The 69,241-nt window shown below is 47.9% G+C and overlaps 4 protein-coding genes across 14 annotated transcripts in view; 2 read left to right on the top strand and 2 right to left on the bottom strand.

The window, feature by feature from the left end:
* The window catches only part of DRD3 (dopamine receptor D3), a 16,153-nt gene extending 2,811 nt beyond the window's left edge, over positions 1 to 13,342 (top strand). The window contains exons 3-7 of the mRNA XM_037390691.1: positions 6,496 to 6,608; positions 7,826 to 7,968; positions 9,019 to 9,215; positions 10,103 to 10,448; positions 11,367 to 13,342. Coding sequence (XP_037246588.1) covers positions 6,496 to 6,608; positions 7,826 to 7,968; positions 9,019 to 9,215; positions 10,103 to 10,448; positions 11,367 to 11,563 — 996 coding nt within the window. The 3' untranslated portion in view covers positions 11,564 to 13,342. The remainder of the gene's footprint in view (positions 1 to 6,495; positions 6,609 to 7,825; positions 7,969 to 9,018; positions 9,216 to 10,102; positions 10,449 to 11,366) is intronic.
* An 8,941-nt stretch (positions 13,343 to 22,283) lies between these two features.
* Positions 22,284 to 36,271, bottom strand: QTRT2 (queuine tRNA-ribosyltransferase accessory subunit 2). Its single transcript, XM_037389807.1, has 8 exons — positions 36,070 to 36,271; positions 35,311 to 35,366; positions 32,950 to 33,026; positions 29,983 to 30,192; positions 29,031 to 29,230; positions 26,246 to 26,397; positions 24,620 to 24,737; positions 22,284 to 23,634 (listed from the first exon to the last, which is right to left on the bottom strand). Exons 1-8 carry the CDS (start codon positions 36,264 to 36,266, stop codon positions 23,373 to 23,375), a joined length of 1,272 nt encoding a protein of 423 aa, XP_037245704.1. The 5' UTR covers positions 36,267 to 36,271; the 3' UTR covers positions 22,284 to 23,372.
* Positions 36,272 to 36,418: 147 nt separating this feature from the next.
* CCDC191 (coiled-coil domain containing 191) lies at positions 36,419 to 57,455 on the top strand. Of its 4 annotated transcripts, none has more exons than XM_037387606.1 (16): positions 36,419 to 36,575; positions 38,351 to 38,492; positions 40,803 to 40,934; positions 41,473 to 41,651; positions 42,138 to 42,361; positions 43,121 to 43,277; positions 45,166 to 45,356; positions 46,119 to 46,368; positions 47,713 to 48,158; positions 48,696 to 48,790; positions 50,335 to 50,417; positions 51,779 to 51,880; positions 52,998 to 53,141; positions 54,344 to 54,496; positions 54,843 to 54,997; positions 56,501 to 57,455. In XM_037387606.1, exons 1-16 carry the CDS (start codon positions 36,444 to 36,446, stop codon positions 56,631 to 56,633), a joined length of 2,718 nt encoding a protein of 905 aa, XP_037243503.1. In that variant the 5' UTR covers positions 36,419 to 36,443; the 3' UTR covers positions 56,634 to 57,455. The 4 variants fall into 4 exon arrangements, with proteins under 4 accessions (XP_037243503.1, XP_037243502.1, XP_037243505.1 ...); XM_037387605.1 differs by having other exon boundaries at positions 47,713 to 48,182; XM_037387607.1 differs by lacking the exon at positions 36,419 to 36,575 and adding an exon at positions 36,789 to 36,880 and having other exon boundaries at positions 47,713 to 48,182.
* ZDHHC23 (zinc finger DHHC-type palmitoyltransferase 23) lies at positions 55,004 to 68,618 on the bottom strand. 8 transcript variants are annotated; one of them, XR_005104284.1, is made up of 6 exons: positions 68,465 to 68,618; positions 67,552 to 68,253; positions 66,674 to 66,841; positions 64,951 to 65,848; positions 64,761 to 64,845; positions 61,059 to 63,702 (listed from the first exon to the last, which is right to left on the bottom strand). XR_005104284.1 is itself a non-coding variant. In XM_037387616.1 (5 exons), exons 1-5 carry the CDS (start codon positions 68,569 to 68,571, stop codon positions 65,562 to 65,564), a joined length of 1,179 nt encoding a protein of 392 aa, XP_037243513.1. In that variant the 5' UTR covers positions 68,572 to 68,618; the 3' UTR covers positions 61,059 to 65,561. The 8 variants fall into 8 exon arrangements, 3 of the variants coding, with proteins under 3 accessions (XP_037243514.1, XP_037243513.1, XP_037243512.1); XR_005104283.1 differs by having other exon boundaries at positions 61,059 to 61,775; positions 63,203 to 65,848; XR_005104281.1 differs by having other exon boundaries at positions 64,761 to 65,848.
* Positions 68,619 to 69,241: the final 623 nt, after the last annotated feature.

The raw sequence follows: 69,241 nt of genomic DNA, 5'->3' as shown, positions 1-69,241 counted from the left end.
GTGAGTACATCTTAGGAAGGATCAGCAGAATTTAACCACAGCACGAGTGCACCAGCGTTAGCACACGCTCTCAGGGTGGGCCAGCTCTGCTACAGGTGAAGTCCATTCATGTTTTAACCCCCCAGCCAGCTCTGGGGCAGTTGTGGGGTGGGTAGCAGCCCCATGTCACACAGGTGGCCCTTGCAGGCTGGACAAATGCACCACAGTCCCACCCGTCAGTAGATGCGCTGAGCCTTGCTCTTGCTGGCAGAGCGCAGCCCCTCTGAGCTTGAAAGCGGGTGGGCTACAGCCAGTAATGTAGATCGTGGGTTCTGATGTGCTAATGCCGCTTTCATCTGAGCATCCCTGAAGCTGACTCCATCAGCCAGAAGGGTTGCCATGATGATTCAGGAGCGGTGGGGAGGCAATAGGGTGGAAATACCTTGTTAGAGCCCAGATCAAGCCGTATTCCCGCTGGCCAGAAAACAAGTCAAATCCTCATCTCCTGCGGAGTTTAAGAGCCTTGATGTCCATGATGTTAAGTCACCTCCAAGCAATTCTCCAAGCAGGCTGACAAAGGGATGAAGCCGAAGAACACGCTCCAAAGTCTCTTTAAGTCATGTGAGCATTTTCACAGTAACTTCAAATGACTCATCAAGCCCTGGGGTGTCTTATACTCTATTTCCCTGATCTTTGCACGTTGGCCGGCGTAAAAATGTAGCGGCACAACCATGTGTAGTATGGACAACACCATCAGATAAAGCAAAGGTTTCCGCCACTGCAGGGCAGCAAAGATGGAAACTAAATCCGCCCCTGCCGCCCCATGGCAAACCCCTGAATTACTGAAGCCACTTCTGATATAAATATTGTTACTGAAGCAAATACATGAAGGTATGCTACAGCTGACATTTTTATCTGTTCTGTTCAGCATTTTTACACTAATTCACAAAAATTTGTAGGTTTAGAATTAGGGTGAGCATCTATCAGCGGTAAGCTTTCAGCTGAGCCCTAGTACCGTGTTCTCATGTGAACAGAGACAGAATAAGCCTCTGAGCCATAATCTTGCAGAAGCCTCATGCTCTTTCTGCAAGGGCCGAGCGGGGATCAGGCTGAAGGGTAGGGTAAATATTCTGGTGGCAGCTGCCCACCTTTGGCTGACCTCTTTCCTGCAAAACAGAGGAGAAGCAGAGCAGGCTTTTAACTCGTGCAGATGGACTGCGCAGCATGTGGACAGAAAGTAGGACAAGGCAGGACACCACCGGCAAATGCCAGACCGACTCTGGGGGTATGAGGAGGTTCGATCGAGTAGCAGGGGACTGGCAGTGGTCTGCAGCCCTCCTCTGCCACTGGAGTATGTTGAGTAGGCAACACAGCTCTAGGCTTTGGCACCCAGCCTGGGCATTTCCCTTGTGTTAATCCAGGCCATTCTCCCAAACTGTGTCCACTGCTGTCTCAGCAAGGCTACAATTAAGAGAAATTGAGGGTTTGCTCAGTGTATAAGCACTATTAATAAGGGCACTGATGGTTAATTATTTTTATATAGCATCGCTGTGGAGTGAAGGAACAAAGAGAGCACCACGATAACCGCATGTGTGATTACGTTCCTAATTAAGTCAGTAGCAACAGTGAAACCACTCCTTGCAGAGCGGTCCTGGAGCTGGCCTGCTGGATGCCTGCAGCGCAGTTGGGTTACACTGAATGATTAAAAAGCAAGGAATAAGTCGGGGCGGGGTGTGGTGGAGCCATCCCAGCCAGCCAGGATTAGACTCTGCAGTTTGATTGCAACTGAAAATTATTATTAAAACCCAAATTTTGAGATTGGAATAGTTCACCTCAAGTGTATTCCAGTCTTTAATGAAATCACAATATGCTTTGCATCAGAAAAGACCTAAAGCTCACTCTTACCATGGGCAGGGTGGGACTGAGGCACATCTGGGAAGCAGCTTCTGTCCCCATGGCAGTATTGTGGTCAGATCTGTTGTCTAGCTGTGTTTGCAGACCCATTCAAGGTTGGTTTCCAGCTGTGGAGCTTGAGTAATGAAATCTTGGGTAAATCAAAGTAGCTGATCCAAGAGGCACATGAACAACAGGGAGAAGAACCCACATACATCCCAAACCCGAACTACCACTTCCAGCAGTACCTCCTAGAGATCTAGGCTGCAGGACTCCAGCAAGACTAAGATTTAAAAAAAAACCTCCAAAAAGCCCTGAAGTCGTTTAGATATTTGCTGCTGTTTATGGATCAGCACTGCTACCAATGAAGCAGAAATGGCATCATGCTTCAGTACACTATAGCCCTGGAAATTGTGAAGAAGTCATTCAGTCCCCAAACCTGTGTACAATAGCTATTCATCTACTGAACGTTTGCCAAACCAGACATCTGAGACCTATTTATTGAGAAGCTAAAGGTGGATGAATACCTCAGATTTAAATATCACTTGTGAACTTTGTGCTTTACACTCAATTTTTAGAGCCATCTGTGGCCTGGACCTTCTCCATGAAATTTTTCATTTTATCAGTCCTGCAGACCAGAACTGTCTCTTTCTGAGAAGCCTTTGGGGAAGGCTGTGACAGAGCAACAACAGGAACATTTTATAACCTCAGAATCCTCCTCTCCACCTAACGAAGCTTCTGGCATAAAAATGCTATTCAGCACTGTGTCTAGCAATCTTCAGGGGTCAACAGATATGTCTAATATATCCGTACTGCTACCCCAGTTCTTTACTGACCTCTGATGCTGTGCCTGGTGTGACTACGGAGGCTCACCAAGGTTTCTAAGATAGTGGCATTAGGGTGCCCTGCCCACTAAAGCTTGATGGCATTGAATCCCATCGTGCCTTATAGTAATTGCATAAACGGAGGACGACGTGGAGCAGCATGGCCTCCTCCTTAGTCTTCTCACAACATCCAGTTCTACCTCCAATGGGAAAAAAGCATCAGAAGATGATTGTCACTGAGGTCCAACCTGCAGCTCTCTTCAGAGCGAGTGAGAGTAAGGCTGTCTCCTCCTCCGTGGCTCCCACACTGGAGTAGCGAGACCTATAACAGCTCTTTGAGCTCGAGGAGCTCGCCAGGCCACCATCAAAAGCAGGGCAGACAACCGAGTTACTGCAGCTCGGCAGTTTACCACTTGTCAGCGGGCCTGACTGCACGCGTGCTCTTGGTTATTCCTGCCATGCAAAAATATAAGCAGCCATTTCACAGCTGCAGGGAGTTAACAGCACCCCCAAGAAGAACCCTTTCTTAAACAGAGCACTTGAGTGAGCACGCTTAGATACACCGCTGCCTGACATCACCTCGTGTAACTGCGTTCGTACTTTCAAATCCATCTACTGCTCAATATGTCATCATCATACATATCTGACTTTCAGAGAGTCTTTTTATTTTTAAGGATTCAAGAGAGTGGTGGATTTGCATAAGCTTATGAATGCACAATGATTTTCATTTTTTTTTAAACTGGAAGGCTTCCTATAGGGTTGGAACGTTCAAATAATAATACATTTTGTGGCTAAAGCAGACTGGACTGGTCATCAAGAAAGATGAGGTGAGAGCCCGACCTGAACAGTCTATAAGGAGCTTTAGCACTGTCTTTGCCAGAGCTGGGATTTTATCCTGGACTCTATTCCCACTTCTGCTGCACACAAACTGAGTGGTAATGAGAGATTCTGTCAGCTTACCTCTATGTGGTTTGCTCTCATCAGCTGTAAGAAAATAATATTTGACCATCCACCTCACTCAGGCAGTTGTGAGGGTTCATTCAATTAATACCTGTGATGTGCTTTGAGATTCCTGGACAAAAGGCACCAGCGGGATGAAGAACAGGTACCCTGCCAGCACACTCGCACGTTCTAGCTGCTGTAGCAAAGATGAGCGGAACAGAGTAATGAAAGGAAGAGCAGAAATAGAATTAAAAAAAAATTATGAACGAGGCCTGTAATAAAAAGGCTCTTCATTGTTAAATTTGGGAATAGATTCTGGGTTTGCATACCCCACAGGTAAATATTAACTACTTCACCGACTTCAGCAAAGCTACACCCCATTTTGGAATTTGTGGCTGGTGGAAGCGAGGATGGGTTTTAAGCCCAAACGTTTTGATATGTCAAGTATCATCTTCATACAAGCTACAGCTTAGTATGCAGGTGGTGTGATCTGAACGCATCATCCTGAAAGGGTTCACTTCAGAGCCATTCCCACCAGCACCTTCTTCAGATTTAATGGTACACATTCTTGGGTTTAGCATTTGAATGTGCTCAGGACCTTGGAAACTCCCTCAGTTAAAAGCCTGCACATCTGCTGGGCTAGCAGCAGCTGGCTTGCACCGAACACCTGGCACTGGCTCCTGGTGAAATATTCTTCAGACTCCGCAGATCACAGAGACACTGCATTGCATTTTGCCTCCAACTACAGAAAGACCCCTTACTGGCTCCCACTGCAAAGGCTTCCAGCATTTATGATTTTTTTATATATTTTGAGGTGGTCAAGCAGATCTCAAAATCTGCAACTAAAGCAAAAACGGCGTGGGGTTTCTTTGAAAACTGAACCTACCTATTAAGGTCCCCAGTTTCAGAGGGACAGCCTTCAGTTTGCACATCTTGTAGCCCACCTAATCGTGCAGAAAAGCTCTAAGGGTTTGGTTTGTTTCTTTTTTTTTTTTCTTTTTTTTTTACTTTGCTTGCTTTTTTTAAAAAAGAAAACAAAGGAGCCCCACAAGTATTAGAGAACTGAAGATGAAAGCACAGTTCCCCACCGCATTTTGCAAGCCAGCTCCCATTTCTCTCCCCTGCATTCATTCAGAGGAGGTCTCATGGAAGGCTACCTCATCCAGTACCTGACTTCTGGCACGCAGCAGCTGGGTCCAGCAGAGGACACCCCAAAGACCCCGTGAGTTTCTGTGCCCATGTGCGGGAATGCTGGCACAATCAAAACCATTTCAGTTTCTCGGGATTATTTCTTATACAACTCTGAAAACAACTCGTACGAAATGAATTCTGTGTTTATACAAGCGCTTCTGTCTGCAGGGAGCTGCGTCCTGGAGCTGCGTCCTTCCTAGGCACTGACACTTGCTGCAGGGTTGACCCACTGCCTTAGGAGCCAAGCTCAGTTGTGGCACCCTCTCCAGCCTGGTCTGGGATGGGTATTGTTGAGTAGGTCATGAAAACCTCCAAGGATGGAGCCTGGCCAGACTCACCAAGCAGCCAGCTCCACTGCCTTACCGTCCTCATGGTCAGAAAGTTTACCTCCATAACCGGTTTGCGCTTTTCTTCTTTCAACTTACGACTGGTGCCTCTTGTCCTTCCACCCTGCACTGCTGTGAAAAACTTGGCTCCGTCTGCTTAGCAACCTGGCTCCAACTTTCTTAATAACCTCCCAGTAGGCACTAGGGGACTGCAGTTAGTGCCCCCACACCCCCCAAAGCCACCTCTTCTCTTCTCCAGGCTGAGCAAGCCCAGTTCCCTTAGCTGCTCCTCACTGGACAAGTGCTCCAGCCCCAGGGACTGTCTCGGTGGCCCTCCGCTGGACTCACTCCCGTTTATCGATGTTTTTTCTGTACTGGGGCCCCAAAACCAGATGCGGTACTCCAGATGAGGTCTAAATGTAAGCAGAAAGATCTGGATCTAGCACCAGTTCCTCTTTCTCTCTTACCCCCGCTTCTGCACCCAGTGCAGCTTTAGATTCCTTTGCTGTACTCATCCAGCAGGCTGATCTGTGGGAGGATGGGCTGCCTCTGTGTTGGAGCACTCGGAGTCAGGCTATCATCCCAGCCCCGACGACAGCAGTGCCACACGGTGCTTGGAGCATATGTTGTCATCCAAAAAGGTCATTGTCAAGAACTTGACAGCTGGGCCAAAAAATGCATTTCCCCATCACCAAGATCAGCCACAGCTAAGCTTTCATGCTTACATGCTTCAGATTAAAATTTCAAACCAACCAGAACAAAAGCTGGACATGGTAGCAAACCAAACCCCTTTATCCAAGTAGCCTGTGAGTTCTCGCTCAGATCTAATAATCAAAATATGTAACTGAGATCAGAATCCAACTAAGGTTTTAGAGAAGCCTGGGCTCTCAGGTCTGTTTCATACATAAATGCATAAAATTTGCAGCACTTTCCCAGCTCAATGCCTGCAAGAGAACTCCAGCAGCTAAGCTGAGAAACACTTTTCAGCCCTTAGATTTAATCAGATGATCCTTAATCAAAGGATAGATACAGTGATATCAAATTTAAATCAATCTATCGTGCTAGGGCTCAAGGGAAAGGATAGCTGCTACCTATTTCTTCACCCTGCCTCCCTCTGTGAGAGTAACCAAAGGACTGAAATCAAGGTGTGGCTCCTTCTCCATGACCTTCCGCTGTGTTATCTTGCCACACAACATAGGCGCCTCAGTTTTCCTCTGCACATCACAGCAGACATGAAAGCACGTAGCTGTTGAGACCCTTGGAGGAGAGCACCTCTGTATACGTAAGGCGTCAGGACTCGATGCAGAACCAGGCTGACAGTTTTGTGGTTGCTGGTGCAGGTGACGGGAGGAGTCTGGACTTTCAGCCGCATCTGTTGCGACATCTTCGTCACCATGGATGTAATGATGTGCACAGCCAGCATTTTAAACCTCTGCGCTATCAGCATTGACAGGTGAGAGCCAACAGCATCCAAGGGGATAGATAGTCTGGAGATGGGGGTCGGCTCTGTGCCCCAGTGTGGCTAGGGCAGGAAAGTGGGGTTTGCACAGGCAGCATTGCTGTCTTCAGGGACACAAACCTCCCTGCCAGTCTGTCGCTGCCACAGCTGCTGTGAATAGGCTCTGCCCACCATGTGCTAGGAGGTGCCTGCACTTGAGGGCAGAGAGGCACAAGCAGCGAAACATCACCAGTAGGCACTCGGCCACATCCTCATGCTTTTTGAAGGCAGGGACCAGCATTGGCCATCTAATTCCCATTGAGTGTCAAAGAGGGTTTTTTCTGGAGACCTCACTCATGAAGTTTTAACAAACACAATCCTGCCATAAGCATAGGGAGGGGTGAAGGTCATCGCTATCTAATCTTCAGCCTTGCCCTGTTTTTCCGCATCTTAAACCAGCCTATTTTAAGCAACGCTGAGGGCTGGGAGCCAAGACCTCAGCACACGTGGTGCTGTTAGGACCAAGGGGTGGGGGAAGGAAAAAAGCACTGCATGCTGTACCTTTGTTAGATGTGGTAATCATATGAAGCAGCTCTCAATGCTGGCTTGGCCTGGTGTTCCTCCATGGGACTCTTTATCCCCATTTCATTTTGGCTCTGCCCTGCAAGGAGCAGCCCCCAGGTTATCCTGAAGACAAGACTGCTGTGGCTTTCAAATCTGAGCCTTGCCGAGCTGCATCCCCTGGGGCATCCCGGCAGCCGAAGGCCCTGGGCACCCACCATGGGCAATCCTCTGGCTGTCGGCAAGGCCGACACCAGAGCGGGTGGATGAGGCACAGGGTGTAGCCGGCTGTGGTTGCTCCAGGGACTGCTCTTTCCCAGCAGGGCACATATAACCTTCGGGGATCAAGGGATAGGGGGGGGTCCTGGGGCTTCTAGATCCAGCAGGTATCCCAAACCTAGTAGCTTCACAATGCTGGCAGGTCTGCCAAGCATTTCCCTGCAGTGCTGCCAACTAACTCTGATTTCCTCTGTTCCTCCTTGCAACACCCCACTTACCATTTCTACAAATTGCTGATGCCATCATCTGATCTTCTCTCCTTTCCTCTTCCATTTCTTCACCACGTTCACCATCGTGTCCCCTACATTGCTTTCATTTCTCCTTTTAAAACCTGGTCCTTTTCCTCCCTCCATTCTTACCTCTCCTCTTTCTGGAGCTGGTTTGGTCTGCAGATACACTGCAGTGGTGAAACCAGTTCAGTACCAGTACAGCACTGGGCAGAGCTCCTGCAGGAGGGTTTCTCTCATGATCGTGATAGTCTGGATGCTGGCGTTCGCAGTGTCGTGCCCTCTCCTCTTCGGCTTCAATACTACAGGTAGGTGACGTCCCGAACAATAGCACGCAGGGAGGGATGGGACATGGAGCTGCCCTGTGTATGGCCAGGTCATTTAATGTGGGTCCTGCAGACTTTCCTAGTTACAGGAAATTTTAGGGAACTGTAAGGTGCACTGTGAAGGGTGAGAAAGATCTCCAGCACTGGAGAGCAGATGTGCTTTTGTCTATAAACTTGCAATTTGCTCAGGCAGACACTGACATGGTGTCCAGGTCTACAGATCCCCCCCCAGACAATCACTCTGGGCACACAAAGCAAATCTCCAGAGGTGCAGCATGTCCAACACCCCCACCCCACCCCCACCTTACTGCATCTTGCTGGTATCAACAGGTCCAGCTTTAAATCTGATTCAGGACACATTCTAAACAGCAAGGACTGCATATTGGCACTGCTTGTGAGAAACCTCCTTCCCATCCAACTGGCTGGCTGCTTCCTCACCTAATCCCTTGAGGAGAGCCAACAATCTGGCCTTCTCCTTGGAAGCAGGTTGGTCTTTCTCCTTGCCCTCACCTAGGGCAGCCCATTCTCCCTGGAGGCAGAGGGGCAGGGGAGCCTTCCTCCCCCCTGAGCCACAGGCAGAAGTCCCCTGCTCCCCGTCCATCCTCTGTGTGGTGCTTGAAGTGGGAAGGAGACGGGGTGGGAAGTGCTGCTGTCCCCCGCTGCCTGGTCCAGACTGACGGGGTGAAGGCATGCCTCTGCATCCAGGCAGCGCAGAGGCTGTCAGAGGAATAGGAGAGAGGGTGAAAGGAGAAAGGATGGGACTAGACTTGAGAGAAGAGGGCGGAGCTGTTGGCCAGAAGAGCAGGCAGATGCCTACGGGGTCATGCTAGATGGCCCTAGGTAGAGTCCATTTTAAGCATCCCTTAGGTGAGTGGGTAGGTCACAGAACAATTTGCAACCACAGAGACAGGAGATCCCTGCACCCCTCAGACTGCCTTTGTCCCCCCTCCGCCTTGCGACATGCTTTGCCAACGCACCAGCGCCTCCTTGTACTAAGCTCAGCCGCTCCTCTCTCTCTCTTCTCCTCCCCAGGGGATCCCAGTGTCTGTTCCATATCCAACCCTAGTTTCATCATCTACTCCTCTTTGGTGTCCTTCTACCTCCCCTTCCTGGTAACCCTGCTGCTCTATGTCCGGATTTACCTCGTGCTAAGACAAAGACAAAAGAAGCGAACGCTCACCTGGCAGGGCAGCCACAGCGCCAGCACCAAACCGTGTTATGCACACAAAGTAAGATCCACATCAATGCAGTAGGAGCTGTCAAAAAGGACAGGGCATGCATCATCTCTCCTCTGCAAAGGGCCAAAGCACAGAACGGAAAGCACAGAGAAGGGACATGGCATGTTTTCATCCCATCCCTCACTCATACACCATGATACTTGAGATGCAGAAGCTCCAGTTAAATCCTTTCCATCCCTCTAGAAAGAGGATGCTCCCTGTGTATCTCTGCCCTCTAGAACCGAGCAACTAGAAAAGAGCACAGCCTACTTCAATATTTCTTCAGATCTGGGCCTTCTCAGCCATGCAGAAGTCTGGCTAATTTCCTCATTTATTGATTTTTGCTTTATGAAGCCTCGTTCTCAGGGCTTCGCAGGCTTTAATGTAGATTATTAAAAAAAAAAACCAAAACAACAAAACCAAAACAACACAACTCTTCATCTGACAGACTTAGGAAGCCAAAATGCTCACGGTGCATGGAGCATTTGTTCCACTGACCTTTCTAGATGAAATATCTGCAACCACGGGAACCAGCAGGATGGTTTGAAAGGGATCACCTGGTCATGCATACCTGCTTGTGTTACCCATTTTCTCACAGTGAAGCTACATTAAAAAAGGGTGGGGATGTTGAGGGGAGCAGGGCCAACTGAAAAATACAAGTGAAAGTTTAGCAGAGCGAGTGTGTCAGCTCTTCTTGTTCTCATGCTTCTCCTTGGTGGGATGGAGAGTTGTCTGGTGCTGGTTCACCCCTCTGCTAAGCCAAGGTCAGTCCAGAGGATGAGGTGCAAGCCTAAGCAGCCGGTGGGGCTAAGGATGACTCCTACAACTCTCCTCATCATCCTTTGACCCAGGGAATGGTTTGGATGGTTCCCAGTTCTCTGTGGCATCCTCTTTTGCAGGAACACCCGGAGAGAAAAGCTTTGCCAAACAGATGCCAAGGCACCTTTTCCCCCTGTCTCCCACTCAAATGCTCAGGCCAGGAGATGTCTCCTAAAAGGAAGTTGCTGACTGTCTTCAGCCTGCAGCGGTACCGCAGCTTCTGCCATGAGGCATCCCTCACCAAGCCACCGGGGACTACACAACACAGCAGGCTGGAAGAGAGGAGAAAGAGTCTGAAGCCAGGACTGGAGGTACGGAGGCTCAGCAATGGCAAAACCATCAGCTCTTTGAAGCTAGCGCACCAGCAGCCCCGGCTGATCCAGCTTCGGGAGAGGAAGGCTACACAGATGCTAGCTATTGTCCTGGGTGAGTGAGAGCCACGCTGTGCAGCGGGGTGCAAGGGGTGATGGTTTGGGGCTTGCAAGAGAAAGGAATCTCCTAATACAGTATTGAGATTAAAAAAATGCAAGCCAAGCCTAGACTTCAGCTGCTCCACAAAGTCACAAAGAAAGAGAAACAACAGTGGGACACTTGGGGATCTAGGGTAATGCTCTCAAATTTTGAGAGCCAAGTATATTAGCATTTTATTTATGTTTTGTTCCTCTTTTGTTTTATATCAGTGGCCAACAAGCCCTGCTAGAGGGAGGAACAGCCAGCACCTTTGCTTTCCCTTTACCTTTCTATTATTATTACTATTACTACTACTACTATCATCATCATCATCATCATTATTATATTATAATTATTTTCATTATTATTAAGCTGGAACTTTAGATGGAATCCTAAGTTTCTATACACGTAGCAGCTCTTAGGTCCAATTACAGAAGGGGAAATTGAGGCAAGGAACAGCAGAGGAACCCCCTCACAGAGCTGGATGGAGAAGCCAGGACAGTGGTGCCCCAGCCACCTGCCACTGTCACCAGACATGCTGCTTCCCCTCATTAACCCAGCAGTAGTAAGAAAATAATGCAGCCCTTGTCTTAATGGATTAAAGCAGCAAAGGCAGCAGCCTTTCCCTCTAAGTTGTGGCCACTTGCTTTTGCCAGTCACCAGGCCACCTCTGAAGCCCCATCCACCCATTCACATAACTGGTCCCGAGGAGCCTGAGCTCTTGCCAAGCCCGGCTGTACCGGGAATACATGATATTTATTCCACGTTTACCAAATGCAGACACGCACATGGAAATAGTGAGAGGATGGAGGGAGAGGGCACAGGTGCAGGCCTTTTCCCAAGCAGTTGCTTCTCTAAAGTCACAGACTGTGTTCTCCCTCTCTCTATACCCAGGAGCATTCATAGTCTGCTGGCTGCCCTTCTTCTTGATTCACATCCTCAACACCCACTGCCCATCCTGCCACGTGCCCCCAGGGCTCTACAGTGCCAGCACCTGGCTTGGCTACGTCAACAGTGCCCTCAACCCCATCATCTACACAACCTTCAACACCGACTTCCGCAAAGCCTTCCTCAAGATCCTCTGCTGCTGAGCGCGGGGCCAGCACCGGGCTGCGCGTCTGTGGTTTGCAGCAGACTCCTGGGCTGGGGACAAGGTGTGGGGCCCTTTCCTGCCTCTGCTTCACGCGCCGTGGTCAGTGACGTGCTCCCCTCGGCCGTGAGCAGTGCTGCTCGGCGTGATGTGGTCATTGCTGATGGCCAGGCACCCTCTGCGCCAGCGTGAAGAGCAGGACGGCAGCCCGCCTGCACGGCTAGCTTCCCACACCAAACCTCAACGCTCCTGCTTGAAAAAGAACAAGTGCTTCCCGCTTCTGGGGAGGGAGGGGAAGAAGACAGAGGCAAACCAGTGAGTCCCTCAGTGTTGGGCACAGCAGTGCTGAGAGGCAGACCTGGGTGTGCAGTGGAAGGTTGGCCACCATGCCACTGGGAGCTGCCAGGCTCACAGAGCACACAGGACCCGGGCGGACAGCATCCTTCATCTCCACCGCCTACGTGCTGGGAATGCATTTCCCCTCCCGTTGCTGGACCCTCAGCCTGCAGAAGGCTCATGTGCAGCATTCCTAATAAGAGGGCAGGCCATGACCTTTTTGAGAAGAATCCTGATCCCTTCAATCAGCAGCCAAGAGCAAAAATTCAGCAAGGAAACTTGGAAACGAAGCACTGAAGGAGAAACAACAGCATCCCTGTTGTCTCCATCAAAAGGTTTGCCCATAAAACTGGGGCAGTCTCAGTGCTCGAGAAAATTGCCCCAGCTGCAAACGAAACCTTCCCTTGTGCCACCAGCTTGTGTTTTATTGCTCCTTGCAAGGCAGAGAGGTGGCTGCCAGCCCTCTGGTAGGTCTGATCACACGAGAAGCGCAACGCTACCGCAGTGTCCCCTCTCTTCCTAACCCAAGGACCAGCGATAGGTTGGCCACTTATTTAACCACCACACACCCTGTCATCTGCTGGGGACGCTAAATAATGAACAAGGCCTAGGACAGCTCCAGTCGTGCCTGTGATAGGTTTGAACCTGTTCGCTCAGCTGGGACAGGTTGCATGCACCCTGTCTCAAAATGTGTTGGTGATCTCTTTGGAACCAGTCTCCATTTGTGCCCCTCTCCTTGTCAGGAGCACTGCTAGATTAAGGGTTTGTCCTGCCTGCTGTGATAACTCCCGTTACAGCCCGTGCCTAGGTGAGAGCTGTTTCAGTACCATCCCAGTAAGAAAGGTGGTGTGCCCCAGGATCAGACCCAGGACTCTCCCTGGCTCCCCTGGCCGACACACCTGCCAGCACACAGGGCATCCGCACATCCCAGCTTCCAGCAGCCAAAGACAGCCCTGCCACGCTCTCCTTCCCCAGCAGTATTTTACAAAGCCACCTCCAGTAGGTCCTGGATGAAAAGGCCAGACAAGCCCTGCCGTACCATGTAAGCTGGCCTCATGTCAGGGCACTCTACTGCTCTTCTCCTTGTACAGACAAACCTGACCTGGAACAGCCTCAACACGTTTCGCTTTCCCTGCTCACCATCCTGGACCAGAGGCTCCAGCTCTCGCTGCAAGACTAGGCTTCGCTGCGCTGTTAGCCCCCCTCATTCGACGGCCTTGGGCATAACTGTGTGTGCTGCCCCTGCCTGTGTCCATGCCACAGCTCCTTCGTCTGGGAAGGGCTTCTTCTCTTTCCTAATATAAAGCCAAACCTCTGGAGCACACAGCAGAGCTCTAGCTTCTTCTGTTTGTCTGGGTTTGGGGAGGAGATGCTTGTGGACAGCATGTGTTGTTTGCCTGGGGAGGTGCCCTCCATCCTGCATTGTAACCGCATTAATCCAATAAAACACAGGTGTAACTGGAAGCTTTGGTACCTTTTGTGGTGAACACAGCCTTTCCATAAGCCTTTTCTCACCTGCAGCCCACTTTAACGCTTTCGCTGTGCAAAATGATCATCCGCCTGGACACACCAGACACACAAAAGGTCTTTATTATTACTTGCATTTTACTTGCAGCTGGGAAAGAAATCAACAGCTGCTGTAAGCACTTCCAGCAGATGAATTCTGAAAATATGGTCAATTAGTTTCCCAGCTACACCAGGCAGGCGTGTGGTAGCATTACTCCATCTGCTCAGCGGTGCTGGGTAGCACGGCAGGTACTCAGCCCACGGGTTATTGGGGTATCAATCGAGTGAATCGACCTGTGGACAGATTGCTGCTCAAATTAATTCCCATTAAGATGCTCCATAACGCAGATCACCGGAGATTCAGTTGCTTTTATATACACAGTTGCCAGAAAGGTGGAAACGGGGAAAAAGACCTTTTAAAGAGTGACTAGGTCCATTTCAAGCCCTAGCCTAGCATGTCTCAGGTGTCACGTTCAGTCTGATCTTACTTGAATTCAAACCTGTTCTTCAAGCAGTGATCCCCAAGGGAATTCAGGATAGAGGTGAGAAACAGGAGGTGCAGAAGACCCCAAGCAGTATTTTGGTATCCACACGACTATGAGGGATGAGGAAAGCTCTGTATCTAAGAATGCAGTCCTTTATTAAAGAATTAAGATTTGAACTATCAGATCACAGAACTGACAACAACCTCTTGAACTATAACCTGCTATGGCCAAAAAAAAAAAAAAAAAAAGAGGCACCACAAAATCGATGCGCAATTAGAAAAACTCAACTCCAAAAGAAAACAATCTCTCTCTCCCCCTCCCTCAAGTACCGCTTGAGCTTCATGCCCAGTTTTACTGTGGCAATATGAACACGGGTGGCCTCACGGCAAAGGCCAAGGAACAGAAGCGACCAAAGGTGCAAGCAGTTGATGCCTCCACACCCTTCCCAGCAAGCCAGAGAGACAGCTGAGCAGCCCCCCAGGACCTGGGCTTCACACACACCCCCTTCATTATTTGCAGTAGAATAATCCGTGCTGCCTATTTTTTTAACTTAAAATGCCTCTTTCTAACCTTCATTTTCTACAATGTTTTCATCTTTGCTGGGTTTTTTGCCCCTGGCTCCACGGCCGGCTGGAAGAGGCAAGCCGCGACCCTGCTGGAGAGCTGCAGGCGTTGTGCAGGGTTTCATTTACGTGCTGACAGTCACATTAGAAGAACCTTTGGAGAATACAGAAAGAGGGAGCTCAGAGACCGCCGCAGACTGTAAATAATTCCCCGTGCCAGGAGAGCTGCGGTGGCAGCGCGGGCGGCAGCCGTGCAGGTGCGGTGGGGGTCCTGCCGCCCGCGCTCCCCTTCCCTCTGCCCCACCAGGCAGCAGGAATGGCATGGCTATGGTCCCCTATGCTGGATGCGATTTGTAAGCGAGCCAGCAGGCAGAATAGCCAGGAAACATCTCTACTGTAGCCGAGGAGAGTTAAAACCGTTTGGAAACAAAGGAGAGCTGGCAAAACCCACTGGGAGCAGCAGCTCCCCTCCCCGCAAGGTACAAGGCAGCCATCCAGGGGACTGCCTGTCTAGACACAATTACAGCACGCCTGAGAAACGGACTGAAAAACACCGTTTAGCCCCAGCCGCCCCCATTTCTCCAGGCAGACGTGTCTCCCAGCTCACAGAGCTACAGGAGCCCAGATGAAGCAGCCGCTGTGCCCGTGTACCCCCCAGCTCGCCCAGCGGGCTCGCAGCTCAGCAGGCACGCGCAGCTCTCCTGTGGCACCCCACACCGACTCAGAAAAAAGCCCCTGATCTCCTTCCTCCACATGTACCTGGGGCTCCCCAGGGTCCGTGCTATGTGCACCCCACGTTGCACGCATCAAGTTTGCTGCTCCCACCTGTGATGCTGCTCTCTGGGGGCTCCTAAACAGCACAGGCCACCCAGGTGTGTGTGTGCACCTCCCGGTGCCCTTCCCGGAGGGACATGGGGGACCCTGACAACAGCTGCAGCTCTGAGGTGCTTTTTTTTAGAGCATAAACCACAGAAATCAACTGGATCATGAACCTGCTGGTCAGAATTAGAGGTTTTTCAGAAGAAGTGGTAAGAGCCTGACTCAGGGCTGGAAAGGACAGCCAGCCAGGCACCAACCTACCCTCCACAGCGCCTCTCAATCTGCAGCCTTTCCTCCAGCTGCTGTGCAGTAGCCGCGATGGTAGAAGGTATTTAAGGTGGGTACCAACCATCTGAAGACAGCCCACCCCCAGCAGCTCTCAGGCACTCACTCCTGCGAGCATGGCAGGCAGAAACAAGCAGAGAGCATCCCCATAGCTCACTGCCACCCCTTCACAGATCATAAAAATTTCTATTTAGGCTGCTGTGTGGTGGTTATGGTAACTACTTGTGTGGCTTACTTGGGTGCAGGTGCAGCAGGAGATGTCCATTGCAGAGCAGAGCCCCACACGTGTCCCATGGCTCTCAGCTGTGTTCTCAAGGGCCACAATGCAAACTTCAGGTCTGGCAGCAAAACCATGGGTTACCCAAGTTACTAAAACCTTAAAAGGTACCAGGCACCAAACTGAAGCCATCCAGAGCGAAAATCAGCATTTCTTATATTGAGTTTTGCATTGTAAAACAAAGAGAAGAAACCATGAAACACTCCCCGCCGTCAGAGATAGCAGCGGGCACAACAGGCACCAGGTCACGCAGGAGCTTTTAAGCAGGAGAGCATTAAGGCCCTTTGGGCAGAAGGCAGAACAATCTTCCACGAGGGAAAGCTGCCTGCTGGGAAAGCAAGGAAATGATGGAGGAAGCAGGTTTCACCTGCTGGCACTGCCCCGCTGCTCTGCAGGTGACACTGCTCAGCTGACATGCTCCAGCACACCTTGCAGCAGCTGTTGGACATGTCGTCTTAACAATCCCAGCTGCAGCCAAACATCCAAAAAGCACCATTTGTCAGACTACAAGGATGAGGCAGTCTTGCAGAAAACCTTGCTTCCCCCAGGTAATCCTCCCTAGACTCCTCAAGGGATGGGCAGAGCAGCTGCTCAGCTGAGCTCAGCTGGAGCGAGCAGCTCCCCCTTGGCAGGGAGTACCCCTGGAGTCCCTGGCATTGCAGCCTCTGAGGGGGATCGAAGTGACACGTTTCCCCAGGCTGGTCCTCTGCCCACAGCTGGGGTCAGCACAGCTGCTCGGGCTAGCAGCCTCTGAAAGGGTCAGCCTTACACAAGCTGGAGTTTGGCTTGAGGTTATCGTGACGCAAAGCCCTGTCTCAGTGACCTGTCTCCATCACTGTTACTGACATGATGGTTTTTGAACAACGTCTAATCAATGCCAGTATTTCAAGGAAGGATCAACAAGCTGGAAGCTGTTGATATGGTGATGCTCAGAAAACTAAAAATAGGAATTGCAGACACCTGGAGGATGCCGGTACCAATCTGATCAGCTTCAGCCAAGTGTGTGATGGTTTGCTCGTGAAGTGATGACAGGTTCTGGCAGCCTTCAGCCTGCAAACACTCCTGGCTGTGAGGTGTCTCATCTCCCAAAGAGAATGGGCACATGGGTTCTTTCTCAGACAAATGCGAGTATCTGAAATCTGAATTTGCCTTGGAGTGAACCATTGGGGTGGACTTTTCCTTAATCTAATGGTAACAAGGAACTAACATAGTTGTAACCTCCTGGTGGTATCTTAGCACCTGGCCTGCTGCCTTAGGAGCAAAGGAAGGCGCACAAGGCTGCCGGCAATTCAAGGCATGAGGGATCCGAAACAGTACTTCTTCAAGGTCAGCGTCAGCTGCCACACCTTGCTGAATGACATTGAACAGGAGGTAGAAGAAATGTGCCAGACCAATCCTGCCTTTCAGTCCTAAATGCTACTGATCCAGCTGTGCTGTTGCTCTCCAAACAGTCAATCTCAGCTCAAGACAGACCGGTGACTTTTCTTGTTCTGCTTTCCTGGAATCACTCATGTCACCCTTCCTTCAATAGCTTAAAAAAACCCGCCCAAATGGGCAATTTTAAAGGAAATAAAAGGGCAAGGAGTCCCAAAATCCGATGGGGACCAAGCCTTCAGCACCAGAACAGGAGCCCATCAGCTTTGGTGCCAACCACACCTTTCTCCAACAGGGATGCTCTTTCTCCCAGGCCCAGGCAAGGAATTCTCCTGAGCCTCCTTCAAGGTTCTGGCCACACATCACTGAATCTCTTCCTGCTAGACACTGGTCTCATCTCGCTCCTGAATGCCTCTGGAAATGTGAGGCAAAGAAAAAGAAAACCCCTAGAGCTAAAGAAGAAAACGAACATAATTAACAATTAATTTCAGTATAATGATTTAAGCTTCTCAGCGAGACAAGCACCCGGCTTCTGTATGTTTGGCAATGTGGGGAAGACCCTTCTGGGTCCCCCTGCCCTGGGGACTCTTGTCAGTTTTAATAATTTTTACCCTGCAGCTGTGAGCACGGTGAATCGAACAGCACCAACAAAGGCTACTTTTCACCGGGCAGAAGCACACTTACTACGGGACTCCCCTGAATATTTTTGATGGCGCTGGCTGTGGGGAACAGGGAAGTCAGGTATCAGGAGTGAGTGCAGCACTCGGTCCGCCCTCAGCCCCAGGTCTGAAAGCCACCAGCGTTACTCTGTAGCCTTTTGCCTTGGTGAGGAGGAGTACAGCAGCCATCGCTGAACTTCCTGAGCAACAACAGAACGCTTCTTCCTCCTCAAGACATGTGCAAAACAAGCGATGTAAAAAGGCACATGTCGGTGTCTTCTGCACCTTGGTGTTGGCAATGCTACGTGTGGACATACTGCACAGCTCCCACTCCTTTCTTTGCTGGCCTTGCCAAATCCTATTCATCCTGTTTGCCTATGCTGGTTCCTCCCAGATGCTCCATCTCCTGCTCCTTTCCTTGAAGATGCTGCCTCTCTTTGAAGGTTTCGGCTGCCTGCCAGTCTCTGTGTTCTCTCCCATTCCAGTTCACTCAGCTTTGTCTGAGGAAAGCATCTGGCTTTCCTAAGGGTTGGTTTCCTCAGCTGTTTTTCGGCACACAGTAGCATTAAATTTGACATTACATCGTAGACGGTTCCATTCCAGCCTGGGAAGGGCAGTATAAAAAGCTCAGGACAGACTGACAGCCTCTGCTGACTTCCTGCAAGATGTTGGCTACATCACTTCAATGGCTCCCCCGATTCCCTCATCAAAAGGCAACCAGCCGTCCTCCCGTGGAAGCGGGCAGCAACGAGCACAAAGCATAGCTAGAACGCCACTTTCATGTCACACTTTGCAATACATGTCTGATACCTCAGAAAGGCGATCAGCTCAGGAGCAGAAGGTATCACATGCAGAGCACTGGAATGGGTCCAGGAACTCCGGCCAAGGACGTTGAAAACACTCATTTCTTTTGTGAAAATCTGTGCTGGGCCATTACTTCTAAGGCCGTAGTTTTTAGACCTTTTCTTGACCACCAATCTGCAAATCAGCCTGCTCTGCAAGTGGGACAGGTGAGGGACACCTTGTCCTGTAGAGCTGTAGGCATGAACCACAACCATTGCCTTTCCCAGTGCACTGGGCATCCCCTTGACCAGAAAATGCTTTACACAGTAGCAGGGGAATAGGAAGACAGAAAGCTGGCTAATCCTGAGCCGTGCAGAAGATCTGGATGCCTCTAGTTATCATTCCCTTACATATGTCCCCACTACATAGCTTCTTACGTTTTCAGGCTGAAGTTTGAAATAACCCCTTCTCACCCAAACCTCTTCCTAAAGAGCTCGGCAAGATGTTCAGACACACAAAGAGCTGCCAAACAGAGCAGGCTTTCTCTGAAGTGTTTGAAATGATGGGGAGTGAGCAAGGCCAGCAGCTGGAGAAGGTACATCAGAAGTGCGAAAAGAGCATCCCACTGTGTTGCACCTTCAGCTGACCAACCTAATTAAATCGTACAGACGACAGATGCAGAAGCAACCAGGCAGTTCATCATCACCTCGCTGCGAGGCAGGGAAAGTATATGCCACCCAGGAAGAGACTGTGCATTCTTGACGGACAACATTCACACTGGCAACATCAAGAGGGAAGCAAGACCATGCTGCTGCAGGAAGATGTTAACCACTTTTGTGCCAGCACCGACTTTGCCAATCTAGATCCAACTCCTCAAAGAGATTTAACTTAATTGTCTTTTGGTTTGAAAAGTCCTATCATGCCTACAGGATGTGCTTAAGGCAGGATGGTAACATGCTGGAACATCTTTAATAGTCTTTAATAAAGAAGTAACTGCTGCATTACCAGAAAAGAGATGAGGTCCCTAGTGAATTACGTAGATCACCCCTAATAAGACCATTAAAGTGGTCTGCACCATCACCTATATTGTGCACACCTTCCATATCAAGGAGGAAACTTCTCTGAAATTACTGAGAAGAAGGTTTAACATTTTATTGGGGTCCTTTGCCTGCCAACTCAGGCTACAAATCAAAAATCAACAGGATTCAGGAAGAAAAAAAAAATAGCTACCCAGTGCTTAAAAGTGTCTCCAAAACACACCGGGAACTGATTTCTCTATGCATAAACCCCCAATGATTTGAAAGCCCTCTGGACCTAAGAGATGTAGAAATAAAATGAACACCCTGCTGGGACATTTCCAGCCTTGGGCAGCTCCTGCGATCCTATAGAGCCACAGAAAAGCAGACAAGACTTGACACAGCCTGCCATGGACCCCGTGTCTGAGTAATTTAGAGGATGGATGGGGTGTAGGTGAGTGTGTGGGGGAAGAAATTACATACCTGAAGGAAAGGAGAAAACATTTTTGTGATAAATGAATTTGGTATTTTTTTTTTCCTTAACACATTTTAAAGCGTATATTTGAAACTGCTAAAGGGTCTGCAATATTAAAATAGCTCTGAAAGGGGTAAGTGACTGAGCAGAATACCAATGAAGTGGTCAGAAAAGCATTTCAGATGTGGCCCTGACAGTTATTGTCATCAGAAACAGAGGAGCATGAAAGATTTTTCTTTATCAAGGGGAGGGTTACACTAGAAGTTGCTAAGGGAAAGATGTTCAAGGGTCTAATGTTTTTGTAACACACCATCTCTTTTGCATTCTGCTCTGCTCCCTTGTATTCTGCCATTTGGGGATGGATGGCAGTCAAAGATGTTTTTGCTGTCTCTGTGCTAAGTTAACAGCACAGAAATTTTTCCACTCCTGATTAATTTCAATTTTCACTTCTTGGAAAGTTTAGTTTTCTTTCTGTAGCTTTCTTGCCCATATTAGGGCAAGAATTCTGTTCCTGAAAGAAATTAGATGTCTGCTTGGAAATAAAATAAAAAAACCCATGAAAAACGTTGCTTAATTTTTACTATGTGAACTAGGAGGACTGACAGATTGAAAACGTGTGTAAATACAACACATTAAGGCTGTTTCAGGGTTAGTGCAGCTTGTTATGTGTTTGTCAGATAATGAGTAGATGTAGTTAGTCAAATTTTGCCCATTAGGAAATTGCATGCTTTGTGCAGCTCTGGGACACACATACACACACGCACGAGCTAGGCAGAGAACTGCAGCAGGAAAGCCTGGTCGGTACGACTGGAGAACAAACAGGAACACAGTACAGGACAACTGGAAGGTCAGAAGGAAGAACAGAAGGGTTAATGAGAATGGCACGTTAACTGGCACTTAGTTTAGCAGGTCACCAAGACTCCAGTACAGCTACATGCAGCTTCTCAGGACAACCAGGTTGGGAGACAAGGAAAAACGAGTAAATCCTAATGATTCATACAGGTGGGGCAGGATGGGGAGACTGATCACAGCTAGCTCCCAAAGGGTACAAAATGGCACTTCCAAAACTAGTAATAAGGCTACCAATCAACGAATGCAGGCTACACGAGGACGTATAGCCTTCCACATCTTCACAGAGCATCCCTGACAGGCCTCTTGAACACAAGCATCTTGGTGCCCGAGTGTTGGGCTGACTCATACATTTTGGTGATTTTGAGCACGTGGATATGAAAGCATCAGCAAATGAGACATTTTAAGATGGTCACTGTCTGTCCGTGTCCAGCGTCCCGTCCCCCATTAGGTTTTGCACTGACATTTGCAACATTGTAGAAATAGACACTGCAGCAACAAGCATTGCAAGGTCCAACGCTACCACATCCTGTGGTCCCTCTTGAAAGAAGGATAAAAGATTTTTGTTTCATTAGAATTCCCTGCCCTTTAGGGTAGGCAGACCTCACATGTGTATGCAGGATACGGTTTCCAAGTTTCCCGGTGCTGCATCAACACTGACAATCATAAAGTACTTCTTGGAGCACGTGTCCCGTATTTTATGTAGTTTCTGTAGCTGAACTATTCTCCATAATCTCTGTTTAAAGATAAAAGTAAAGCAGTCTTTGCACCATTTCTTTAGGCTCCTGTGGAACAGAAATATAGTAAGGGTAACACAGTGGATAAGGCTGGAATGGCAGAAAGGACTCCGAGCCCACTGCGTAGCTGCCCAAGGAGATAGGGATGCACAGGCAGCGCTGTCAGGGATGATAAAACCTCCTTTTATTTTACAGTAAAGCCGCTCTGATGTGAGATATTAAAGTTTTGCAACATTAAAGAAATGGTGAAGAACAAACTGCAGATTATCCTTAATTGCTTTGTGGTCAGCAACTTTAACTGCAGTATTTTTTAAAATTTAATTCAGGTAGTAGAGTTCTTACAGGGAAAGGGACAGTGTCTTTAACACTTCCAGGTCAATTATGGCATTCTTTTGAAACAAATTATTTGGAGCCCTGCTCTGTGATAGGATCCTACTCCTAGATGACTCACTGTCCTCCATCAGGCTGCTAGGTCAAGTTTCCAGGAGACATCTTCTTGGAACAGTGCGCTCAAGCTCTGCGGTACACCACCTCTATCACACATTGAGGAGCCAGTGTAATTAGAAAAACAATTTTAATTGTTGCTTTGTAACATAAAATGAATCAATCCAGGATTCCAAAGCAAGAGGCGTTAAGAAAAAAGCCGAGTAAGAGGAACATGACGTAACTAAGTCATATTTTAAAACAGGGAACCACAAGAATCCAAACACCTTTTCCTGCGATACATCTCTTCCACAGCTCCATCCCACGCGGATGTTTGTGTAGCCTGGTATTTGATCAGTGCTGGGACAGCTGCAAGGAGTGGTACTTTCATTATCATCCACATGCTAGCGCAGGAGTGAAATCTTAGTCCATACAGGTGAAAGGGTACAGAGTAAAAAAAAAAAACAAAAAACAACTCTATAGCAGGACATGGATTAAACACTTTCTCTTCTTTCTGGCTCTAATGTCACAGACTAGCACCCCTGAGGCAAGGGCTGTCAAGGCCCGGCTGAGGCCAAGGGCCTCCTTCTGGCCCAGAGAACATCCTGCACTGCAGGTGGCCCAAGAGAGAAGTACACATCCAGTCCCCTGTGCCACCAAACACAGCAGCTCTTCCAGTCAGCTCTTTTCAGGGACAGATGCTGGCAACAGCCACAAGGAAGAGTGTGTTAAGACTGAGGCAGGATCTCTCATCAAGGAGCTCCACGATGGGACAACAATACCACTAGGATTTACTAGAAAAATAATTACCTGTAATAACCGTTGGGTACGGAATGAGAGTCCCAAACAGCTGCTGAGCCTCCAGGCAGCTGGGTTAATTTTAAGTATATGCCCTGCTGCTTCTTCAACCGCAAGTTCAGTAATTCAGTCCTTCCACATGGAAAACCAACAGTAACTGTAAAAGCTATCCATGCTGGTCTCGCGCGCTGTTCAGGCTCTTGCATACCCCAAAAATGCACCAAGCCAATTAACCGAAAGGGACATTTGAATAAGATCTTCCTTCCCCACCAGGAAGTGAGATGATCTTCAAATGTCCCTTCAATTCCCTTCAGGAAGGCAGGCGTTTTACCACTAAGCGGTCCAGGGGACCCTGCTGGCAGTACACCTCACACAGTCCCACTGGATAGGGATGTAGCCCGCAACCTCCTCTCTCCTCTGTGGACTCACTGGTCTGGCTTCGCATTTGCTGGGCCTTGAAGCGCCTGCCTGAAGACAAGATTCTTCAGATGATCCAGTTTATTGTCTCTTAAGGCATCCCGTATGGCACTGAAGAAACTGAAGTAGTGCTGGAAGTTGTGCATCATGAGCAGGACACCAGCCAACAACTCATTGGTCACAAGGAGGTGATGGACGTAGGCGCGACTATGCCTCTGACAACAGTAACAGGTGCATCCTTCCAGCAAAGGACCAAAATCATCTTGGTATCTAAGGAGGAAGCAGTGTTGGATAACATCAAGGTAAGAAGACCCATTCAAGCAGTAAAGAATATCCAGTTACCACATGGCCTTTTGCAGGGATCTGAATTTTGAAGTCCTGAATCCAGTTGCTGTAAGATGTGTTGACATCTAAGACCACCACTGGCACTAAGGACTTCAAATATCATGCCAGAACTCACTACAGAGCCAAAAGGTCACACATCTGAAGTCAGATGATAACTTGGACTAAATCACAGCTAGCAGCAGAGAGGCCTTACCTGTGCCTTCCCTGACAGAAAAGCTGTAGCACAAGACACACCTCACTAGCTATCACACACTCTGTGAAGAAGGAAGCTATCCAAAACAAGGATTTACTCATTCCACTGTTCACAAAACTGTATTCCCCTCTGCTGTGAGATGGCCCAGTCTCACAAAATGGAGAGAGGATCTACCGCAGCGACACAAATTATCTACTCAAACAGCCTAGAGGCAGCTGTGGAAAAAAAAAAAAAAGAAGTACAAGTGGTAACCCCGGCCAAAGTTTTTGCGTAGTATCCAGAAGTTGCAGAATTGCTCTGCAGCTGCCCAAACGGAGCCAGAAGGTAGAGGCTCTCAACAGGTTAAATAAAATCTAGCATCTCAAGGTGACCCACGTTAGATGCGGAAGACCAAAATGATCCCCAGACAACCTTTGTGAACGTACTGACTTTCAGCTGGCACAGTTATGACCACAGTATGTCTTCTGGATAAATGATCCATTGATCCATGGATAAATGCAACTAGATAGCACTTTCAGCCATACACTGTTGCCTGGTAACAAGCTAGAACGATTGTCCCGGACTCCTCCATTCAATGTCCAGAAGCACTGTCTTCAACACATTCATGTTTTATGAAGTCTCCTATCCAGCTACTGACCCCGTGCACTCAAATACAGAGGATAAACTCAGCATATTTTGTGGTGCAGTTGCAGGTACCCTCCTCACAAACTCATGTACCTTTTGTCCTTCAGAGGTATCTCAAATGGTGTCATTTCTGGGTCAGCTCTGGAAATTTCATCCTGGTCTTCTTCAGCACCGCCCTTCTCCAGGTCCTGGGCCCCATTTTGTTTTAAAACTGTTTTAAATAAAGACAACAGCCTTTTATGGACAGACAGCAAGGGCAGAGAAAGGGCAGCAACCTTACAGCAGGTATTCCTGCTACTCTTGTTAGATGAAAACTGCCACAAGTTTCCAACGTTTATGGTAAGCAACTGTGTTTCTTTAATTGTCATAGGTTAGTTAACGCAAATACAGTTTTAGAGGATTAAAACAGCAAGAGACAAGTGAAAACTAATCTACTAAACCTAATGAAGGGTTAGAACTGAAACAACAGTATAACTTCTTGTTGCTCTACTGAGCTGAATTCTTAATAAAATGTCAAAAATATTTCCAGTCTGAACTGCATGCTGAATAGAATGCAACCACCTGAACAAATTGGTTTTATTGAGATTTTTCTAGAGTACAGGCAACTCATCTGCATTCAATCATTCTACTCTCCATGCTGTCATCAGGCTCAGAGATTTAGATGCTTTTTTTTTTTTTTAAACAATCTGAATCAAAAGAGGTTGGTAGCACTAATGCAGAAGATTTAGATTCCACCTCTGCCTTTTTGGCAGTCTATCTTAAAAATAAAAAAATCAGCCCATAATTTTGTAGGTTTGCATTAAGCATAAGATGTCTGGAAACATCAGTATTACTGTTTGCACAATCCATGTCTGCTGAGTGTCAAACAGACACAGAACCAAGAAATTGCCCTTACCCAGAATGTTATGATTTAAGAATAAGGTGAGACAAGGTAAAGAACAACAAACAAAGAGAAGGGTTAAAAAAACCACAGCAGCCAGCACAAAGAAACAAGATGTTCCATTCTATTCTATTCAGCTGGTTTTGAATTACCCAGGCATGAAGAGCCGATAGGTTCTACCCAGGAGGAGAAATGTAAAATGTTTTTCTGTATTAAAGACATGTAATATGCCAAAACAAAATGGTTGCTTGAAACACATTTGATAGATGCTTTAATGGGTGATACACATGCTTCCATCTCACAGCGTAATGAGGTGATGAGTTATGAACATCTTTTTGTTTTGATATGAACTGATGAATGCAGAGGGAAAAGCTCCCCCCAAAAACGGATCCCTAACTTTTGTCAGCTAGAAAGAAGAAGGGACTGCAGAAATACATTACTAAAACAGACATATACTCAGTAAATTCTAGAGATCAAGTATTTTAGATCCCCACTTATCAGGTCCAACTTTCACTGTTAACAGTAACAGAAAATTTGCCAATGGTGTCAAAACCCCCCCCCCTCTATTCACTAAGTATTTAAGAAATAATGGAGTATGGTTTGGCTAATCAGACATCAGACCCAAGGTTGAGGCCTCAAGTTTGCCTCACGAGGTTTCACACCAAAATGCTCCACCTTCAAAAGCAACACTTGACAGTGTAATCCCAGTGTTTCCAGTGGTTACTGCACTTATTTCAGACATGAAACCCCCAAACACAGATTCCTCCAAAGCATGAACTACACTTGCCACAATACGGGCTGACACAGTAAGAAATTATCATGACCACCAAGAAGCCTACCTGCTGCTTCAGGATCTGAACGGCAGTCGTAACTGAAAACCAGGGCACAGCCTCGCTCTGTCACTTGGAAGGGAAAAAAGCTCTCAAAAATGTCCACTCCCCTTTCAATGCACTCAATCACTTCATCTGGTTTGCCTATGCCATGGATGATTCTGTAAGAGACACGCAAGAAGAAAAATCTAGAATATTCCGAGTAGAAGAAGCAAGCAGGCACCTGAAGGAAGAGATACGTGCAGTATGTGTAGCTTATCCCTGCAACTGCTAATCAGAAGGCAAGTGGGTACGGCAGTCACCGCTCAGAATCCTGCGCGCTTCCACCTCCCCATCTCCAACCTAGCCAGTACCTAGCAGGCTTTTCTTTATCTGCCATGTGGAAGACAGCAATAATCCCCCATTCACTGCAGGAAAAAAAAAAAAAAATCATTCTGTTCATTATTTTGGAAGTTTTTTGGTTTCTTTCACACACTTAAGTTCACTTAGATTCAAAATTCACCTAGTATCTATGCCATAGAGCAGACATTTTCCTTAGTCATGTTTGTGCCCCAGGGGAAACAGCACTTTCCAGACACATGGACCCCTTTGCTGGGTAACTGTTTAGGGGACAGTCTAAAAAGACTTGCTCAAAAGCAGCAGAGACAGCAGCAAACAGCTGGTCAAAGATACAGTCCTTCAGGTGACTGACAGACATACCATACAGCACTTGGAGAACTACCTAGAGGAGAATGCACTAGTAACAAATGTCGCTGAAAAGAGAAAGTTCCTTGCTTTATTCTTCCCTCCTCTTTACACTCTTAGCTGCTCAAATGATTTATCCAGAAACCTGGGCTGTAACATCTCCTGGGACATGGCATTAAGAGCCAGGAAGAGCCCAGCTGGATTGCTATCAATGGTAATAGAGATCCTGCTGTTAGCCAGATTTAGCTGGCAGCTTCCCCGAGGGTGAGTGAGGCAGAAGAGAATAGAGCAGTGCCTGCTCTCCTGCAGGTGCATGGCTGGGCTGACAGCAGTAGAAGCTAATGTAGGGCAATGATCTAAACAGATAATTAGGAAAATACACAGGGGCTGATAAATGAAGTCACAAGGTGCCATTTTTAGTCACTTTTCTAAGTACTCCAATTAAATTGATGAGCACAGAATAAGGACGGGAGAAGTTTACAGCCTGAGTGTCTTATGTTTCAGGCACTCATGGCAGGGAGAAAATGATACTCAATAGCTAAATCAGTAGCTCTGCATATATGATCAAAACCCTTGCTAAAGCTTATCTCTGCACAGGGAAGGACAAGCATTTGTTCTTGCAAGGGTTCTGATGCTATTGAGAAGGAAAATAAATTTTACCAAGAGACTTCAGCATCTTTAGGTACATGAAAGGACACTCAAGAGCACATTCATAAGATCATTTCACCATCACACAAAAATCAGACGCTTCTTAGGTGAAGCACAGAAAGCGTTTGTCTTCTACAGATTTTCATATTGGGATAGAACACAATTGCAAAACAACTTCTCCAGCCAGAATGGCAAGGGTGATTCAGGAAAACAGAATTGTCTGAAATTCACTTGAGGTGAATTACAAGAGCCCCTAGGGCTAACCAGCTTTCTTCCAACAAAGAGGTCAGAAATGCCTGTCTTAACCCGAAAAGCAAACTATTTGATAGATGAGGCAGATGCACTGGTAGCCACTAAGGTTAGCTGAGCAGATTGGACTCTATTGCTCCCGGGGGATCTTTTAAGTAGCTCAGCCAGACAGAGCGGCAACAACACAGCAAGCCTTCTAATTGTCAGGAAAATTCAAACCCCAGGTATCGCTAAGCATGAACAAACGGCAACACCAGACACATGCTTTCGCATTTAATTTCCTTTTGAACACCATTAAGTCAGAGCAATGCTTTGCTAGCAGAGGGCAGCAGAAAGACAACGGGGCCCGAGTCACTCCTCAGGAAACGATGAAAAAAAAAAAAAAAGCACCCATACCACTTCTGTCACAGCTGCTCTTCTAAAAGCAACCCATGCAAAAGCCAGCAAGCTCAACCCAACTTTAAGCAAGCCCTCCACTTCTGAACCACTAGCAAATATTAGCACATATTTTCTGGAAGTCTTTATTTACTGTTAGTCATTTAGAAGATACAAGAAAGCTGCCACTCCTGTCCAGTCTCTGGCATGGATCTAACAGGCATAACTAACAGAACACACAACGATCTGCACATTATGCCAGTCCAAGCAGAGAACATACTTGTTCTGGGCCAGGCTGTGCCACCCCCTGGTAGCTCACAGGCTCAGGCACTAGGGCAGAGTTGGCTGCTGTAAGATCGTGTAAGCACCAGCTCGTTCTGTCAGCACCCCTTTCTGCTCTCCTCCAGTTCAGGCCAGAGAGAACTGGAAACATGACAGTTTTTCTGAGAAAAGGTTCCTGTAAGATAGCTTGGTAAGAATGTTCTTGTTTGAGCTGAACTTCAGGCAAGCCATGGCCTCAGAAGCCAAATGCAAGCAGCACAGACATACCCTACCTGTAATTCTCCCTAAAATAAGTAAAGGTTACCTGAACTAAAACCTTGATTATTCTCTAAACGTAGAGAATACTCAAAGCCACAGCGTGAGCCCAGCTTCAGCTAGAAATTGAGACAGAGGTTGAAGACTGCAGCCTGACAGGGGTAGAATTTATGCAGCCTGGCACACGAGCAGAGCTATGCAATACAGTGATTATTTCCCACAGTGACACTGCACAGCAGCCTGCAGACACTCCTCATGATAGGACAGATGGACTTCTTGGGATGTTGCCCACACAACTTACCTTGGTTTATCCTCTGGCAGTTCTGCTGTGACAGAAGCTATCAGTTTCAACTTGGTCTCTTTGGCCATGGCACATCCCTGAAAACCGTCTAGCAGAAAGCCACCCACCGGTCGCTTGGCAGTCTCCCTGGCTGATCTGAGCCTCTCTTCCAAGATATCTCCACCTTCAATTGCCCCAAACATCACACTTCCTTGTAGTTCCTGGCCCAGGAGAAAGCCACAAGCATTAGAGCACGCTCTGCCAAAGACACACAAGACATCTCACAGCCCAGATTCCAGGTGCCCTGCATTCCCAGGAACTTGCCAGAGCCACAGTGTTTCATCCATGTAAGACTACTCCCCACAAAACAGTGTACGGTAGAAATGGGATTAAGAGAGACAAGATTCTGCTCCTTACCTCGACACTAACTCACTGTGAATTTTGGTGCCATTCTTTCCACCTCCCTATAGAAGGCAATAACCACAGAACATCTTTGTACGTGGCTTTTTATAGATGGCCCCTCAGCACTACATGTGTCAGTGCAGAATACAAAGCAGGTGCCATTATCCTGGCTGTCAGACACCAGATTTTGAAATTAATTGCTTTTCAGGGAATGCCAGTATCAGCTGCTGTCACCCATTTTCCTTTGTAGTACAGACTCAGATAGTATGTTCCCTTTCACCAAAAAGGGGGGAATTTTCAAAGCTGTGGGAAGAAATAAAGAATAGCACTGGCAAATTTTAGCAAGTCCCCCCTCACTTGGAACTGAGGGGGCTTCAGAGAAAAAAGATGGGTTTTCTCAGTCTGAATGAGAAGATCCTACTTTGCCCATGTATATAGCATGAAGGTAAGTGGGGAAAAAAATGCACTGAAGTCCAAAAGTGGAAAAAAAATCAGGAAAAAAATGCCCAGGATGCAGCACAGACTGAAAAGCAGCTGCGGTGCTACTGCCCTGATATTTCAGGGATCTTACCGGTGATTTTTCTAGCAGCTGAAGACATACATCCAGGAAGGAAAGTGACCTATCCACAGACTTCTTGGCTCTTTTTCTGCCAGCTTCACCAGAAATAGTGTCTCCATCAGAGATGCACTGGAACCAGTCTGGCTGGATGGCCCGCTGGATGTCCATGAACTTGGAAGCTGTCACTTCCATACGCCCCGAGCTTCCCCACAAGGACACCGTCTATCAAGGAAGAATAGGGATGAACACTAGTCACAAAGGTTAACAGATCTTCATGGTCAAAGGGGAGAAGGAATTGTTCTGGTGAAACACCAGATACTGGAACGATACTTCATCGATAAGTTCTCCAGAAGCACGGCTCAGATAATCAGCTGCACTTGGCACAATGAGTGAAAGGAAATAAATAACTGAACTGGGATTTCTGGGATACTCTTTGGTGAAACCATCACACTCGACACAGCGACTTCTCCACATGTTTACAAGTCTCTGAGATAGAGCAGCTGGCCTATCATCACACAAATTAGTGGCAGATTTGGAAAAAATAAAAAAAGAGAGATTTAATTCTCATCAAACTTCTGTTGTCATCTCATAAAAAGTGGCAAAGGCTGCAATGGGAAATACAGCTCACTGGTTTTCTGTACCCAATGCAAACCCAAAAAACTATTTCCTCTTCCAAGCAGTGAATTCATACCATCCATTTAAATATATCTTTATATATAAACTACACAGATATAACCAGGAAGAATACAAAAGGTTGTTAGGCAATTCAATCTCAGAATCCGATTTTATTTTAGGCCCCGAATCCAGCCACATAAGAAGCAATTGAAACACCAAGCACAGCTTTCAAACCAAGCTAATGTAAGAAATGGCAGGTAACTCATTAGGATTTCACACAAAGTCTTCTCAGTCTCTTCATATGCTTTCCATTCTGCGTACACACACGGGTCTCCATCTTCCTTGTTACCATGTTACCCTTGAAAGATTTTGATTTTAAAGCAAGACAAAAGCACCTGCATAGAGAGGTTATGTTACCTGAACACCTCTGGGCTGGCAGATGTCACCATTCAATTCACTGAACATTTAGATTCACAAAATATTTCTCCAGCCACTGCAACTATGCACGCTACCACTTTTATTCCTATTCTGCAGAATCTGTAATTAACCTGTGAGTGCAGCTTGGCAGTTGCTTTTGTGTTGTATTATTGTTACACTTGCAACATTGCTGCTCCAAAATTTTAAAGGAGTATTCAAGGAGGTTAAGTAATAGTCTCGAGCCCTTTAGAAGTCAGCTCTTTTCATCTGCAGCTCCCTTAGTGCTTTCTTAAATGAGGAACCGTTTTCAGCTACCAGAAATAGCTTATAGCTTGAAGTGATATGTGGACTTTTTGGGATTTGAGGGTTTAAACACATTCTCCTAGCCTATGCCAGACAGACAGATTAAGCAGCACAGTTCTCATGCATACTAATTCACAAACTGAATTCGATCAGCTGATGCAAAAAATATGAGCAGAGTATTTTTTTTGGTCTGGTCTCCACAAAAACTAGAAGGATTGCGCAAATCAAATACACTACATATCTGTTGTCCATCCATCTCTCCTGATTACTTTTGGCCTCATCAGCTAATTTCACTAAATTTGAATAACAAAGAAACAGACAGAAGTCTCCAAAGTAATAATAATTTTGTAAATTTCCCATAAAAAAAAAAAAAAGAAGAAAAGCAACTCTAAAGGAAGGAGATCCCAAATTAGCACCTGCAGAGCAACTGGAACACAGCAGCTGTATGTTGTGCTGCAGCAGCATGTTGGCCAGTTACTTCCTGCTGCTTCTTATGTGAGAGCATCGAGGAACAGCTGGTGCAAGCAGGCGGAGGAAAGTCAGAAGTGATTAAGCCAAAGGGCACAGAGTGTAATCAAGTCTAGTTACCTTCATTCTGCTCTCCAGGGGAAAAAAGCCGCTTTAATAAATAAAATAGCCATAAGGCTTAGAGAACTGAGCATTACCCCATGATCATTTAAATCCAGCCTGTGCCTGGTTTTCTGGCACAGAATCCAGAGCTTTCTGTCTCACTGCTTTCAAAAAGCTTTCCTAAGTATTTGTTAGCACAGAGCCAGCTGCAGAAGGCCTTGCAACAAGGTGATAAAAATCTCCACCAGCTTAAAAAAAAAAAAAGTCAAATCAAACCTGCAACGCCCAGGCTTAGCTCACTGCTATCACCTGATAGCTGCACAATGATGAGACAAGCTTCAGGCAATTCCTTCCCTGCAGAGACAGGACTCAGCCTGGATCCCAGCAGCAAAGAATAGACACTGATAGCTGGATGGCAGTAGCTCTCCTCTGTCGTTCAGTGACCTTTCACCAAACCTGGCTGTACCCACACAGGCCTTGGGACTGCCCATACCTGAGCAGGTACCAGGAGTGGCCCCTCCAGGCCAAAGCTGTGGCAGGCAACAGGTAGTGCAGGGACCACACAGGGAAGGTGGGTGCCTGTGGGATGGAACAGGCAAACATCCACAATGCTACGCACTCCTGGATTGCCAAGCCACCTTCCTGCAGGAATACTAAGTTCTTCCTCTTTGTTAGCCTGTAGCAGACTGTAAATACACACGTAGGAGTTCAAGTTTGTTTGCTTATCAGTGGCATCACCATAAGCTTGTACAACATAGAAGCTAATACATATGTATTTTCTTTTACTACCATATTAACCGCAACAGCATGGGAGTCCAGAGCTCCCCTTTCTATCTGAATTGCCACTTAACTGTTCAGAGAGCACACTGAAAAGTAAAAAGTGTGCAGCTTTATTTAGTTGGAGGTATGAGCACATACATGATATTCTTTTTTTGTGCAAAGATTTAATTTTCTATAAAGCATAACAAAAAATATTGTGGCCTTCTAAGCACACGCACACAGGTGAGGGGAAGACTGACAGCTTTCTTTTGGGAACTTTAAGTGGCCTCTTTCAAGTCTTTATAGTTACTGTACCTTGTTAGTGTTGTAGCCAGATGGACAGGGAGTGACCGGGTCATGAAGGGAGCAGTACAGCACCGTGTCTGGCATCCCTAGGAACAGAGCAACAGACAGAGAGCAGTTTCATGAACCAAAGCTAATGCAAAGATGTGGTTTGTAAATTTGCAGAAGGGAACAGGGTATTCTCCCACTGACAAGTATATCCATTCTGACAAAGACAGTATTGTTCATTCGATCCCTCAACACCAAAGGTGGCAGACTTTTTCCCCTTTTACTAGCTGCAGGGAGGAAGAGCGCAGCATCAGGACAAACCATCAAATAGTAATACCCTTTGGTTCTGCAGCCTACATAGCTCCTTTGAGATTTATTTATGTTTCTTCTTGATTAATACTCCTGCTACTAGAATTTGGCAGACCCAACAGCTGACTCCCTTGACCACTCACTAATACACTGGAGACATCTGACACTTGACATAACCTAAACCAAGCAACAACCTCAAGCCTAGAACTTTTAAGGCAGGACAACATACAGTGAGAGAACAGATGAGCCACACAAATTAGAAATCTATCATCCCTGCCAGACTGGAGATTTCAAATACCAGAAAGCTAGACAGTGTATCTCAATGTCATACAGTTTTCACAGGTCGTCACTGAAATTGGTGAAGCCTCCAAGAAGTTTCAGATAAAGAGACTTTCAATCTTTCTTGAAGGAATAAGTTGTCCAAATGCAGTCAAGGCTTACTAGAAGTTGGGGGTAAACTTCCTTTGGACATTCAAGCCATAACTTTGCTTATATAGCGAAATGCATGTCCAAATTTTGATGTGCTTTTTTTTTAAAAAAAAAAACCACCAAGAAAAACTTGGTCTCTGTATATAGGAGAGAAATTATTAATCACTTTTTTAAAAATTATAATAAATTACATTATTTTATACATTCATAATTATGTGCAACTAACACATACAAAACATTCATAAAATACCTCAGCTTTGACACAAGCATTAGCAACTCAAAAGTTGTTTTTTCTTGCAAAGTCCGCTAGATTCCATATACAAAGAACTGTCCTTAAATTATACACATTAAAGACATGCCATCACTTTGACAGGATTTACAGGATTTACCTTACACCAAATGTAGCCCAAGATCTGCAGACAAACAAAGCGTCCCAGAGATGCTTGCTGACTGGGCTGATCATCCTCCAGTTCTCTGAGCTACCTCCCCAGATATAAATACAGGCTACGATACACATATTCACACAGATGTTAACTCTGCATTCGCTGTGCGTTCAGGTTCCTTCACCACGTGAGCCTGACAACAGTGATCTTGGCTGCACAATGCATGCGGTCATTTACTGCTCTGATACGACAACGATAGGAAAAACCAAAATAGTCACAAACACAGGAACTGCTGCTTTACTCATTCTTACCACCAAGGTGTCGAGGTAAAGACTTCATTCAAGAATTGCTCCAAGAATGGAGTACAGGGACTGATGAAGATCACTACGTCTCAGAGCAGTAGCTGAGCACTATGGCAATGTTGACTGTTTTGTGTTTGGCTATCCATAGGTAAAACTGAGTTTATTTCTAAAACAGACCCTTTAACATGGAAAAAATGAAAGAATAATACAGGGAGCAAGTACAGTCCAGCTGCTAAACTGACAGGAACAAAGAACAGCAGAAAAATTAGCTTCTCCACCTGCTTCTTTAGCTCCTCAAAGCTCCTGCAAATCCAACATGGGTTCTTCTCCTAACACCTTCTCAGAACATCAATAGCTCAGAGGCAGAAGTGTCCACCAGCTGAGACTGATTTAATGTGGGATGCTTTGTCTGTTTATTCTTCATACTAGATGAAGACCTCCTCTTGGAAATATTTAGATGAAACCAACTATTTTATAAGAATCAAAAAGCCAGCTTGAGCAGATAGATACTCCCAGGAAATGTATTTGAACAGCTGTATGGGAAAGGCCAATTTCATGAGAATTTCTAATTCTCCTCATCAAAATTAGTCAGAAATTGCACCTGGCAAGATTCATTTGCAGCAGTGACTGGGGGCTACAGTAAAAATTCTCTCAGTTCTAGTCTCAACTTTTGGCCTGAGCCCATCCCAGTCAGTGCTGAAGCCCCCAAGGGGAAGGCTGGGTGCAGAAAAAGAGAAATAAAGCAAACCCACGCATTTTTGTAGCCTGTTTGAAGGATTTCTGCCCATACTAGTGACAACACACTATTTCAAGTCTTCCTTAGCGTCACTTAGAGTGGGAAAATGCCTACGTGTGGAAAGCCTACGCCTAAATCTTTCTGCCTACTGTACTGCCTGGAAACACACCAGTGGGATCCACCTGCATTATCACTCCAGACATGCAAGCAGACACGCATGCTTTACCTATAAATTTTGCAGCTCCTTCTTTATAATCTTCCAGGACATCATGAAGTTCTGCCCTGCATCCAGATACAGAAACACATTAATTAAGCAAACAACTGTGAAGAAAGATCAGTGGTTTCATAACTAAGGCTTCTTTTGCCATACTGATGTGTTGTCTGAACTTGGATCGGTTTAGGCACCAAGAGTTGCCACCCAGCTATCAGGCAGCAAAGCAGGGACAGACAGAACTAAATGCCAGCGACCATCGAGTCACAGCTTACAAGATGCTCGAGAATCACAGCTTATGTGCCAGGGGAGCCATAATTCCGTGGCAAAAAGGCAGAGCTTTTACCCACACCGACCAGTGACCACTAACTTGCTGGACAGCATGAAGTCACGCAGTGACTTTCTGGGGAGCATTACTAGTGCATCACTCGACTACACTAGTTAGGGAGGGGAGAGCTTCTACCAAGCTTTATGATGTTAATTTTTCCTTTCAGTTGCCACTTACCCAACTCGTTTTGAGAGTTAGCTCTGTCTAAAGCTGGTTATTCTGCTGGGGAGAAGGCTGTGAGGTCGCTAAGAGGGGTTTGGCCAAAACACGCTCAGAAACGATGCCGCCCTCTAGGCCTCTTGACCTGCTTTCCACCCAGGCACGCCACCTCCCTTCGATGGGGTAGCAACCGACCTGGACACGGGGCCTTGCACCGGGAAGGCGAGCAGCCCGCCCGCCCCCTGCAGCGCCGCGGAGCCCCCCACCCCCCGCGCCGCGGTACTCACAGGGCGGGCAGGCCGAGCTGGGCCACGGCCGGGACGCCGCCCACCTCCTGCAGGGTGTCGTGGGTGAGGTGGGGCGCGGAGCCGGTCCGCGTGTAGAGCAGGCAGCCGGGCAGCGGCAGGGCGGCCGCCCCGCTCCGGCCCAGGCCCGCCAGCACCCCCAGCCGCCCGCCGGCCGCCCCGCACAGCTTCACCCTCATGGCGGGCCCCGCCGCGCGCTACCGGCGGGCGCGGGGCGGGGCCGGGGCGCGGGGCGGGGGCGGGGCGCGGGGCGGGGGCGGGGCGTCGCTCCCCGCCCGCCCCAACCGCCTCACGCCACGTCATCAGCCCGCGCCGGCGGGAGCGGCCGCCCCTCGCGCGGGGGCAGCGGCGTTGCCATGGCGAAGGCGCCCCCGGCACGCTGCGCCCTGCGACGGGACGCGGAGGTGCCCGGCGCGGGCGCGGCCATCCCGGGGCACCGGCACCGGCTGTGCCGCTGGCGGCGCCTCACCGCCGGGGCCAGCCCGAAGGTAACGGGGCCTGAGGGGCCGCGGGTGCGGCGCGGAGAGCGCTAGGGGGCGCCGGCCGGTCGGGGCTCGCCCTCGCACTGAGGGGACGCGCCACCGCCAGCCCCCAGCGGCGGCTCCAACGGCCCCAGCGGCGCGGGGAGGGCGGGCCGGGCCCGCGGGATCCCGGGCACTTGGAAGAGGAGGGTCGGGCTCAGGGAAGAGGCGTGCCGGGTGGGCAGCGGCCGTGCGGTTTGCCAGCGATGGGCAGCCTGCGCTGCGCTCCCGTGGGTGGCGGCGTTCAGCTCTGGGTCCGAAAAAGGAGACAGGTGATTGCAACGCTATTATTATTTTTTTTTTAAAAAAAAACGTATTTCCAGCCCGGTTTTGACCCTGATAACTTGGAGCACAGGGTCAAGGTGAGGTAACTTGCACGGCAACTCAGGAGTAAGGGACCTTGTTGCTATGTGTAAAACTCACGGGTCACACACAGGACTTGCTGTTGGGCAGTACTGCGGCTTGTATGTATAGGCAAGTAATGCAAGAGATTTACCCTAAAGCATGATCGCCTGCATCTACAACCACCTGAGATGAAGGAAAATGAATTCTAGGGTCAACGTCCTTTTGTTTTCCTTCCCTGGGACCTGTCATGGTTTAACCTCAGCTGGCAACCAAGCACCACACAGTTACTCACTCCCCTTCACCCAGAGGGACGGGGAGGAGAATCGAAAAGGAATGTAAAACTTGAGGGTTGAGATAAGAACAATTTAATAGGTAGAGCAAAAGCCATGCACGCAAGCAAAGCAAAGCAAGGAATTCATTCACCGCTTCCCATGGGCAGGCAGGTGCTCAGCCACCCCCAGGACAGCAGGGCTCCATCACATGTAACGGCTACTCGGGAAGACAAATGCCATAATGCCAGATGTCCCACTTCCTTCTTCCCCCAGTTTATATACTTAGCATGACATCATCGGGTCAGTTGTCCTGGCTGTGTCCCCTCCCCATTTCCTATGCCCCCCCCCCCAGCCCTCTCACTGGCAGGGCCCAAGAAACCAGAAAGCCCTTGACTTTGTACGGACATCACCCAGCAACAACTAAAAATTTCAGTGTTATCAGTTATCAACGTTGTTCTCACATCACAGCCAAAACAGAGCACTGTTGTAGCTACTAAGATGGAAGTTAACTCGATCCCAGCCGAAGCCAGGACAGCACCCCCCATGCTCCACTGCCCGCAGGCAGGTAGGGGTGTGCATGTGCCTCAAAGGCCTCTGGCAGCAGCCGCTCGGGTTGCCCGAGCGCAAAGGGAAGAAGTTCTGCAGAAATGCAGGCGGTCTGGGGTACAGGTGTTAACATGTGAAAACACAAGTCACATGTCAGAACCATTTACACCTTAGAGGGATGAATACGGGACAGAAAATCACTCAGACTGTTTACACGGTGGCCAGCCTGGTTAAGACAAAATGCTGAATACAAATTTCATGGTGGTTGGTGGGGACTAGCTGAACAAGTCACCATCCAGCTCCCAGGGGCTGGGTGTTTGCATTCTCCCTGTGTGTTCTCCAATCACTATGATTGGCACTAATTGCCAAATTAATGATTATTATTTAATGATTTCCAAGTCCAGTATTTCCAGTGGGAGAAACGTGTTTCAAAAGAAATCTGTCTTAGAACAGCTATGCTGTCTTGTGTGATATTCCCACTGATGTTTGCTCTCTCTGGAGGAGAAGCATGGATGTAAGAACTTTAAAAATTAATATCTAGCAATCCTTAAAAATATTTTCCTTTTTTTTAATTTAAAGAGAATGGACCAAGCCTCTGAGTATGCTGTCTCTGAAGCTTTTTCCCTTCAAAAGTTAAGGTATCCACAGAGGCCTTGTGTTCCTCTGACAAGTTTGGAAACTGTGGAACGGCTGCAAGATCATGATGAGGCCTGTGAGGAAGGTGAGCTGAAATACTGCCTGCCACGAGATGCCTAAAGTGAACTGTTCTTGATCTAGTGTTGTGGTTCTGGTCTGAACAAGCTCTTGCAAGGCTTGAGACTGTAAGAGTCAGTTCATAGTAAGATGTCTTTCATCTGATGGAGAGAGGCATAAGAAGAATCAGTTGCTGGAGTTCAAGGTAGATCTTGACTAGCATACCTAAGAGAAGGATAAATTCTCTGTCTCCTGGCAATTTCAGGTCAAGACAAGGGTGAATACCTCCCCTGAAAACACACTGTATGGCCAAATACAAGTTAATGGGTCATAGGGAACCAGGTAAAATTACCTGACAGATTTTTGATAGTGGGCCAGATGTGAAAATGGAGTTGCTCTGTGTAACTTTCGCATCTACAGATAATTGTGTGGTTTTGCTTTGATTCCCATGCAAAATTTTCCTTACTAATTAGCTAACTAAATATTCCCTTTGTAATGCCTGCAGAAACAAACGCTTACTGAAATTTGAAAGTAAAACTGCAGTACATTAAAAAAAAGATGGGGAAATGATCTCCTATCAGTGTTAGAAGTACATCTGCAGTGTAAAAAGCTGACAGGAGGCAAGATTTTAAAAACTGAGTTAACCATTCTTTTAAGACTCAAAAGTGAGCCTTATAGAATGGAATGAAGACACGTCTCTAGAGCATCCACTTCAATACAGGAAGTCAGTATTTCACTTATACTCATCAAGGGTTCAACTAATAGCGTGGAATACACATATCTGCTTACAGTGCACTCTCTGAATGCATTATACAGCACAGTGACTCGAAAGGAGCTGTCTTTGCAACTGCTGGAAAAGTTGCTTGCTTTCCTCGTGTTTCTTTATTATTGTTGTTTGCCTTTCTCTCCTAGGGTTTTCCTTTTTATAGCTACCAATCCCTCAGGATTGTTCCTACCTCACTGAAAGCTTTTTATCTGGAACCCATGATTAGAATACTTAACTTCACATAGTCCACTTTGTAAAGAAAGGTATCGATAAGAGAAGTGCCAGAACCCATTTGCTGAAGTTACAAGGAGCTCACATTTCCCAGTCAAAAAAGTAACTCCTCCCCAAATGATAAGCTGTTTTCCTATCTTCTTTCTGTTATCAGTTGTATTTCCTTGTTCCTGAGCTGGCCTGAGAGATTATGAAAGAACAAAAGTGATTTGAAGGACAATAAACATTACATTTATGTTTTCTTAAAAAAAACCCGCCCCATTTCGAGGAAGTTTTTAAAAGGCTTTGTTGCATTAGAAATACCAGGACTCAACGGGAACATCTTCATTTTGTGTTAGACGTAGAGATTTGGAGCAGCTGCTTCCTCTTGTTTATTGGCTCTGTACCTTTACAGGGGATGACTTGCACTACAGCGGCTGCTGAGATCCCTGCTCTTTGCCCATCCTCACAACATGGATAGCTCAGGATGGCCCAGCTTCTCGTAGGGCTGCTCTTGATGCCGTGCAGTTTACAGCCCTGCATTCGGCTTCAGGAAGAGTTTGGCCACCCATGCAGCAAGGCCAGGTGGTTTGCTGAGGCAGCAGCCACGTTAGCTGTCCTTGCTTTTGAGTAGGAACTCTGTAAAAGTAGTTTTTGCGTTTTTCCACAGGAGAGTGGAAATACAAGTAAAGTCCATAGAAGGACTTCATACTGAGTTGTTCGTTAGGCATTTGAGCTCACTGAGGAGTACCAAATCCATCATGTGTGCACTCCTGTAGTTGCAGTCTTAATGCTGAGTACAGGTAGTCTCCAGTGAAGCTTACCACCTGACAGACTTGTAATTTAGACTCACCAGTTGTTCATGGAGCTGCGATACTTGCAAAGGTTAGCCTGTACACGTGAAATGAACATTTGTCCAAACATTGGTTCTTTTTGTATTTAACATCTGACGTGTATGTGGAAAACATCTAAGTGTCTGCAAGTGCAGTGGTAAAACATATGAAAGCTATCTGAGGCATGAATTACCTCATGTGAATTCCGTCTCCTTGATAAATGCTATAATAATCACGAGTGATCTAAATGTCCACAGAATCTTGTAGGAAAAATGAGGTGAAGAATTCATTTGGTACACGTGACAGGGAAAAAGTTTACCACTTTCTCTTCCTATTCTTTTATTGATCGAGAAGATGAGAACAGAACTGTTAGCCTTATTCCATTTTCTGTTGCAGATCAGCTTTCAGTCATTTTAGACAGCCTTCCCAGCATGTGATACAACTATTCCAGAGATAGAGTCTTGCTAGTTTACACTTACCTATATATTTTTTAAGCAAATGAAGTCATTGGTCTTTTTCCTTATGATAGCCCAGCAGCTGCTCAGTAACTGGATGAAGTCCAAACTGCAACTGGAGCAGATGAGTGATGGAGAAGAGGAAGTTGACTCTATCCTCTTGGAAAAGCCTTCTGCAGCCCCTCTGAAGCATGAGCAGTTTGATGGTGAGCACAACAAAGGAGTTCCTGACATCCTTTGTGAGGTTGTGCTGGGAAAGGGAGCCAGGTCTCATGGCTTGTCATACTGAGAGATAAAAGTTGCTTTGAGGCCAGGGTAACAGGCTCAGTAGAAACAAGATCAGAGGTGATGATTTTTCTGCCCTAGCTCTTACAGCAGCTTGCCGTAGGGCTGCACAAATGCGCCTCATAAACATTCGATGTCTCCCTTTGTAAAAGAGAAATCATATTTCTTTTGTGTATAGGTATTTGTGAGGCCTGTCAAATTTATACAGCCATTTGAGATGCTCAGAGGCAAGGCAGTAAAAAATGGTTGAAATGCTGTTACTGCTTTAGTGTGTTCAATGGGAGACTGATTAAGACTCTTTGGGGATAAATGGAGTGCAGTCAGTGTGTCCACTTCCATGATAAATGCATTCACAGTCTGGGAAAATGATCCCTTTAATTGTGTTAGGCTTTGTGATCTGAGACAGAGGGGTTTATTCATTTCAGACTAGCCTGAGAGAATCTGAATTCCTCATTTCAGACTTGTGCCGCTATCTGGAACATGAAACGGAAAGTTTTTCTGTCCAAGAATACCTACAGCATCTTTTGCAGAGTGAAGTTGTGAATGGTGGGATAGTGGAAGACCTTAGACTTGAAGATATCAAGGAAAAGAAAAAACTTGCAGATCCACGAATAATCATGGAGCTCAGACACAAGCAGGTGCGAGCAGGCAAGGCAGCACAGTTAAAAGGAGTAAGATGAAGGATTATAGGATTACAGTAAATGCTCAGTGATACTTCCCCTGTATTCTCTCCCAACCTGCAATAATCTCTGACTTGGAGGCAAACACCTGAAGATACTCTTCCGCAGTTTAGCTGAATTTCTGCGTGCACATTAGCTATTACAGTAGCTTGCACAGTCAACTTTCACTACGTCTGTTAAGGTTTTCCCCCCTTTCTGAAGACTGACAGGAAAAGCTGCCATGGCAGTCTGAGTTCTGAGTAACACTTGTTTAACCTCACTCTCTTGAATGGAACTTTTTTGCTGGTCTGAGAACAGAACCTGCCCAGTCAGTGCCAGCTATAGATAGGGTTGCTTGCTTCATGTGAAAGGTGGCTTGTAACCCACCCTGTCAGTGTACAGTGAACCTCAAATTCTTCAGCCTTTGGTATCTGCTTTGACTTTTGCTGATTTCCTCCTTCCCAGGTGAAAGAAAACCGAATGAAGCGTCAGAAGGCATTAGAGCTTCAGAGACAAGAAAAGTCTCTGAAGAGATTAGCTCTGTCTGAGGCCAGGCTCCAAGCACAGGAGGAGGACAGAAGGAAGGCACTGAAGGCCAAGAAGGAGGAGGAGGAGATCCAGAGGGAAATGGTGAAGCTGCGAAAGGAAATGGCTGAGAAGAGGCATACTATGGCAGAAGCACGGAGAACGTAAGAGGGAGAGGGGGGCATGGAAATAACCGTATGAAGAACGCTTATCAGCTCCTTTGGCTAAATGTAAGAGGAGTGGTGGTCCCAAAGGAAACATCTGTTGTTGCTCTGTCTTCAGACTCTCCCAAAAACTTTTATGTCTTTGTCAATGGCAGTTTATCATTAGTGGGAAGATGGGCTAAAGGTACCATTAGCCTTCCTTTCAGCCATTACTGTACTGAATCACAAAGTAGGAGCATGTTTGCACCACCATGCATTCCTTCCATCAGCTTTGTGGCCGCATCAAGCCTTGGTAGTGTGTAATGCAGCATGAAAGCCAGCACACATGCTCCCTCTCTCCCCTTCCCTCCCCGTCCTCCCCTCCCCAGCACTTACAATACTTCCTCTGCTATGAGAATAAACAGCATTTTTGCTGAGGATTCTGCAGAGACATTATTTTTGCTTCTGCTGAGCTTGAACTGTCAGAGATGTGACTCGTAGGGATGCCGTTTATTTGCTTAGGCAGCCCTGAGATCCTAAATCTTCTAATGCAAGTGCTTTGTTGAAATCTTACAGTTTTCTTCTGCATGCTACACTTTGGAAACACTCCAGACTTTTTAAACCATGACAGAGGCTGTTTTCTAAGAAGGCTGAGTTAAATAATCAGCAGCTTTCGAAGCTGCAGGGGTGGTTCTCTTAGGATTGGCCAAAAAGAGAGTGGAATCTGAGCTACAATACTTTTCTCGTTGTATTAGATCTGTATGTTTGTTCATTTTCCAGGGAGGGGAAGAGACAAGAAAAAAGTCAGAAGTTGTCAATGCAGGAGGTATCTATTACTGCATCACCACTCCTGGTCCCGAAGGAGGAGGAGCAAGGAGAGGAGAAACAGAGAAAGGCTCAGGAGCTGTTGCGCAAGATTCACACCAATAAGCAAAGAGTGAGCATCACCCCTCTTTGTCTGAGACCGAGTTACCTGCCCTCAGCTAACATTTGCAAAACTGAAGTAAAAAGTCCTGGTTATCAGAATTTTTTACTCCTTCCAAGCTGTCCTTCTGATACCAGGAAAGCAGAAGAGCAGGGCAAAAATGATCTTGTAAGACTAGGAGCGAGAAATCCTGAGCCTCCATCCCCACTGTGTCTGTGCCTCAAGTGTACTCAGTGGGAGTTTCACTTAGAATTGTGGAAAAGATGTGGTGCTCAGGACAGCTGTGAACATAGAGGCTTCTGCATTTGAGAAATAGGCAGATGCACAGAGGAGGCAGTGGAGCAAGATTTATTTTCCCTTGAGGAAGAAAGTAAAAAGGGGGAAGTGGCACAAAAGGTCCTGAGAAGACCTTATTGTGTGCATGGGAAGATATTTTAAAGATTGCCTTGCAGATCCTGGTGCAGGAGCAGGGAGAGGAAAGGGAAGTGCTGAGGCCTGGAATGAATTTTGAAGTGGGTCTCCCAGAACTGAAGTATGCCAGCACATCCACAGTAATGGGTTCCTCAGGGATCCACTCCCACTGGGGGCAGCAGGATATTCTGTGATATTGCAACAGCTCTTTCGAGGCAAGCATGCAGACTTTAGTAATTTCTAGTAGGAACCTATTTCTTTTACCCTCATTATCCTGTCACCATGGCCAGCTCTGGGTTAAACACCTAATTGTATCAAATACTTGCAATTAAAGAGCAATGTTTTTGTACTGAATTAATTTTATATGGGCAGTTTCAGCAAAGGGAATAAATTTCCCTGAGTGCAGGTATGAATGCCACCCATCAGATAATGGTTTTAATTAATAGATCAATCATCATTAACGCCTACTTATCTACATCTAGAATTTCTTTTATAGAAGAGTCCCACAGCTTTTATGGTGATTCTCCCCATGGCTGACTTCATCTGCCCGTCTGCTGGATTTGAGCTTGCCTACTGTTTAGCGGTACACAACCTCTCTCCAGCCCAATTTAAGCTATGAAGATAAGCCTGAATGAAACCACAGAACAATTTAGGGCTGGCATAATGTGAGAAGCCAGGGCTTAGCTGAGCTAAGCAATAGTGACACTCCGATTATTTTCCTAAAGCAGAAAGAAATGGCTAATGCATTGCATTTTGTCCGTTTTGTAAGTCTCCATTTGGAGATTTCAGTGAGTGAGAGGAATGCAATTAAAACAAGGCATTACGACAAAGGGGAACAGCTGAGTCCTGTGAGTTGACCCACTAGGAGGATCAAAATGAACAGTGTTGCGGTGACAGGGCTAGAATCATGGGGTAGATTAGATAGCAAATTGCTGTTCTGTACAATGTAAATCACTCCCAGAGGCAGCGAGTCTAATTACACAACAGGGGAAAGGTTTGGCTTCATGCTGGAACAAGGGTGAGCTTAGGTTGTGTCATAAATTCATGCTGGGAAGTATCTTAATTTTTGTCTAAGTTAGAAAAAAACACACCAAAAAACAAGTGGCCCATGGGAGATATTTGTGAACTGTTCTCAGAAGTGTTTGTAACTGTAGCATCTTAAAGACATTTTCTAGATTTTGAAATTACTTTCCTCTCTAGAACTTCTATGATCCTCACCCATTTTATTCCTTTATACTTGGTGAACTAAGTGCATTTCACTCAAAAGCATAAAGCCCCATGACGTTATCCTTCTAGTCCCTTTCTGCTTCTTGTAGAAGACCTGTACATGCTCTGCACTGGGTTTTTTACCCTCAAGGTAATTGTTGAAAGTGGGGATACTAAAAAGAATCTCAAAAAGGAAAGTCAAATAAGGGGAAGGGTTGAGAAGATCAGCATTTGTGTGACGGGCTGTACCTTCTCATTGGTTTTCTGAAACTCTCCCATGCAGTGCATGCAGCGACATTTCTCTGCTTGGCTGAAAGTCGTTCTGGAGCACAGAATTAAAATGGGAAAAGCCAGAGCCTTTGCTGACTGGAAATGCCAGTTGAAGGCCCTGCGAGCTTGGAGAAAATATACCTGGGCCCAGAAGGTAGAGCAGGAGACACAGCAATTGGAAGCTCATCTCCGAGATCAAAACAGGTAGTGACCCTACACTGTGGCACTCTTCCTACTGCAGTAGTACTTGGGCACAGCAGTGATCAGGGACTGTAAAAGGGGGTTGCCAGTTAGCCAGCAGGGGGAAAACGGTAGCTTTCTGAGAAAACTGCTACGCTGCCTGTAGTCTGCCAGAGACGCTGCGGCACAGATGAAAAGGAGGACAGAGATAAACAAGAGCTTTAGCACTTTGCAACAAGCCTGCATCTCACTCGCTCTGTAGGTATCTTTCCTGGCAATCTCACCCTGGCTTGCTCTGGACCCCAGAGAATACGAGGTGCCAGTTTATTCCTGATTAATATAGTTATTTCCTATTTCAGTAGCAGTACAGCAGAGATCATTTTGGCCAGTGTCTTTCATTGAGGAGGCTGTTGGATGAATTACCTATCAGCCAGAGAAAATTTTGCTCTTGCAGGTGTCTGGCAGGTTGTGTGGTGAGGCACTGCCACCTCCCCCTGTGCAGCTGGCAAGGGAACTTCCTCTTTCAGACCTGTCCTACAGATGACACAGGAAATTGCAAAATGTGAACTAGGGAAACTTACTTCAAAATAATGGGCATCCTTTCTGCCCTCCCACTCCTCCTTGGAGAAACTGTACAGCTTTGGAGTGCCTCAGAGTTAGGCCACAAAAAGAGACTCAGGAAATTATGGGGCCTCATGCCATAGCCTGGTCTGCTGTACTTGCTGCAATTGTTTCAAGCCTGCAGAAGTCTCACTCCTGTCGTAACACAAGTGCTTTCTCATTCAGGAAAAAACAACTGTCTGCAGAGCATAACCGGCGACGGCTTTTGCGCTGCTGCTTTCTGGCATGGCAGCGCTGGAGCCGAGCAGAGACAGAAAAGCAAGAGCTGCAGATCCAGAGGGAGAAGATGAAGAGAAAGATGGCACAGCTGCTGGAGGCAGTGTCACTGGGGCAGGGTGGTCTGGACAGGCCACTGGAGGTTAACAAGCCTGGGACAGCAGAAGTAAACCATCATCAAGATTTGCAGCAAGACAAGGTAAATCCTTCCCATTTTGTTTTTTGTCTATTGGCATTTCAGTACTCTTACAAAGTACTTCTTTTGTGCAGTCTGAAATCAAGAGTACATTGTCCCAGAGAAAAGCTTCTTTCCCAGGGTGACCCCCACATAACTGCCTGCAACTGTTCAGGAGGGAAGTCTTTAAAAATCAGAGGCAAAAGTGAAGGACAATGGATGCGTTTTAAAAATAATCTCTAATAATGACAAAGAACAACCCTTCATGTACTGTGAGTCGCAATGAGCATCCCACCCCAGATCGCTTTTGCTGAGAGATTAGTTACATCTTTGATGCCTGCTTAGACTTAAAAAGAATAATGCTTGACTGCGTGACAAGAGATTTTGTCATGCCAGTGCAGCTCTCTGGCTTTTAAGCATGGGGGAAAAAAGTTGTCAGTGGCTGTTTCAGATAATGTGCATCACAAGGAGGTGGGAGAGGAGAATCAGAGCTAGCTTCCTTAAATTGGCATTTATCAGGTCAGAGCCTGCCCTTCCTTTCTGTCTATAAAACCTGTACCACAGCAGTATCCCGATCCCAGCATGAGAGCTCACACACACATATTACAGGTCAACCTTTTAGTTTGCTTAAGTGTCAGCAAAAGTTGATTTCCTGCAGTGCTTGTATCATCCTAGTAGGCCCCTGTTTTTCTTCTGATGCACTGGTAAAATTTGTGCTGGAAGGATGAGACTGAATTTGGGGTTTGACCTAGGAATCAGAAAGCAGATCTTACATCTGATGCTTCTTCAGAGAAAAACCATGTGTCAGAAAAGGTACAGCTTCATTCTGCACTGTGCACCAGTTTCATGGTAATACTTAGCAAAGCTGGAGAAGAGGCACGAGGAAGCAGCACCTTGTACACTTCTCTTCCACCTGAAAAGGGATCAGCCATGTAGATCACTTCAACATTTTTTTCTTTTATTCTCCATCTGAGTTCTGAGTGGGGACAACACAGTCCAAAAGGGACAGTGCTAATCCCTGAATAATGAGCTGACCCCTGAGAAATGAGCTGTCCTGAGCTGTGCTCCCTAACAAAATAGTCAGGATATATTCCTGCCAGAGCTCTTGCCTGATCAGGATTTCTTCCTCCCAGTGAAATGGCACACAGCTCCCTAACAGTCTTTTCCTACAACCTGTTACTTTGTGCATAACAGGGCCCCTCTGCTGTGGCTAGGAACTGGATAAAGACCGCGCAGCTGAGATTACCGTACTTCTCAGGCATCTCACCAGATCTGCATTAAAGAAATACTTACTGCGTAGGAAGGGCAGAAGGGTACTTCATTCTAATCCATGCCAAGTTTTCCTTATTTCTTTTTTTTCCCCCCTAGCCAACTGAAACTGGACTCACACAGAAAGAACCTGACCAGACCAGAGACAACTCTCATTGGGATGCTGCTCACACATCTCATTCCCACAGAAAACCCAAATTTGCCTGGGAGATGACCGTAAAATGTGCAGCCCTGAGTGCCCAGGACCAGGCTGTGTACAGGAATCAAACAGCCACTCTCCCCCAGCAGTTTCAGGCACCTGGTCCAAAGCCAGCTCCTGCTTATGGTAGCAGTTTTGAACACTGTCATGACTTCCAGCGATGTCTGATTGAGGAGCAGCGGCAGCAGCTTCAGAAACAGCAAGAGCTGATCCTTGAACTGCAGGAAGATCAGAGGCTGAGCAGAGTTAAAGAAGAGTCAGCACAAGGCACGGCTGTAACCCAGCTGCTTAACAACTCTGCTTCACAAATCAGGGAGGAAAAACCGAAGATGGAAGAACAATCCAGGTGCAAGAATACAACCCGTTTGAGGTATATGCCCTCGATGAAGCAGGCTCAATTAGTCAGCATGTCTCATTCCTACTCAAGTTGTGCCAGAATTTGGCGGGCGCACTTCAGCCACGCTAGCATTATTTGCTCTTCTCTCACCTGTGACTTAGCCCCAAGGGTAGTATCAGGCTGGCCACAGTTCTCCGTCCTCCCTTTTTGCAATGGCTTGACATCATGTGATCCATACAGGATCCACTTAGAAACAGCAACACTAGAGTGTCACATGTAGTAGCAGCAGGGATTTATGTGGTTAGGAAAAAAGAAAGTGTCATCCTCAGTATTTCAGAACATGCAGCAGCCCTGGGTACTTGACTCCTTTGCAAGGATGCATCATTAATCCCATTTCAAGCAGAAGAAAGGTGTATCAGGGATTCAGAATGAAAATGCAGCACAACGGGGAATAGAAATTACAAGGCCTGTTCCTCAACAATAGGTGGTAGGTGTGAAACATCATTTGACCACATTCGTTGATGAGTTTCTGTTTTCTTTTCATAGTCCACCTGTTTCTCATAAGCCAGCAAACACCAGGGCAGTGATGCAAAGCAGGAAGCCCTCCAGCCAGCTGATCTCACCTCATCCCATACTGAAAGGTATTGTTCTAGGTAGCAAAGACCATTCCAGACCACTTCTCTCAACAGCTTGTCTGAGAACTTTTCCCTTTATTTGCCTCAGCCTTACTGGTTGATGACAGCATGCAAATAAAACTCAGCCCTCTTTCCCAGCCTGACCAGCGCTGTGAGAGGGGGATCTGTCTTCATGCCCAAGTCAGGCATCTGTAAAACCCGGGCCACTGCAAGCCTCTCAAGTCAGTGCTTAGTACGCAGTGGTGGCTAACACTTGTGATTGTTTCTGGTGTGACAGGACTTGGAGAGAGCAGCTCTGCAGGGTTTTTTTTGCTGTCAGTCTCATTCCCGTCATCGTACATTCAAGTAACACTTAAACTGACTAGACATTTTCATCTAACTTTGACAGAGGTATTGAGATTTCAAAAGGGAACTAAGTGCCTACCCAAGGTTTTGTGAGATAACAGTAGCTAGGGCTGGGGAAGGAGCTCAGGACCCCTGCCTTCTGTGAGATATCTCCCCCCCATGCCCACACTGGAACAGCATATACATGGTAAACATGCAGCACAACCTTTTCAAGCAGTAAATTAAGATCGGGTTCTGTTATATCCCTAGGTCATGTCCTTCCGTATCAACTAGGGGGTGGTCCTGATTGTCTGGAATATGATCATTGTGATGTTTTAACAGTTTTGGGATCACTGTGTTCAGCTCTGATGCTACCTAGTCTAAGCCATCACTCAACTCTGATTTGCCTGAACTGTATGCCTTAGAGACAGTGAGCATATTTTCAGAGCACTCAAGTGCTTTTTTTTGAAGATCCAAAAAAAATGCAGTGAATAAGGTATCGCTGGATGATTTTCCCTTGACAGAGAATCCTGCGACAGCTGAGAGGAGAAAACAATCTGAGGAAACCTACTGTGGTCAACACACTGAAGTCCCCCCAGTTATCAGTTGCTCTAGCCTGTGCCTTGTTTGCAGCTTCAGAAGCAGCAAGCATGGGTTCTCAACTCCACTGCATGTTCTGTGTGGTCCCCTCAGCACTGTAACACCTTTGCTGATAGCCAACAAGATCACCACATTGCAGTTTATCTCCCAAAAGAAGCATCAAGCAGCAGTTTCTCACTAGTGGGACCAAGTACCTGTGTGTCACTGTGGCAGGGATGCTTTCCATCATGAAATTGCCCTATAATTAAGCAATTGGAGCTTGCTGGAGACCTCCTAGCAATTGCTGCCAAATCAAGTCCCCCGAGCCTCAGCTCTCAAATCAGGGAAGACGGGGATAAAACCCTGAACACAGCTTCTTTCATAACAGCCTCATGGCTGTGACTGTCAGCCAAGGAGGGCAGAGTGAATCTAATTGGGTAGTCCTGAGTCATCTCTTAAATGTTTGTGGGTTCCTTGTTCACGACGCTGCCAGCCGTAAGAAGCAGCAGAAAGCAAGTCCCTTTGTCTGGCCACTGCAGGTCAACAGGGGCCTGGCAGTAGAGTGAAGTGGTCATCCTTGTTCACCCAACTTCTGCCATTATCCTATAGCTCGTTTCCACTAAGCCTTACATCCTCTGTTTCTATAGCTATGGAGGAGAGAGCAACTCAGCGGGCAGAACGGAGGAGGAAACTAGAAGAAGCCAAGCAACAAAGAGAAGAGGCAAAATTGGTAAGGGAAATGGAAAGTGTAATATCTCTTTCACACCATTCCAGTTACAAGAAACGCTGTTTTAACCCCAAAGTTAGAGACCAAGAAAAGGCCCTTTATATAAAACGGGAGTTTTATAGCTTGTGAGAAAGCAGATGTCCAGCACACATCAAAAGGAGTAGTTAATACTGCATTTGCATATAGTGACAGCACTAGCTGTGCCATATCTCAGGCAGACACTTCATGTTAATGCAGCTGCAATTCTGGAAGCAGCCTCCCTTACTCCCAATACTTTTTTAACACCTACCCCGTAACTTGTCTTTGCCAAGGATGGGAAGGATGGAAGTGCTTGCAGACATCCACTTGACTGGACCTGCCAATGGTGATTTCCCTTCCCCTGCCTTTCCTGTCTGGTCATGTGCAGTTCAAGGACATGCAGTCTCACCCAGTCAAAATCCTGCATCTTTCTAGCAAATCTCTGCTGAAGAGAGAAGATACTGACAATGTTTGCATAGTTAATACCCAAATTCCGTGACACACATCTAACAGAGGAGCCGCCTTAGCTCCAGGGCATTAAGCTGTTACTGAAAACATGGATAGTAAATTGTATTAGGTTAGAAAGCTCAGAACTGGGGGTCCTAAAACAACCAGCATTTCTTCCTTCTGCAAGCAAGAGAGGTGCACTCACATACACAGGAGGCTGAAATGAGCTCTAGAGAACGCTAACCACAGAGTGGACAGACAAGCACCAGGTTAGTTTTCCTCACCTGCAGTTGCCACAGTTGTAGAAATCAGGAAGCACAGTCATAATAATCATGCATTATGGTTCCTGTGGGTTTTAGGCCTTTGATACATACGTTGAGAGTGAAAGCTTTGTGAAATGAAAATAGAGTGGGGTTTGCAAGGGGAGTAGATAAACATTCAGAGAAGTATATTTTGCCAAGTATGGCCAGTACCGAAGTACCTTCAGTGTTTGGAGAAAGAAATGTTTGGGTACCTGTAATGCTGCTCTGCATGGAGAAGTAAAACTTCAGAGCAGAGCCCAGGGCTTCAGAACTGACTTCAGCTATCAGGTTATCGATGAATAACTTGGTGTATGGCTTAATTTTTTTAGAGGAGGAGTGGGCAAATACTGTAAGTTAGGGCAAAGATAGATAGACAGATAGATGTAATAGAAAGAACAGTCCCTTCTTCCTCTCCCTTCCACTGTTCACTGTCCAACACAGATCATGTCTAGTACGTGACAAAGTCTGTTTCCTTCTGAAGCTTCAGGTGCTGGTCCATACTAGAGGAATACTGGGAAAGCTTAGAGGTCTGTGTTCTCTGAAAAGGTCACTTGCACCAAATTAAATTTTACCTTTCTCCATTTTCTCCATTTCAAGGCCCAGCTGAAGGCTGAAGAGGAAGCACGACAGAGGAAAGAGGCCGAGGAAAAGAAAGCTCAGCAGGAAAAACGACGGGAGGAGAGAAGGCAGCAGAAGCTGGTGACCAAACACCTCACCTGTTTCCCCCCCTTTAGCAGGGATAGGGAAGCGGAGCCGTTACCCGCTAGCACTCACTCAGACCAATGTGAGCTGAAGGTCTTCATTAGCAGAGCAGAGCCGCTATATCCACTCACCACCTTCCCCCTTTTTGGCAATATTAGAGGAAGAGCCGTGGACTGAACGTGTTATGAAGTATATATTATCTGTCTCATCAGCAGGACTAGAGGGCCCAGCCGGTGGGCCTTCACTGCTGAGGTACAGCCACATAAGCCCCCCCCACTGGCAGCATGCTCAGCCTGCTTTCAGACTGCTCCTTCCACTTGTATCCCCCCTCCAGTATACACAATGATACCAGTCACAAACACACAATTTAAAAGTAAACAAGCCTGACAGTTAGATTGGGGGCAACATTCCACCTGAACGATAGAAGCTTCCTCTCCTAGGAGCTAGCCTAAGAACAGTCCCACTTCATTATTGTTACTTGGAAATGAGCTGTCCTGATAACCCAAATAGCGCACTTGAAATCCTACAGGAATTTGACCTACAACTACTGCTCTACTTGGACTGAGCGTTTTAGGATGTTTGACCTTCATCCCCGAGTCTCAGCCAAAAGTAATATTGTACAGTTACATAACACCCACTATTTAGGCTAGACTAAGAGGTAGGGTCCATGTGTAAACTCAGAATCATTTCTGGACATGTTTTCAGTCCAGTTTTATAAACATAGAAAGCTGCCCTCCTCAAAGCTCCCCTCCCCACATGATGAAGCCCCATGAAGAGGAGGTTCCTGCTGTGTCAGCACTGGTGGTAGCCACAGACTATGTATCTGCTACAGTAACACCAAACTGCGGTGCTGAGGGAAGGCCACGTGCTCATACATGGCCCAAGGAAATGTCCAGAAATACCATCATCTTCCAGGAGAATTTTCAAGACCATTTGCTCCGCTTTCTACCACAGGTTCTAGTACACAGGGTCATGTCTGGTCTGCACTGCTAAAGATGCAGATCCCCATTTCCTGTCAGGTCAGGACCTCCAGCTCCAGTGTGATAATCCATTGGTATTGCTTAACATCCTTTTTACCCAGAGTGAATCAAAACTACTGCTCTTTGTATTGTAGAAAGAGCTGGAGAAGCAGAGGATGCTGGAGAAAGAGCAGCAGCTCCAGAAAAAGGCCAGAGATCACTATGAGAAGGTCCTGCTCAGAAAACTGGGAATGGTGCCATGGAAAAGGTTGAGGGAGCGAGCCAAGGAAAACCTGGTGGTAAGTGCTGAGGAGAGGAAAGGACTGGTGCCATGGGAGGAAGGGAAAAAGCATGGATGCAGCACTTAGCAGAAGCCTTAATAGGCTCTTAAGCAAGGTAGAGATGGAAAAGCAAAAAATCTCCCTGCACATCCTGACCTGTATTAGCTCTTTAAATCAGCCCATCTGACAATAATCATGAAAGGTCATCAAAAAGCCACAGAGTTGTCATCCTTATTTGTAGCTGATTAAACAGGAACCAAAAGGACAGAGAAAGGAACGAATTTCAATCTAATGAGAAGTCATCTTTTATTAGCCTCCACTTGTCTGCAGTACTGCCACGTGATTTGATGCCAATAACACAGTGGGAGTTAGTTTAGTATGATACAGCCAAAAAAATAAATTGAAGTTATATGACGTGAGCCTGTTCTCTTGCTCCACAGCAAAGCCAATCAGTAAGATGCTGCCAAGCCACTGTAGTTCTGGCAGTTAACCCCAGCGTATCGCTAGGGTTTTCCCTCTCTCTGGAGTTGCTGCTGGTGCAGCGTTGGCTGCTGCTAGATGTAGGACACCCACAGGTGGTAATCCAGTGATCTGCTCTAGCCTGGCCATATCTTCAGCACAGAATAGCAAGCGGTAGCTTCTGAGACCTTGACACGTAAATATTGCTAATGAAAACATTTTTGTACATGACTGAGCTGGCATGCCTTGTCAGAGGTGGACTAATACCACTTGCCGTATCCTGAAGATTCAGCCAGAGCCCAGGGCTAAGCTGGCAAACTTCCATTTAAGTCACTGGAACTGCAGCTACTTACAGCACTCGAGCAAATGCACATAGGCCTCCGGCTGGGAGGGAGTAGAGGGATAGCAGCTGCTCCGAAAGTCCACCCTGCTGGCCAGCGTTATGGACGGGGCTGGACTAAACCGTTACGGGCCGTGCGTCTGCTTCATTCACAACAGGTTAAACTGAGCATCTAATTAATTCAAAAGGCTGTTCTCTGGAAGTGACACAGCAGTAGCCTGATAGAAACTTGTCTTGTTCCTTATGCTGATCCCTCCTTGGGGGAACCTATCCTGTAAGTTATTCAAGCTGTCAGAGATCTGCATTTTGAGGGGCCCAAAAAGCTGAGGTGATTTTCTCGCGTACCCGATTTCCTGTAGCTTTATGTTTATGTAATCACTAGTTGCAGTCACCAGCTGCTGTCTCTGCTGTCTTTACTCAGACGGCACAAAGGCACCACTGCTTGGGCCTGCAGAGGAAGTGCCTGGTGTCTTGGCTCCAGGACACCCAGAGGAGCCTCACAGAGAAAGCGGCTCAGGCTGAGGACTTCTATTCCTGCATGCTGCTGCGACGGGGCTTCAGGAACTGGCTAAAGGTTTGCCTGCACCACAGCAGAGAAACGATACCAAGCAAGCTACTGCTGCCACACTTCCCCCTCACTGGAGTGCCGCTTCATACGCTTGCAGCCCAGCCTTGGCTGAGTTGCACTGTCCCCATTCCAGCAACGTCTTTCCCTTCTTCAGAGACCTTTCAGCTCACCGCTTTCCATCCTCCTCCTCCACCTTTGCACTCTCACCCTGCTCCCTGCTGATTTTCCTCCACTCCTGTCCCCATTACCCTTCACTGCTACAGTCTCAGCGCTGCTCTGTTTCTGGTTTATTGGGCTGGGGGTTGGGAGGAAGAAACCATTTTTCTCCTCTTTCTCTGTCCTTCTTCCTTAGTACAAGGATTATCTCTCCGGTCTGGAGGAGAGAGCGAGTGCCCTCCATGCAGCCTGCCTCATGAGGAAGTACTTCTGGGCATGGTTTGATCTGATCATGGAAGAAAAATGTACCTTATGGGAGAAGCTAAAGATTGCTACCGAACACAGTAACAAGTAAGTGCGCTCCCTTGCCAGCAGTTCTTTTTACTTAGGTTTCATATAACTTACAGATTATTATTTTAGAGACCAATTTTGACAGATCAATTGTGAGCTCCCCGAGAACATGTGAAACAGGTTCTTTACTGCTGGTATTTTGTTTCTGTGATATGCACAGACAACATCAGCAGAGGTTTCTGGTAAGAATTTTCCATGTAGCCTGGAAAATGAAACGCAGTAGTAACTTTCGCAGGACTTTCAAACCTGCTGAAAGAGAATACAGTGAAAGCAGGTAAGTAGCTGAAACTTTCTAAGCTGATTAGCAGATCCAGCCAGGCAGCTTCTGCTAAAAGCTGCCTGAGGAAAATCTTTTAAGTACAATTATAGCAAGCCAAATGATTGTGCAGGAATTACATTGTACTGCTTTGTCCACAGCAGATGATTTAGTTCACAAATCCAAAGGTGATCAACTAGAAACTCTGCTTAAGGAAGCTCTCCCTTTATGCCATTGTCAACCTGGCTTGACAGTGAGAACTGCAGGAGACAGTTCAGCCCATCATGACTGGAGCTGGATGCAGCCAGTTCACTTCCTGTCCCGTAACTGCATTAGCCATGCATTGTAACAGGAAGAAAAAAAACTATTGTCAAAGTTCAGCAGAAAACAGAAGCGTGTTGACGTACCTCATCATGAAAGCATGCCAGCTGCATGGAGTCACGAATAGGCTGCGCCTGTGCATAGCCCGAACGGGATCTGCAGCACCTCGGAGGAATAATTAAATTAAATTCACCTCTTGCATGGTAGAGCAAACCTGTTCTAGCTTGCTGCGTCAGTAAGATCAGAACAGAGCGCAGTTTAACCCAACAAGCCATCAAACTGAAGGAACCAGGGAAAATTCAGACCCAGAAAGAGACTAGATTCATTCTATGTATGGTCTCATATTAGGAGCATAATCACCTGTCATTCCTCATTCTCTCTTCCCCCAGCGACTGGCCAAGGGCAGTTCAGACCTTGGCATAGCAAACTATTCTTTAGACAGGACCATTGCTCCCTATGGCCCCTATGGGAACCCAAGGCAAGGCACCTTTGGTGGGGTGATTAAAATCAGGTAAGAATTAAGAGCCCAGCTGCCTGCGCTCACAAGCAGTTGGTCAGGACCAAAGGACCCTGCATTTTTCCTGAAGAAACTGCTTTCAGAGACTCTGTTTATTCTTCAAGAAACATCTTTCATCTTCAGAGTGCTAAGCAAACACCAGCTAATGAATCCTGTCAGGGGGAGGAGCAAAATTCTGGAGGGAGAGGAATAGAGAAGGGCAATGTGTTATTTTTCCCTCACGTGATTGACATATTAATGGAGTGATCTGCATGTAGATATTTAACATGTCACAGCCCAGACTAGCAGCAGAAAGGACAAATCCCGCAGCTGTTATAGAGGAGTTCCCCCCTCAAATGGAACTAATCTTTTGATTACCTGTTGTTATGTACACGTCACTTTGTTCCTTCTGTCCCCAATGTTTTTTAAGGAGACTCACACTGAATGCGTTCAAGGCGTGGAGGCAGTACCCATTACTGATGAAAAAGGAAAGAGAGAGGGAGGAAAGGAGAAACCAGCTCCGCAGGAGAGTAGCTGAAATTCTCCCCAACTTCCGAACGTGACAGAAGAGAGTCAAAGGAGACTGGGAAAGGGGACAGAAAGACTGATGCTGTTCAGTGCTGTCTTCCTGCTGACTGAAACAAATCCAAGGGGAAGTCCTGTCCAGTGCAAACAGTCTCACAGCCAAAGGAAGCTCCCTGGGGTCGCTGCTGTCGTAAACGAAGCATATATGAAAACTTCTCTGATGGTTTTGTTTTGCACTCCAGGGGGTTATTCCCCACAAGGTCCTCCTCGTGTGAAGTCTCCGTACGAGTGTCTTGGCTGGTGGCAGCACGGCCTAGGTAACCAAACCCTAGCACAGAGCGTGTTTCGGGCCAAGACCGTTTCCACACGCAGAGCTGCAGCACTGACACAAATCCTCCTCCATCACAGGAAGCACAGGACTGAACTGCACCTGTTTTTCCTTAAGCAGTCACCTGGTGCTTTTCTGTTGCCAGCACTCTGTAGGGTGACAGCCTGATCAGAGAGCAAACAGACCCGACTGTCAGCTGACCCCTAACCACTACTGTGAACTTGGCCACCCAGAGAACAGGTTCTAGCTAACTGTGCCAGGAGAGTTTGGATGGGAGGAGGAGAGGGAAGAGCTATTTATGCAGATCATATTTGCTAACAATCCAGATCACAGCATCGTGTATGAACAACCTAAAACCTGGATTCTTTTTCAAGGGACTGCCTAGTTCACAGCACTGGCCAGCTCACAAGCACTGCGCTTTGATTCTGGTGGCAAGCAGCAATTCCAAGTTTATAAACCTCTATCTTCTTGTCATTTAAACATTTTCTAAGCTGTTTAACTGTAGTATTAAAGGATGTATTGTGCAAGTCTATCTGGGCCTTTTTGCTTGATCCAGCACTTCAAAACACCCTAAAAATCCAAGAAAAAGGCAGGCTGCTTTTTTACATAAGCTAAAGCTGACATGATTAAAATGAAAGTTTCCTATCACTGTTCAAACTTAACCTGCAGCACAGTGCAGACAGGGGAATGCCGTTAAGGTACGGCATGTCTTGTCTTAGCAACAGCATAAGGCAGGAATCTGGAATGACTTCCCCCTCACAACAAGACAGGCAAAGTTCTCTCCAAAAGCATTTGGCAGTACAGGGAGCACTTGGGTAATGCCAAGAAAACAGTTTACTGTTATCTGTTGCATCAGGTAATTTTTAAAACCTGTATATGCACGGAAAGTTTCCAATAAACCCGAATCTGAAATGAACACAACTGAGCTGGTGGTGCTAATTGTGTCAGAGGCTGTCTGGGTGGCACTAGACAGAAGTCCAGCGTCAGGGGCCCAGACTGGCACCAAGCGCTGCAGGCGAAGTGGTACAGGGCAGGTCAAGGTGCCGAAGCACAGCAGCAGGCTCCAGAACTTTAGCATTGGGAATTTGTCCATGCAGAGAGCTCACGGGGGTGCAGTCGGAGAGCCCCTCTGCCCAGAAAAGCCAGGCGAGACTCTCGGCACAGATCTGAAGACAACTGTCACTCCCAGGTGACCCCCCACTGCCATCCTCTACAACCCATGGATGTTTACGTCTCCCAAAGGCTGCTTACAGACCTGAGCACCAGCAGGTCAGATGAGCGCATTATCCCAGTGCAGGGAGCTGAAGGTGCCTGCGTGGAGTGTGGGCGAGCACAGACCATCTGGCTGCATTAAAAAGCAGATTGTGAGAGGAAGCGATAAGCTGAGAGGGCCGAATAACTTGCCTTGCAGGAAAGAACCGGCACTGCAGAAGGGTGGCATCATTTGCAGAGGACTGAGCCAAAGAGGCAGGGAGGAGCGGGGCTGGGGGCTGAGCTACCAAACTGACACCCCAGGGCAGCCAGCAGCCACACTTGGTGCTACCAGCTGCAACCCAGGGGCAGCCAGCAACCACGCTGGGTGCTACCAGCGGCAACCCAGTTTCCTCTTAGCGCACTCTCTCCCTTTGGAAGCCTCTCCCACGTAGTGCCTAACGAGCTCCTGGAACACCTCCGAATCAGCTCTTACGCTCCCCAAGTACTGGTGGCCTTTTCCCAAGCTGACTTCCTCCTTACCCAGGCTTGGCAACAAACAGCAGGGAAAGTCTCCAGCCCACCATCCATCTGGATTCACGGCATAAGGAGGGCAGCAACCCAGAGGATGAGAGGTGAGGGCATATCCTTTCTCAGCTAGAGAGAAGGAAGCGTTACAGCCAGCCGGAGACAGGACATGCTGCAGCTGTAAGGACAGTAGCAGGAATACAGAGCAGCAGAGTGGGTGCACCCACGTGCAGCCTGGTCTTGACCCCAGCAACAGGCTGAGCAGGTGTTGGATCTGCACCTCACAGCTGAAGGGGTGCCCCAAACCACTGGCTACTCAGGGGAGTATCCCGTTTACTGAACTGCAGATTCTTTCCCAGCAATGCCACAGTTGCACATTTTGTTGTCGAGGCTCACAGCTCCCACTCACCATCCGTGAAAATAATACTGCTTATGTGGATTATAAATCCCCCCCAAAGAACTCCAAGTACTGTCAACGCTTGCTTTAGAAACCGGCCTTTGATTCCAAAACTCTCACCTTCAAGGGTTTTCTTCTATTCTTAGTAGCCTTGAAAAACTGATTCTCCAGGTAAGACACCGTTTGGTTGGACATTCCAGCAGCAAGAAGCCAGAAGATCCAGGAGGACCTGTGCTTTGGCACCCCTTTGCCCTTGCCTACTGCTAACGCAGCGCTAGCACAGAGCTGAAGCCTCAGCTGGATCCAGCCGAAGGACAGGGATGACGTTGAGGGATCAGGCGCATGCACGCTGAACGTGGTCTGAATCAAAGGGGAGAGGAGAAGCCCCTCGACTTCCCCATTCAGTCCACACCTGGCTGAAACAACTCCTGCCTCCTTGGCAGAAGCAAGGCTGTGCCTGATGCTGCTGCCGAGAGACTGCCCAGGACACCCCTAAAATCCCTGGCATGATGATAGTGTTTTGCAAATTAAAGCTCCAGCAAACATTTCCCAGCAGGAGGGTGACATACAGAAAAGCTTGTTAGACCAAGGAAACAGGTTCAGCCTGCAGCTGTGCCAAAGCATCCCTCCTGCTCCGGTGCTTGGTTAGACACAGATGTCAATGCCTTAATGCTGGTCATCAGCCCACACTCTCACAGCTCAGGCACGCTCCTGCCTGTCAGCTCCTTGCTTTTCTTAGCAAGAGAGGGAGGTGGCTGCACAGCCAGACTTTCCTTCTCCTGCACAGGGAGGGAGAGAGGATTTTCACTTCGGTGCAACAGCAAACGCAGAAGTGACTGCAAACTCCCCTTCCCCCTCCACTCCACCCCCCGCAGACACCTGCCCTCCAGAGTTCCTTCATGCTTTCCGAAAGACCTCAACCAGGAACATCTTCTCCTCGGTGAATCTGTACACCAGTCCTTCAAAGCCTCCAAGGCCCAGCTCAAACTGGACTTGAAACACTGCCTGAAGCACTAAACCATTCCCTCTGCCTCCTCCCAGGCAAACGAGACTGTAGCTGGGGACTGCAGTTAGCCTGGGACGGGTCCACGCACCACTGCAGGCTGATCCACAGCTCGCATCTTGGCCGGCCTGTTACGGACACCGGCCGCAGTAGCACACCTTGGCCTTCCCCAGCACCAGCTGCCACTCCAGGCATGCTCCTGCTGTGCGGGGGGACATGGCAAGCCGCAAGGGGGGGAAAAAAATAAGAGCTGGGGAGAGGCAGTAGTCTCACGTGACCCTGTCATCAGCACTGGAGTTAACGAAGCTGGTGGCTGCTGGGGTGTGAGAAGTCTTGACACGTTTTCTGCACACACCGCTCTCACCTAACTACAAGCCCGGCTCACTGCTACCGCAAGGTCCTCGTTGTCAGCGAGTGCAAAGTAATCCTCAAAGAGAAACAGCTGAACAGCAGGCGCAAGTACCACCCAGGCAAATCAAAGCAGAGCTCTGGGAACAAAAGGCACCTGTGATTCTACTCATTGAAAGTCATCTTGCCTTTCAGCAGATGTCCCAATATACCAACAGAATCAAAGGCTACATCTTTTCCCACTGCACAGAGAATATCCACATCATTTCCAAACATGGCTTAGAAGAGGGTTTAAATTAAGAGACTGTTCCTTTTAGGGGTTCTGGATCTATTGTGTGGGCAAGTGTAGGAGGGCAAGCCAGACACTGGACAACAGGCTGGGAGCCTGATGCCACTCATAATGGATTGATTGCTCATGGGATGCAAGATCCTGGTTCAGATCCCCACTGTGGGGGAACATCCCTAGTTTCCAGGCTATCGAGAACTAACAAACCCAAAAATTAACTCTTGCTGAACTGGAAGAGCACTTGTTTCCTAGCTTTTCCGTAGCCTGTTGCTCCCTTATTCCCAAGTTCAGCTCACACATAAACAGCCATGAGATGATGGCAGCTTTTGTTCATTTGACCTGGCTGAGCATGTTGTCATAAATCAACAGGCCACTCCACAGATCATTTCTAATAATTTATTTTGATTCATAATTGCATCCATTTGGAAACACTGAATATGATGCAAAATGGACACATGCGCGCGCACACACCCCCCCCCCCCAGTCCTTTCAACAAAGCTCACAAATATGTTTCACAAAGTTTCTTCCTAAAGCTTAGAGTGGAAAAAAACCCCACAACCCAAACCCAAACTACCCATTCTCCAAGGCAGACAGTTCTTCCAGAGCCCATCATTCTTCACATTATCATTACAGAAGTTCCATAAAGACAAGATCTTGGGAGGCTGACTTCCCACATTTCAGAAAGAACCTCACCTGTCTGCAGGAAGATTTTTGCTGTACAAACATCCTGATAGCAGAAGAAAATCCTAGGAAACTGTAGAGTTCTTCACTGAAAGCAATACAGGAAAACACATCCATAATCACACACACTTCCTGCCCTAATGAGGCAATATACATTCATATAGAAGGAAAAAACCAAGCACATTATTAAGACATTAGGCAGTGAGGCAGTACCCATTTTATCTTCAGGAGACATTTTACAGCAAATGGTTTCATTAAGACACTTTGAAGAAAAAAAAAAAAAAAAGCACCATCATAGCATGACGGCTGAAACGCGATTAGGAGTCACAAGCAGCGCCAACTCAGGCTCACCAGTGACTTTTGTCATTTGAGGACAAGTTAAATGGAGAAACAGTCGATGTGGGGACCTGTGACTTGCCTACAAAAAAAGCACAATGTCAGAAGACACAGTTAAAGAGTGCCAAGCCACCGTTTACAGGGTGTCTCTAATGGTGCACAGTTCTTACAGTTACCAAACAGCAGGGTGCTGGCATTTGAACACGGGGGGCATTAACACTACAACAGCAGCAACATCAGAACCCTGGCCCTTTAAGAGTTGCCCTGCAGAAGTCCACACTAATCGTGAAACAACAAATACCTTTTAAAAGGTCACGGCTAAAGCAGGATAAGCTAATTTCCAAGTCTGGGCGGAGAAACCTCAAGGCTAGCTATTACCAAAATCCTTGCCTGCTTCTGACCAGCTCTAGGTCCTCTTCTCTTAGGGAGAAACTTCCCAAGGGCCAGCAGAGTACTGTTTTACTGGTTTACCATCTTCTAGACTGCCAGGTACCTGCACATGGTTTTACAGGTGAGACACTGGTCCAGCACCAGTCCTTACCTTAAGGCCACAACACGTGAACCACAAGTCACCTGTCAAAGGCAGGCTGCTCCCACTGCTCCAACACCCAGGCAGCAAGGATCTAGGCAGCTGCTAACACAGCGAGCCCAAGGACTGACCCGATGCCCAGGTTTTAACGTTTTTCTACCAGTGTGGCCAGCAACAATCTCGGCAAGAAAATACTTGGAAAAGCAATTGTCCCTTTAGTGCACAAGAGATCACAACAGTCTGCCCTTGCTACAAGTACAAAAGGGACTGTTACCCTTCAAGGGCTTCTTGCTAATTCTTAGGGCTATTAAAAGGAAAGCTCCAAAGTATGTATCTGAAGCTCGCAACTCCTCTACCCTTTTAGATGCTTTTTAGATATCCTGTTACTTGATGCTTCCCATCTCCCAAGGCATTCACAAGGTAAGTCCTCTGGGGAAGACGCCAGAATGGTAAACAAGAGCCATGTCCTTAAAGAAAAAAGTCACCACTGCTATGCAGTTTACAGCCCTGTGAACTTCCCGTTGGCTGGGGAATCAGCACTGCAGCCTCCTCCTAAAATACCCAGCCTTACAACACTTCTCGTGTCCTGAATGGTTCCAGTTCCCTCTGCAGCAAGTGCAAAAAGAAAATTTACTTTAGCACTTCACCCCCACAATACTGGAGTGGGCTTGACCAAGGTAGCGAACGGTTATGTTAGTCCAGCACCCTTTGTTCCTAATCTATGCCCCAAAGCCCACGCTGCCTGGGAGGCCACCACTCCGAGGGTCTCCGTATAAGCAGTTCAGATGACATCTCCCATGCCAGAGCTCACCAAGAGACAAGGGATAAGGCTACGCTGACAGGCTGCAAAGCAGTGACCAGTCTCTGCCCGTAGGAGACTGAGCCCAACAGAGTCAGGCAATCCCAGGGAAATGACCCGCGATCTGCTCTGCGCTGCTTTCCCCCAGCCAGGGGTAGCAGGACGCTGAGAAACCACTTACCTCAAGCCTGGGAACACTCCCAGAGCTTATCCAGCTCACGGGTGCAGGATTTCTGCCCACGTAGCTCACAGGGACAGAGGGGTTGGCTACCTCCGCTGCAGGGGTTCATTTAGCCCAGGATGTCATTCTGCCTTCATCTTCCCAAGTGCCAGCGGGATGAGATCTGAGCAGATCACAAACCTGCTAGCCCACAGCATCCTGCTCTCCAGGGTTGCCAGGCTCCAGTTCATCTCAGCAAGCACCACAGAACGCCTATGTGCCATAGAAACATTTACAGACAACTCAGGTGGAGGCAACGTCTTTCTGTGAATTCAAACTCCTAGGGTCAGGCTCCAAGCTCCAAACTGTCAGGTCATAGAAGAACAGATAGCACAATCTGCCTGGGTGTCTTTTTTCTTCACACTAGGGCCAGGGAAGCAGCCAGAAACATCTTGGTGTGTTTGGTTAGAGGCAGGAAGCAAGAGAGGTGTCCCCTTTGCCTCCATATAAAGGATTGCTCACTGGATGAAGAGAGGTAAGAGGAGATAAGGGACACTCAGTAACTTTCTGCACAGCCACATTCCAAGTACAGCTGCTCCTCAATTATCTGCTGGTTATAGAAAGTGCCACTTGAGGAAACCAAACAGTGCAAGGAGGGACAGGTTCTTCACCTTAAACAGGGACACATAATCAGGATGTCACGGCAGCGATCTCAAGAGTCGCCCTCAACCCTCTCACCTTTTGGCACCAGGCACCATCCTTCAGAGATAATGCACAGCAGCGCACAGTGCATTTGCATCACTCAGCCAACATCCCCCAGCTGCCTGCCACACAAGCGGCATCAGATCATCACAGCTATGATCTGCGCATGCTGCGCACACATCTAAAAACATCAGTAGCTACAACAAGGCTCTTCCATCTGCTTCTGCATCTCAGGCCCAACTCTTGTGCCATGGTCCCAGGCTTTTCCAGCTAGACCTTTCACATTACTGAAGGGCCAACAACATACACAAAAGGTTTAAAACAAAAAGCGAAAAAAAAGGAGGAAAAAAAAAAAAAAAAAAGACCCCACGCACACAAACCAGAAACCATCGTCACCAAAACCTTGGTATTTCAGCTGAAGCTCAAGCCCAGGCAATAGTACAGTTGCAGGCTGATGAGGAACAAGTGGCATCCTTGCAGAACACATAATACATTCATTCACCTGCCAGCTCAGGTCATCTGCCACAAGAAACAGATGGCTCCAGCACATCCTCTCCCTACATACGCAGAGGCTGAACTGTTCCTTGGCTTCCTAGCTTGAAAAAGCAGATCTACAGTAAGGCAGCTCCACAGTGACTGGGTTGAGAGGAGACAGGATCACTGCGTTATTAGCAACACAACAGACCAAGATGCTACCTACCAAAAATGCTATTAGCAGAACTGTCTGCTCTCCCACAGGCTCCCTTCTCCCATAGCCAGAGAGAGGAAGGTAGTTTCCATAACGCTACAGTAACACCAGACAGCACTCTTGTTTTCCCCTCAGCATCCGCTGTTACATGTTGCTTCAACACGTCTCCTCCTTACTTGCTATAGTTACCTGCTGTCTCCTGTCACAATCCATAATCTGAGCAGAAACACTCTGAGGGAGATGAGCCAAGCCTTCAAACCAACACAGACCCAGCCTGCAGAAAGAACGATGAGATTGAAGATGACAGTGTCTTCTCACCCGGTCGGACAGATGGGGATGGAATAACAACTTTATGGGTTAAGAGGTGAAGGGAACTTACAGAGTCCTACAGAAATGTTGCTCACAAAGGCACTTAGTACAAGCATGTATATAGCTGGATGGAAGAGAAGATAGGAAAAAATAAAAATTAAAAATGCACCAGAGAGGAGGGAGCTGTTCAGCGACTGCCTAGACGGTCTCTTTTAGCCAAAGAGCCTGGCTTCTGCAGTGGTCCATCTGTTATCTGTTTGTCCTCCTGACATCTCTGAAATGCCACATGCAGGTACGAGCCAAGGATTCCTTAACCTCTGCAGGAGCCAGTGCTCACTCTGAAGTCCAGCAGTGGGTTCCTCTTGATGCCAGGGTTCACACCTAATGAAAACTCAAGTTCTCAAAACCTTGTGCTCTTCTTCCTGCCGAGCTGAGCTGCACAAAGCTTCCGACAGTGGAAAAAGCAGCAGGCTCCTCCTCTCCAGGTCTGTGCATATGGCTTACTGCTTTCTGCATCCTATTGCTGGCTTCCAGCACACGAAGAACCACTCTGCCTGGGAAAGCCTCTGATGTTGTCAGTGACGGGATAGGCAACCCATACACCGACCACAAAGGAAGTGTGTGGGAGGAGGGAGTCCTAGTGGAAGGGGCCGTTCCCCTGCTAAAGAAAGTCAGTCAACATCATCGACAGAAAAAGGTGTCACACGATGTCTTCAGCAGAGCGCTGTGGAGGAGAAGACCCCAGGCTCAAGAAATGGCCCCAGTTGCATAGGAAACCCCTGTTATACTGGCCAGTGTCTATCACTAACCCACCCAGGAGCCTGCGCCCAGTGTTGTCCCGCAGAGCCAGCCGAGCTTCCCTCTCAGTCACGTTGTAGCTGATGTTCAACAGCTGGATAAGGAGGATGTATCCCATGCCAGCTGTTACAATGGCACAGTACCACACACAGGTGAACGACAGAGCAGAGCTGGCAGCAGGGAAAAAGATGGGAAGGAAGCCATTTAGTTTTGGAGCAGCTGTTTTAGCATGACTGTCCCTGGTAATCACTATCCTTTCAAATCCCTGTCTACATCTGCCACAGTGATCTCACTTTGCTGCTTTCATCAGATAATCCTTGAAGGCTTTCCCAAAATTAAAGCTTCAGGGCTTACTTAACAAGAGCTTTTAGCACTACCAGAGCTACTCTTGCACATTGCTACTGCACTACCTAGCTCTTTACTCTTTCTGTTGTAAAAGTACTGGGTCCTTATTCAAGGACACAATGATGTTCACGCTCAACAGATCACGAGGGCAGAGTCACTCATGCTGGTGTACTCTGCCCATCAGTGGTAGCGCTAGTCTCTGAACTCACGCCTGATGCTCCTCACCGCCCTCCCTGCCCGATATTAACGCTGCCTGTTCTAAGCAGGTAACTCAGTGGGACAGTCCCTTGATAAACAGTGAGGGATGAGAGGAAGAGACAGCACAGATTCCAGACTGTTCAGACCATTACCTGCACCTGGGGGCAAACATATTTAAGGGCGTATCTATATAGGACAAAATAGACGGACTTCAAATCCCAGCTCCTCCAACAACTTCTTCCAAATAAAGGGTGATCTCTCCCCGAGTCTCAGGCTCCACACCTTGGCAAAAGCAGTAATGCATCACTGCTTTCCAGAGCTTCTTAAGGAGCACTTTTTGGTCAGATTTGACAGCCAACACCACTGGCCTAGAGCACAGAATGATGAACAGGAACTAAGCTGCCTGACCAAGCCTGTTCCCACCCCAGCTCTCTCCCAGACAAATCTCTCACCTGTAGTCAGAATAGGCCCCAGGGCAGTAGAACAATGCCACAAACGGAGTTCGGCCCCTACAGATGGTGTGCAGGGTCAACGTAATTCCATACACAGAGGTGAGCATGAAGAAGGAGAGTGCAAGGATGAATGCTTGATGGTTCTGCTCCCCTACACAGCTGTTAATCCTCCAAAAGGAAAGAAGAGAATACTTTGCTTAAAAAGAAAAGAAACTGGCTTCTCTTTCCTGCTCCCTCCCCCAGCTGTCAAGAGAACCTAATTTCTAAGGTGCTTCTATACAACACAGGCTAAGAACTTTGAAATACATTCAAGGAAGCTTTATAGCTTTTTCATGGAAAGGTTATAGGCACAAGTCAATAAACCAGTAGGGCAACAGTAGTAGACTGTTTGCCTCAAACTGTTAACAAGTATGGTATCCTTTGCTGAGACATATCTATACCCTGCTGCTGCTTGGCTCCAGTACTGCATGCAGACAGGCAGCTTTAGGCTCCCTTGCCCCAGGAGAGCACTAATGCAATTTAACTGCAAGACTGCTAGTGCTCAACAGACTGAGCCTAAAAAATAAAACAAAAAGCCACTCAAAACCACAGGCCCAAAAAACCCTCCCAAATGAAAACCAGCAGAGAACCAGAGGCAATTCTGAAGTACGCTGCAGAAGTTATCAGCTATCAAGTCAACCCGCTTACAAGAAACAAAGTTGTTTAAATTGTTCTTTAATACAGTAAACGCACATTTACTGTTTTAAAGGACATCACCAGGTCTTGCACATAAGAACAGCAACCCCATTCAACAGGGACTGTAAAAAAAAGAATCTAACTTAAAAAGGGAGAGAACTTGAAAGAGAGGGCGTGTATAGATTCAGCAGTGCAAAACCTACCAGACACAGTGATGGTCCAGTCTCCTTACGCACCGGCCACAGAGCCGGCAGTGCCCTGCTCGGGCAGGTCTGACCAGCTGGCATTTAGCACACCAGTCCTTCTTCACACCTTCTGGTTCCTCAGCTGACAGCCTGGAATAGCCTTTGGCTTCCCCATTCACAGCACGGCTGCTGGCGGCTCCTGAGGAGGTGACGCCATGGAGCCCGTTGGAGCTCCCTCTAACACTCTTGTTGGGCAAACCCTGGTGCGACACCTTCTCGTTGCTTGCTGGGATGGGGAGGTACCCGGGGTCCTTCTTGGCTCGAGACAGAGCTGCAAGCATAAGAATTACCCCACAGGTGAGAGCGACCACTTGGGCATACCCCACGCGGCCGCGGGGAACCACCTCCTGCAGAAACACGTAGTACATGTAGCCCAGGGAGAAGAGCCCCAGGCTCAAGAAGAAGAGAGTCCGCTCCTTCCTCCTGTGGGTGAGGTAGTAATACCAGAGCACCAGCACGGGCAGGGATGTCAGGATGACCAGCCCCAGCAGGAAGTGCAGCGCGGCGATGTGGAGGAAGACGGGCAGCAGCACCAGCGGCGGCACGAGGCTGACGTTGACCTTCACGGCCCCTGCGAACCAGGGGACCCGCACCCGGTCCGCGACCGTGTCGGCGATTCTCCCCAGAGCTCCCGGCGGCAGCGACCGGCACGTCAGCCACCTGTTGGGGGGAAGCGCAGGCACCGGCTGGCGGGCGGCCGGGCGGGCAGCCGCGCTCCCCGGCCCTTCCCCGGCCCCCGCCCGGCTGCCCGAGGGCGGCCCGCACCCCCCGCTGCCCTCCCCTCAGCGCCGCTGCCCCGGGGTCCCTCCCTCCCGCCAGCCGAGGCCAGGGGCCCGCCCGGGCGGCCCCGCGGGGGTGGCGGCGCCCTCACCTCTCGCAGCCCTCGTCCAGGTCCTCGCAGTCGCAGCAACACGCCGCCAGGTGGTTCCTCTCGCCCCTGCGGTCCACGTACTCGCAGCAGCAGAGCGGCTCCTCCATGGCCGCCCTTCCCCGCCGCCCGCCCCTCAGCCGCCGCGGGGCGCGGGACGCGGCTCCCGCCCGCCAGCGCCGCCGCCCCGCCCCCTCCTCGCCGCAGGTAGCTCGCGCCCCGCCCCCCCCGGCGGAGCCCCGCTGCCATTGGCCGCCCGCGCCCCACGCGGCTCCCGGCCGCGGAGGGGTGCGGGGGGGGGGGGGCGCGAGGGACACCCCCCGCCCCGGGCCCGTCCACCTGACGGCGGAACAGCCCAATGCCCGCCCGGGGGGGCGGGACTGCCCGTGACGCGGCGGCACCTGCCTTAAAGGGCCAGCGCAACAGGTGGCGCCGCGGGGTCCCGCCGCCCCCGGCCGCGGAGAGGTCCCCAGCCCGCCCCGCCTCCCCGCCGCGGGCGGGACGGAGGGGACGGAGCAGCGACACGCGTGGCCGCGCTGCGGCCCGGGACCCCGGCACCCCCCGGAGCTGCAGGCAGCGGGGCTCGGCTGTGTGACCGCGGGGAGCCCCCCCTGCGCCCCCAGGGACGGTGCCGCTTCCCTCGCTTTGCGTTATTTCCATCTTCAGTCCCTCAAGCTGCTTCGAAGCAGCGGGAAGGCAGGAAGGGGCCGCCCCGGCAGCGGGCCCGGCGCCCCGGAGCTGCTGAGCAGCCCTCGCCGGAGGGAAAAGACCGAGGGCTGG

The sequence above is a fragment of the Falco rusticolus genome, chromosome 5 (genome assembly GCF_015220075.1).
Source record: "Falco rusticolus isolate bFalRus1 chromosome 5, bFalRus1.pri, whole genome shotgun sequence".
NCBI classification, from domain to species: Eukaryota; Metazoa; Chordata; class Aves; order Falconiformes; family Falconidae; genus Falco; species Falco rusticolus.
Note: the sequence above shows the minus strand (reverse complement) of the source record. Positions and strands in the feature narration are given on the sequence as shown.

Coding starts and splice junctions, on each gene's coding strand:
- QTRT2 (XM_037389807.1), bottom strand. CDS start 36,266: ATGAGGGTGAAGCTGTGCGGGGCGGCCGGCGGGCGGCTGGGGGTGCTG. Junction 30,193..32,949: donor CTGGCTACAACACTAACAAG/GTACAGTAACTA, acceptor CTTCCTTGATAG/ACGGTGTCCTTGTGGGGAAG. Junction 23,635..24,619: donor ATACCTCTGAAGGACAAAAG/GTACATGAGTTT, acceptor CTTCCTCCTTAG/ATACCAAGATGATTTTGGTC.
- CCDC191 (XM_037387605.1), top strand. CDS start 36,444: ATGGCGAAGGCGCCCCCGGCACGCTGCGCCCTGCGACGGGACGCGGAG. Junction 40,935..41,472: donor GAAGCATGAGCAGTTTGATG/GTGAGCACAACA, acceptor TCCTCATTTCAG/ACTTGTGCCGCTATCTGGAA. Junction 54,497..54,842: donor GCTTCAGGAACTGGCTAAAG/GTTTGCCTGCAC, acceptor CTTCTTCCTTAG/TACAAGGATTATCTCTCCGG.
- ZDHHC23 (XM_037387615.1), bottom strand. CDS start 68,571: ATGGAGGAGCCGCTCTGCTGCTGCGAGTACGTGGACCGCAGGGGCGAG. Junction 66,842..67,551: donor CTGGACCATCACTGTGTCTG/GTAGGTTTTGCA, acceptor TTCCTTTTGGAG/GATTAACAGCTGTGTAGGGG. Junction 65,849..66,673: donor GGGGCCTATTCTGACTACAG/GTGAGAGATTTG, acceptor CCCTGCTGCCAG/CTCTGCTCTGTCGTTCACCT.